The sequence below is a fragment of the Homo sapiens genome, chromosome 5 (assembly GCF_000001405.40).
Source record: "Homo sapiens chromosome 5, GRCh38.p14 Primary Assembly".
In the NCBI taxonomy this organism is placed as follows: domain Eukaryota; kingdom Metazoa; phylum Chordata; class Mammalia; order Primates; family Hominidae; genus Homo; species Homo sapiens.
The window spans coordinates 126649653-126713585 of record NC_000005.10 but is presented as its reverse complement, the minus strand read 5'-3'; the positions used below and the strand labels follow the sequence as shown (position 1 = coordinate 126713585).

Sequence of the window (63933 nt, the reverse complement as noted above, 5' to 3'; positions counted from 1 at the left end):
ATATTTGCCCTTTTCTGTCTGGCTAATTTCAGTTAGCATGTTTTCAAGGTTAATTCATGTTGTAGCATGTATTGGTACTTCATTCTTTTTCATCAGTGAATGATATTTTATTGTATGGATATATCACATTTTGTTTATCGGTTGATGGACATTTGGGTTATTTTTACTTTTTTGCTATTATTAATAGTGCTTCTATGAACATTCATGTACAAGTTTTTGTGTGTACATATGTCTTCCACATATTTCTCTTGGATAGATGCTTGGGAGTAGAGTTGCTGGGTCATATAGGAAGTCTATGTTTAGCATTTTGAGGAACTGAAAAACCGTTTTCTAAAGTGGTTGCATCATTGTACAGTCCCACTAGCAATGTCTGAGGATTTCAATTTCTCCACATCTTCAACAATATCTGTTATTATCTATCTTTTTTGTTACAGCTATTCCAGGATGTATTAGTCAGCTTGAGCTGCCATAACAAAATATCATAGATTGGCTGGGCATGGTGACTCACACCAGTAAACCCAGCACTTTGGGAGATCGAGGTGGATGGATCACCTGAGGTCAGGAGTTCGAGACCAGCCTGGCCAAACTGGTGAAACCCTGTCTCTACTAAAAATACAAAAAATATTAGCCAGGTGTGGTGGCGCACACCTGTAATACCAGCCACTTGGGAAACTGAGGCAGGAGAATTGCTTGAACCCAGGAGACGAGATGGAGGTTGCAGTGAGCCAGATCCCACCACTGAACTCCAGCCTGGGCGACACTGCAAGACTCTATCTTAAAAAAAACAAAAAAACAAAAAAACAAAAACACAAAAACAAAAACACACCATAAACTGGGTGGCTTAAACAGGAATTTCTCACGTTCTGGAGGTTAGGACGTCCAAGATCAAGGTATCAGTTTGACTCCAGGTGAGGGCTGTCTTCTTGCAGGACCCTATCCTTATGACCTAATTAACCCTAATTACTTTCATAAAGGCTCTATCTCCAAATACTATCTCATTGGGGGTTAGGGTTTCAACATATGAATTTTGTGGGGCCACAATATGTAGACCATAACATAGAAAGTATAAAGTGGCATCTCATGTTTTTGATTTGTATTCCCCTAGGAGTAATGATGTTGTGTATCTTTTCACGTGTTTATGAGCCATTCATATATCTTCTTTGGAGAAATGTCTATTCAAATCCTTCGTTATTGTTACATTTAGTTTTTGTCTTTTTATTATTTGAACAGTAAGTCCTTTGTATATTCTGGATAAATTCCCTTAACAGATACATGATTTGCAAATATATATATATATATATATATATTTTTTTTTTTTTTTTTTTGAGACAAAGTCTCCCTCTGTCACCCAGGCTGGAGTGCAGTGGCGTGATCTCAGCTCACTGCAGCCTCCGCCTCCTGGGTTCACACCATTCTCCTGCCTCATCCTCCCGAGCAGTTGGGATTACAGGCGCTGGCCACCACGCCTGGCTAATTTTTTGTATTTTTAGTAGAGACGGAGTTTCACCGTGTTAGCCACGATGGTCTCGATCTCCTGACTTTGTGATCCACCCACTTCGGCCTCCCAAAGTGCTGGGATTACAGGCTGAGAAACACATATTTTCTAAAGTAATCATTTTTAATTATAAAATGTCACAAAAACACAAACTTCTGCAAATACTGGAATTACCAAAAAAGCAAAGAAAACAAATTACATTGTGAAAGAATTAAATTATGAAAACAGAAAACATAAAAGAAAATCATAGAACCAAGACCAGATATGTCTATTATATCAAACAATCAGGCCAGGTGCAGTGGCTCACACCTGTAATCCCAGCACTTTGGAAGGCCCAGGTGGACAGATCGCTTGAGCCCAGGAGTTTGAGACCAGCCTGGGCAATATAGGGAGATACTGTCTCTGCAAAAAAATGAAAAAAATTAGCTAACCATGGTGGTCTACACCTGTAGTCCCAGCTACTCAGGAGGCTGATGTGGGAGGATCTCTTGAGCCTGGGAGCCAAGATTGCCTTACTGTACTCCAGCCTGGGTGACAGAGTGAGACCTTGTCTCAAAACAAAAAACAAAAACCCTGAACAAAATTTACATAGTAGAAATAATATATGTCACATTTTCTAATTGCAATGTGATAATAGTAGACTTACAGTATCACAAAATAACAAGGTTCTTCTATCCAAATGTGTAAAGAAAACAAATACTCTCTTACATAACTCTTGGTTCAAGAGGGATATTCTATACTAGGTAGCCATAACTTGTAAATGAAAATGATGCACTAAAAATTAAAGCACACCGAAGTTCTTGAATTGTTCAGGAGGTGAACAGAATCATCAGTTTTTGACTTTGTCAAATAACATGTGAGTATCTAAAAATTTGGGGATTGCCAGTGAGAAAAATAAATAGCATGTGTAATTTCTAAACTAGTAGAAGCAAATGGAGCCCTAAAGAAAAATTTAGCAGTATGGCAGAAAGGCAGAAGTCAGAAAAATTTAGCAGAAGGCAGAAAGGAGTGGGGAGAAAAGCAAAGAAAGTAAACAGAATTTATAGAAATAAGTCCAAATATATCAAGAATAATGATACATTTGGCCAGGCATGGTAGCTCACGGCTGTAATCCTCAGTGCTTTGGGAGGCCAAGGCGGGCAGATCACTTGAGGTCATGAGTTCGAGACCAGCCTGGCCAACATGATGAAACCCTGTCTCTACAAAAACTACAAAAATTAGCCCGGCGTGGTGGTGCATGCCTGTAATCCCAGCTACTAGGGAGGCTGAGGCAGGAAAATCGCTTAAACCGAGGAGACGGAGGTTGCAGTGAGCTGATATTGCACCACTGCACTCCAGCCTGGGCAACAGAACGAGACTCCATCTCAAAAAAAAAAAAAAGTTACTAAGGTTTAAACTACATTATTAACAAGCTAGATTAAATGGACATGTATAGAACCCTGCACCAACAGTTAGAGAACTCACATTCTTTTCAGGCACATGGAACATTTTCAAAATTGACATAGTAGGCCATGAAGCAAATCTCAACAAAGTTTGAGGAATCTATTTCAAACAACCAAATAGTTTGAACAAATATAATGAAATTTGAAAATAATAATTAAGTGCCAGCCAATTACCTTATACATTTGGAATATTTAAAATACTTTTTAAAGTAAGCAGTGAGAGGTGGGAGGATCACTTGAGACTGGGAGTTTGCAACTGTCTTGGGCAATATAGCAAGACCCCATCTCTACAAAAATAAAAAATAAACAAGGAATGAAAGAATAAATAGAAATGTAAAAACAAACAAACAAATAAATAAAGAAGTTTAAGTCAGGCTGTATTTTGAACTTACCAACAATGAGAACACTACTCACTAAAATTTGTCAGATGCAGTTGAGAAAGGATTTGGAAAGAACCAATAGTCTTAAGATGCATACATTAGAAAATAGAAAATATTAACAAATAAATAAACTAAATATCCAATGCAAGTTAGAAAAAAAAAAACCAGAGTCATCCCAAGTAAAAGGCTGGAAATAAGATAGCAGTAGAAGTTAATGAAATAGAAAGCAAAGAAGCAAGGCCGGGTGCGGTGGCTCACGCCTGTAATCCCAGAACATTTGTAGGCTGAGACAGGTGCATCACTTGAGGCCAGGAGATCAAGACCAGCCTGACCAACATGGTGAAACCCCATCTCTACTAAAAATACAAAAATTATCTGGGCATGGCAGCATGCACCTGTAATCCCAGCTACTGGGGAGGCTGAGGCAGGAGAATCACTTGAGCCTAGGAGGCGGAGGGTGCAGTGAGCCGAGATCGTGCCATTGCACTCCAGCCTAGGCAACAGAGTGAGACTCTGTCTCAAACAAAAAAAGAAAGCAAGGAAGCAATAGGAAGTATAAATAAAATCGAGGCTGAATCTCTACAAAGACCAGTAACGTAGACTATCATCTGGTGAAGCTGGGCACAGTGGCTCACACCTGTAATTCCAGCACTTCGGGAGGCCAAGGCAGGTAAATCAACTGAGGTCAGGAGTTTGAGACCAGCCTGCCCAACATGGTGAAACCCGGTCTCTACTAAAAACACAAAAGTTAGCTGGGCTTGGTGGTGTGCACCTGTAATCCCAGTTACTTGGGAGGCTGAGGCTGGGGAATCGCTTGAATCTGGGAGGCAGGGGTCATAGTGAGCCGAGATTTCACCACTGCCCTCCAGCCTGAGCAACAGGAGACTCTCTCCGGAGGAAAAAAAAAAAAAAAAAAAAAAAAAAAAAAAAACCTCATCTGGTGAAATTTTTCAAGGAAAATGAGAGTTGAGGCAGAAGTAAATAATATTAGGAAGGAAAAACAGGATATAACGTAGAGAGTTTAAAAAATTCAAAAGATAAAAACTATGGACAACTGATGCCATTACATTCAATTACTTTGGCCAAATGATTAACTTTCTAGAATAATTCAAGTTAATAAACTCACTCAAGCTGATTAAACAAACTTGTAATTGTTAAAGTAGCAGGATCAACATTTAAGAATATACCCAGGGAAAGCATCAAGGCCAGAAAATTTTACAGATGAGTTTTGTCAAGCTTCAAAGATCTGATAATTCTTATTATCTACAAATGTTTCCAAATACTAGAGAAACAGAAAACTTACTCATGATGCTTAATGTGTAATTTTGATATCAAAACTTGAGAAGAAAGTCATGAAAAAAGAAGATTATAGCTCATTATTGGTTATACACATAGAAGCAAACATCCTAAATAAAACATCTATAAATAAAATCCAGCAATATGTGACTAAGTAGACATTATCCCAGGGATGTAAAGATGGTTTAAGATGAGAGAATCTATTAATATAATATACCACACTAACAAATTAAAGGACAAAAACTCATTTTAATCAACATAAAAAGGGCACTGACAAATTTTGATACTTCTTCAAGATTAACAACAACAAAAAATTAACCAAAAAAAAAAAAAAACAATTAGCTAAAAATCTGTTTCTTAACCTGATAATAGTAATCTCCAAAAACCTACAGCAACCATCATACTTAATAGTGAAATAGTAGAAATATTCTTATTAATGCCTGGAATGAGAAAAGGATGTTTGCTGTCACTGCTTCTATTCAACATTGAACTGAAGATCCTAGACTATGCAAGAAGTCAAGAAAAAAAGTGTAAGGATTAAAAAGGTTAAAACAAATTCATCATTATATATAGAAAGTATAACTCTCCACATAGAATATTAAGAATATATATGGGAAAACTATTAAAAATAGTAGGAGAATTTGACAAGGTTGCTGGGTAACAGACTAAAGCAAAAAACAAAACAAGGTGACAGAGGGGAGTTTCTGTATATCATTGTAAACAAAAATAAAATGCAACTTTTGATCACTATCAGCTACAGATTTCTTGGTTCCTTCTCTACTCCCAGTGCTTCACTTGACTAGCCTAAAAACAAAAAAAGAAAAAGAAAAAAGGAAAGATAATTCAACTTTTTTTTTTTTGAGATGGAGTCTTGCTCCGTTGCCCAGACTGGAGTGCAATGGCACCATCTCAGCTCCCTACAACCTCCGCCTCCCAGGTTCTAGAGATTCTCCTGCCTTAGTCTCCCAAGTAGCTGGGATTACAGGTGCCCGCCACCATGCCCAGCTACTTATTTTTTTTTAGTAGATACGGGGTTTTGCCATGTTGGCCAGGCTGGTCTCAAATTCCTGACCTCAGTTGATCCGCCTACCTTGGCCTCCCAAAGTGCTGAGATTACAGACATGAGCCGCTGCGACTGGCCGAAAATGTAACTTTTTTTTTTTTTTTTTTTGAGACAGAGTTTTGCTCTTGCTGCCCAGGCTAGAGTGCAATGGCATGATCTCGGCTCACTGCAACCTCTACCTCCCAGGTTCAAGCGATTCTCCCGCCTCAGCCTCCTGAGTAGCTGGGATTACAGACACGTACCACCAGGCCTGGCTAATTTTGCATTTTTAGTAGAGATGGGGTTTCTCCATGTTGGTCAGGCTGGTCTCGAACTCCCGACCTCTGGTGATCTGCCCGCCTCGGCCTCCCAAAGTGCTGGTATTACAGGTGTGAGCCACTGTGCCCAGCCCAAACATAACTTTTTAAATAGTTTGAATAGAATTTTTCCTTTTTTCCCCAATTACTGCAGCTAAGGCCAAAAGTGAAGTAAAAGGCACTAAGTTCCACACATTTTAAAATCGGCAGACTGCAACATGTGGAGATAATTATGTCCCAGAGGGCTTATTGAGATGAGCCAGAACCAGATCTTCCATCACTCACTCTCCAATCAGTCAATAAAAAGTAAGCACTTAGAAGAAAGTTTAGGGACTGTATTTGTCAGCTTTTGCTGCAGCAACAAACATTCCTTAAATCTCAGTGGCTTACAACATCAGATATTTATTTCTTGTCTGCAGTAGAGAATGACAGTGAGTTGGCTGTAGGTCTGCTGAACTCACTGGATTTTTGTGTTTGCTCATCTTCTCTTTCAAAGACCCAGGCTGAAGAAACAGCCACTGTCTGGAACATGCTGTTTTCATGGAGGAAAGCAAAAATTCAAGAGAAGAAAAACCAGCCCACTCAAGTGTTTTTGCTTGAGACAGAGGCTTATTCTGTCACCCAGGCTGGAGTGCAGTGATGTGATCATGACTCAATGTAGCCTCGACCTCCTGGGCTCAAGCAATCCTCCCACCTCAGCCTCCCGAGTAACTGGGACTACAGGTGCAGGCCACCACCCCTGGCTAATTTATTATTTTTTGTAGAAACAAGATGTCCCTATGTTGCCCAGGCTGGTCTTGTACTCCCGGGCTCAAGCAGTCCTCCTGCCTCAGCCTCCTAAAGTGTTGGGATTATAGGCATGAACCACCCAGCCCAGCTCACTCAAGTGTTTTTTTTTTTTGTTTTGTTTTGTTTTGTTTTGTTTTTTTTAGACGGAGTCTCGCTCTGTAGATGGAGTCTCGCTCTGTTGCTCAGGCTGGAGTGCAGTGGTGTTATCTCGGCTCACTGCAACCTTCGCCTCCCGGGTTCAAGCAATTATCCTGCCTCAGCCTCCTGAGTAGCTGGGATTATAGGCATGCACACCACATCCAGCTAATTTTTGTGTTTTTAGTAGAGATGGGGGTTGTCTCACCATGTTGGCCAGGCTGGTCTCGAACTCCTGGCCAGTCTCGAACTCCTGGCCAGTCTCGAACTCCTGGCCTCATGTTGATCTTCCCACCTTGGCCTTCCAAAGTGCTGGGATTATGGTGTGAGCCACTGTGCTAGTGAAGTTTTTTTTTTTTTTTTAACTGCTTGAATAAAGAGAAAAACAAAAACAAAAACAAAAAAAAGAAAAAAACTTCTGCTTGAGGGTGGCATACATTATATCCATTCACATGAACAAAGCAAATCACATGGCCAAGCCAAAGTATAAGCTAGGGAGAGTCCAGTCAGCTAGAGAAGAATGGAAAGGACAAGAGGAAAACAAATGAGAGTAAACAAATAATATAATCTACCCCATTAGCCTTTGGGGGAGTAAAGGCTCCTGCGGATAAACTATATCCTTTCCACATGCAGGGAAAAAAGAACGTATTTATCTTCTTCAAAGACAAGAGGAGGCCAGGCATGGTGGCTCACGCCTGTAATCCCAGCACTTTAGGAGGCCGAGGTGGGCGGATCACCAGAGATCAGGAGTTCAAGACTAGCCCGGCCAACATGTTGAAACCTCGTCTCTAATAAAAACACAAAAACTAGCTGGGCATTGTGGTGGCTGCCTGTAATCCCAGCTACTCAGGAGGCTGAGGCAGGAGAATCGCTTGAACCTGGGAGGTGGAGGTTGCAGTGAGCCGAGATGGCACCACTGCACTCCAGTCCAGGTGACAGAGTGAGATTCTGTCTTTTTATTATTATCATTATTTTTTTAAAGAATCTTTAAATACTGAGACTAGTTGCAAAAACATTTGCAGACTGGCATTGTAATCAGCTGGATGTGTTTATACAGTGGATGACCTGCTCTTCTTTGCTTCATGAGCAAGGGGAAATAAAATATGAAAGAGATGGCATGTGGGAGGACTGCCAGAAAGAGAGAAGGCCAGGATTGTGCCCCTGCCCCCACCTCATTCAAGTCTCCAGACAGTCAATACATCCAGGAAATGTCCATTAGCCTGAGAGTTTGTCATGAATTTTGAATAAAATAGAAGACCATCAAGAACCAGATTGCTACAGATTGGGAAGCACAGAGACAAGAACCTCCGAGGGATGTGAATGAGTGCCACTGACTGGGGATCACCCTGAAGATACCACCGAATCAGGTAAAGGGTCACCAATGCTTGGTGAACTGAACTGAGGAAGGTGGCATGTTTCCTGTTTTATTGGCACACATAGAAAACGAAATGGAGCTGGGCACAGTGGTTCAGGCTTGTAATCCCAGCACTTTGGGAGGCCGAGGTGGGTGGATCACCTGAGGTTGAGTGTTCAAGACCAGCCTGGTCAACATGGTGAAACCCTATCCCTACTAAAAATACAAACATTAGCTACGTGTGGTGGTGCACACCTGTAATCCCAGCTAATTGGGAGGCTGAGGCATGAGAATTGCTTGAACCCAGGAAGCGGAGGCTACAGTGAGCTGAGATTGTACCACTGCACTCCAGCCTGGGCAACAGGTAAGATCCTGTGTCAAAAAAAAAAAAAAAAAAAAAAGGCCAGGCATGGTGACTCATGCCTGTAATCCCAGCACTTTGGGAGGCCAAGGCAGGCAGATCACCTGAGGTCAAGAGGTCGAGACCAGCCTGGCCAACATGGTGAAACCCCATCTCTAATAAAAACAAAGATTAGCCAGCTGTGGTCGTGGGTGCCTGTAATCCTAGCTGCTTGGGAGGCTGAGGCAGGAGAATGCTTGAACCTGGGAGGCAGAGGTTGCAGTGAGCCAAGACTGCGCCATTGCACTCCAGCCTGGGCAACAAGAGTGAAACTCTATCTAAAAAATAAAATAAAATAAAATGGAATGGAAAGGCAGGTACAGAGGCACATACCTGTCATTCCAGTGATTTGGGAGGCTGAGGCAAGAGGATCACTTGAGCCTAGAAGTTCAAGGTCAGCCTAGGAAACAGAGAAACCCTGTCAATTAAAAAGAAAAGAAAAGAAAATGAAATAGAAGAGTAGTTATCATCAGCCAAGGAGAGGATTTCAGCCTCATCCAGTTGAGTAAAGAGAAATTTGCCCATTGTCCTTTCCTTTCTGCCCTGTGTGAAGGATTCAATGTGCTGAGGCAGCGAGAGGGAAAGGTATAAAAGAACAGATGTTGCTGTTTCCATGCCCTCCTGCTAGCCTCTCCACATACACAGATTTTAAGCTGCAGAGTCAAACAAATCGATACAGGAGAAAAAGGAAGATAGAATTAAATGGAGTTTGAGATTACCATCTTTAAAAAGTGTTAAATATTGGCCGGGCATGGTGGCTCATGCCTGTAGTCCCAGCCCTTTGAGAGGCCAAGGCGGGCAGATCACCTGAGGTCAGGAGTTCGAGACCAGACTAGTTAACATGGTGAAACCCCATTTGTACTAAAAATACACACACACAAAAATTAGTTGTGTATGGTGGTGCACACCTGTAATCCCAGCTATTTGGGAGGCTGAGGCAGGAGAATCACTTGAACCCAGGAGGCAGAGGTTGCAGTGAGCCAAGATCGCACCATTGCACTCCAGCTTGGCAACAAGAGCGAAACTCCGTTTCAAAAAAAAACAAAAAAGTGTTAAATATGAAAACGAAACTATTCTGATCATTGAAAGTAACTGAAAACTATGGAATCTGGGCATTATGTTGCTATCTAGCAGAGAAGGAGGACTTTATATACTAGAATGTAGGGACATCCCATGGGAAGGAAATTTTATTATTTTTATTTTTATTTTTTGAGACTGAGTCTCGCTCTGTCACCTAGGCTGGAGTGCAGTGGCATGATCTCAGCTCACTGCAACCTCCACCTCCCAGGTTCAAGCAATTCTCCTGCCTCAGCCTCCTGAGTAGCTGGGATTACAGGTATGTGCCACCATGCCTGGCTAATTTTTGTATTTTTAGTAAGGACGGGGTTGGCCAGGCTGATCTTGAACTCCTGACCTCAAGTGATCGGCCTGCCTCGGCCTCCCAAAGTGCTGAGATTACAGGTGTTAGCCACCATGCCCGGCCAGGAAGGAAACTTTTATATTTAGAACCCTGTGAATTACTAACCAGGTAATAAGTTTAAGATATTTTAAAAACTGATACTACATCCTAATTGTAAGGTCCTCTGAGCGGGGTACACCATGGTCGAGCCATTGTGACCTCTGTGACCCACACATACAGGCCTCCTGGAGTCACAAAGCCTGGAGCAACAGGAGAACCACTAAAGAAGAAGAAACAGCTAGTTACTGCCTTAACTGATTAACCGACCTTGCAACATTCCCATTGTGATATGTTCCCGCCCTACCCTAGCTAATCGATCGACCTTGTGATATCATGCCTTGTGACCTCCCCCAAACCTCGTGACTATGCACCTTTTGACATTCTTCCCCTGCCCCTCCAAAAAACTGCCCCTAACTGTAACTTTCCACTACCTACCACAAACCTATAAAACCAGTTCCACTCCCACCACCCTTCGCTGACTCTCTTTTTGGACACAGCCTGCTCACACCCAAGTGAATAAACAGCCTTGTTGCTCACACTTAGTCTGTTCAGGGTGTCTCTTCACTTAGATGCGTGCATAACACTAATAAGAGTGTCATTGATGATTACAATAAACTGTATCAGATAATTAAGACAACATTTAAAAAAATAAAGCTTCTTATAGATTATAAAATTTTATTGCAGGACATAAAAAAATACTTAAATGGAGAAGTAGACGATGTTCATGGATGAGGAGAATCAATATGATAAATATGGAAATTATCCCCAAATTAATTTATTGAGTTAAAGCAATTATTGCCACAATTGCTGCAGCACTCTTTCCTTTATTTATTTATTTATTTTTTTCTTTTTTTTGAGATTGAGTATCACTCTGTCACCCAGGCTGGAGTGTAGTGGTGCAATCTCGGCTCACTGCAACCTCTGCCTCCTGGGTTCAAGCAATTCTCCTGCCTCAGCCTCCCTAGTAGCTAGGATTACAGGCGAGCACCACCATGCCTAGCTAATTTTTTGTGTGTTTTTAGTAGAGATGCAGTTATGCCACGTTGGCCAGGCTGGTCTTGAACTCCTGACTTCAGGTGATCCACCCTTCTCAGCCTCCCAAAGTGCTGAGATTATACACGTGAGCCACCGTGCCTGGCCGCACTTTTTCCTTAATTCGGCATGTTGACCTTAAAATTCGTATGGAACACACCTGTAATCTCCGCACTTTGGGAGGCGGAGGAGGGCGGATCACCTGAGGTCAGGAGTTGGAGACCAGCCTGGCCAACATGGTGAAACCTCGTCTCTACTAAAAATACAAAAATTAGCCGGGCATGGTGGTGCATGCCTGTAATCCCAGCTACTTGGGAGGTTGAGGGAGGAAGATCACTTGAACCTAGGAGGTAGAGGTTGCAGTGAGCCAAGATTGTGCCACTGCACTCCAGCCCAGGCAACAAGAGTGAAACTCTGACTCAAAAAAAAAAAAAAAAAATATATATATATATATTCATATGGTATACATATATATATTCATATGGTATATATATATTCATATGGTATATATAGTATATGGTGTGTGTGTGTGTATATATATATATTCATATGGTAAGGACAAAAGAAAAACCAAAAAGAAGAAAAATTAGAAGAAGGAATTCACCTGAACAGACACAGAATCTTTTATTAAAACTTGGAGTAATTAAAACAGCATGGAATGAAAACAGGGGATTGAAAAAGTTTCGAATATTGTACTTTAAAAAAGCAGTCTGTATTTTTAGTAGAAATGGGGTTTCACCATGTTGGCCAGGATGGTCTCGATCTCTTGACCTCATGATCTGCCCGCATCAGTCTCCCAAAGTGCTGGGATTATAGGCGTGAGTTACTTGGGAGGCTGAGGTAGGAGAATTGCTTGAACCCGGGAGGCAGAAGTTGCAGTGAGCTGAGATCGTGCCACTGCACTCCAGCCTGGCGACAGAGTGAGACTCCATCTCAAAACAACACCACCACCACCACCACCACCAGCCTGGATGCAGGCCTTACATATGTGGGAACTTAATATATCATAGAAGTGGTCTTACAAACTACTGGTCTATTTAGTATATGTGGTGGACAATGAGAGAAAAATATTCCAGAGGTTGAGATCATGGGCTTTAGAGCAAATCTACCAAAGATTGACAGCTGACTCTGCTGCTTAATAGCTGCATTACTTCAGGCAAGTTACTTAACATATTTGTGCCTCTGGTTTTTTTGTGTATGTGTATTATTGTTTTTCAGACAGGGTCTCTCTCTGTCACTCAGGCCAGAAGGCAGTGGCGCAATCTCAGCTCACTGTAACCTCCGCCTCCCGGGTTCAAGTGATTCTCATGCATCAGCCCCCCCGAGTAGGTGGGATTACAGGCATGTGCCACCATGTCTAGCTAATTTTTGTATTTTTCATAGAGACAGGGTCTTACCGTGTTGGCCAGGCTGGTCTCGAACTCCTGTCCTCAAGCAGTCGCCCACCTTGGGCTCCCAAAGTGCTGGGAGAACAGGCCTGAGCCACTGCACCTGGCCTGTTTCTCTATTTTTTTTTTTAACCTATAAGCAAGGATAATGTTATTATTTCCTCATGAAGTTGTGAGAATGTAATGGGTTAAAACAGGTAAATCATTTTAAACAGTGCACTCACGCAGTACACACAATAAATATTTACTATCTTTATTAGCTCTCTGTATCTCTATGTGAGATCCCTATCTCAAACCCTATATAAAATATATTTCAGGTAGTTACTAGAGCTAAATAAGCAGTTTATATGTTAAAATTTTTAGAAGAAAATTGGCTGGGCATGGTGGCTCATGCCTGTAATCCCAGCACTTTGGGAGGCCAAGGAGGGCGGATCTCTTGAGGTCTGGAGTTCGAGACCAGCCTAGCCAACATGGTGAAACCCCGTCTCTACTGAAAATACAAAAATTAGCCAGGCATGTTTGCACGCGCCTGTAGTCCCAGCTACCCTACTTGGGAGGCTGAGGCAGGAGGATCACTTGAACCTGGGAGGTGGAGGTTGCAGTGAGCTGAGATTGCACCATTGCACTCCAGTCTGAACAACAGAGCGAGACATCATCTGAAAGAAAGAAAGAAAGAAAGAAAGAAAGAAAGAAAGAAAGAAAGAAAGAAAGAGAGAGAGAGAGAGAGAGAGAGAGAGAGAAAGAAAGAAAGAAAGAAAGAAAGAAAGAAAGAAAGAAAGAAAGAAAGAAAAAGAAAGAGAAAGAAAAGGAAAGGAAAGAAAGAAAAGAAAGAAAGAAAAAATATAGAAGCAAATCTGGGGCTGTGCGGGGTGGATCATGCTTGTAATCCCAGCACTTTGGGAGGCAGAGGCAGGTGGATCACCTGAGTCCAGAGTTTGAGACTAGCCTGGCCAACATGGTGAAACCCCATCTCTACTAAAAATACAAAAATTAGCCAGGCATGGTGGCCGGCACCTGTAAATCCCAGCTACTCAGGAGGCTGAGGCAGAAGAATCACTTGAACCCAGGAGGCGAAGGTTGCAGTGAGCCGAGATTTTGCCATTGCACTCCAGTCTGAACCACAAGAGTGAAACTCCATCTAAAACAAAACAAAACAAAACAAAACAAAACAGCATATCTTTATGACATGTAGGCAGGAAAGGATCTTAAAACCTTAAAGAAGGCACAAAATACAAAGAAAGATAATGAAAAAGTTGAGTTAGTTTTAAAATTCAGCTCAATAGAAAGAATCAAATATAAACTTAAAAGACAAACCACGGACTTGAAGAAAGTGTTGCAATACACCTTTTTTTTTTTTTTTTTTTTTTTTTTTTGAGTTTCGCTCTTGTTGCCCAGGCTGGAGTGCAAAGGTGAGATCTCGGCTTACCACAACCTCTGCCTCCTGGGTTCAAGTAATTCTCCTGCCTCAGCCTCCCAAGTAGCTGGGATTATAGGCATGTGCCACTACACCAAGCTAATTTTGTATTTTTAATAGAGATAGGGTTTCTCCATGTTGGTCAGGCTGGTCTCGAACTCCCGACCCCAGGTGACCTGCCCTCCTTGGCCTCCCAAAGTGCTGGGATTACAGCCGTGAGCCACCATGCCTGGCCAATACATCTTATAGATAAAGGATTAATATCCGGAATATTTATATTGATAAACAGTGATAAAAAAAAGGCAAAAGATGAACAAATAATGAGAACAAGGAATTGTCAGGAGGCAAAACTTGAATGGCCAGTGCAGATATGAAAAATGCTCACCCTCATTAGCGTTTGGGGAAGTGTATTTTAAATCCACAAGAATTCTACAACTTACTGACAAACCACTGCTACAGAGTGCAAGTTTGTATGGTCTTTGCAAAAAAACTACTTATTTAAAACAACAACAAAACACACATATACACGTATACCATTCCACATCAATCAGATGGGCATGTGTTATATAACACTAAGCATTGGTGGAGATGTGGGACATGGAAATTCTAGACAAAACTTTGCAGAATGCAGGTGAGGCACGGTGGCTCACGCCTGTAATCCTAGCACTTTGGGAGGCCGAGGTGCAGATCATGAGGTCAGGAGTTTGAGACCAGTCTGGCCAACATAGTGAAATCCCATCTCTACTAAAAAAATACAAAAATTAGCTAGGTGTGGTGGCAAGGGCCTGTAATCCCAGCTACTCAGGAGGCTGAAGCACGAGAATTGCTTGAACCTGGGAGGCGGAAGCTGCAGTGAGCCAAGATCGTGCCACTGTAAAGCCTGGGTGACAGAGCAAGACTTGATCTGAAAACAAAACAAAACAAAACAAAACAAAACAAAACAGACTTTCCAGAATGCTTTCCCAGCCAAGCGTAGTAGCTCACACCTGTAATCCCAGCACTTTGGGAGGCTGAAGCAGGAGGATGGCTTGAGCCCAGGAGTTTGAGACCAGCCTGGGCAACATAGGGAGACTCTATCTCTACAAAAACAACCAAACAAAACAAACCTCAAAAACACCCAGAATGCTACCCCATCTATAAATGTCAATTTAAATAATGTCCCTAGTTTAATTTTAAGACTGCATACAGGGAAAATCTCAATTTCTCAAATGGTGCTTTAAAGCTACTAAGCCATTTTCATAATTTCCAACAAAGCCCAATGACCTATCTCATAAATCAGCTGATTTTTCCAAAAGAACCACAATATTATGCTCTCTAGTAGAAAGTGACCATTTTATCTTTCATCAGAGAACAGACAGAAACTTTAGAGTCACAATTCAAAGTTGTTTTCCTTATACCAAACAGACCAAAAAATAAAAGAGGTGTCTCGGTATTGCAGAAGAGCACATAATAATAATTAAAACATATTAATTGCTACATGAAATGAATAAAAGAAATTGCTTTTGGATGCCCATCCAAACAATACTTTATCCACAGAGCCCGGGTGGTTGCTATGATTTTAATGTATGTGTCCCTCCAAAATTCATATGTTAGAACCTAATACCCAATGTGATAGAATTATGAGGTGGCACCCTTTTGGGAAGTGATTAAGTCATGAGCTCTCCACCATCATGAATGGGATTAGTGCTGTGATAAAAGAGGTTTAAGGGAGCTCCCTAGTTCCTTCATTTTTTCTTTTTCTTTTTTTTTTTTTTTTTTTGAGATGGGGTCTCTGTCTGTTGCCCAAGCTGGAATGCACTGGCGTGATCTCAGCTCCATTCAACCTCCACCTCCCAGGTTGAGGTGATTCTCCTGCCTCAGCCTCCCGAGTAGCTGGGATTACAGGTGCCCAACACCACATCAAGCTAATTTTTGTATTTTTAGTAGAGATGGGGTTTCACCCTGTTGGCCAGGCTGGTCTTGAACTCCTGACCTCAGGTGATCCGCCTGCCTCGGCCTCCCAAAGTGCTGGGATTACAGGCATGAGCCACCATGCCCAGCCCCTAGATCCTTTTGCCCTTCTGCCATGTGGACACAGCAACAAGGTGCCATGTTGGAGGCAGAAACCAAATCCTCACCAGACATCAAATCTGCTAGCACCTTAATCTTAGACCTTCTAGCCCACAGAACTGTGAGCAATAAATTTCTGTTCTTTATAAATTACCCAGTTCCAAATATTTTGTTATAGCAGCACAAATGGACTAAGACAGTGGTCAACAGTACACCTTTAGGAATTGATTCAGAAATGAACGTGAAAGTTGTAAATATAACAAAGTAAAAACTACTAAATGTATCTAAAAACATGCTTCATAAAGTTGTAAATATAACAAAGTAAAAACTACTAAATATATCTAGAAATATCCTTCAAAAAGAAACAGGCACATCCTGCTCTTCCATGCTGAAACGTGCTGGCTGTTGAGGGAAATGGCATTCATATGCAGTTCTGAAATGAGGAACAAGATAAAACCATTTCTATGACTTCCATGGGTTGGTCAATTAGAGTATCTCAATGATATATTCAACTCATGTATATCCTCAGTTAATCACTTCAAGTTAAAAATGGCAGAATATCTAGTGCTGAGGTGATCACATATCTAACTCATTAAGAAGAAAATCTGTGGGCTGGGCACAGTGGCTCACGCTTATAACCCCAGCACTTTGGGAGGCTGAGGTGGGCGGATCATCTGAGGTCAGGAGTTTGAGGCCAGCCTGACCAATATGATGAAACTCTGTCTCTACTAAAAATACAAAAATTAGCCAGGTATGGTGGCATGTGCCTGTAATTCCAGCTACTTGGGAGGCTGAGACAGGAGAATCGCTTGAACCTGGGAGGTGGAGGTTGCAGTGAGCTGAGATCAAGCCATTGCACTCTAGCCTGGGCAACGAGAGTGAAACTCCTTCTCAGAAAAAAAAAAAAAAAAAAGGAAAATCTGTAATGGAAATTATTTGGGCATCAAAATTTATCTCTTTCCCCACACTTAATTTTCTTCACGAGTCAGAGAAAGAAATCAAGGAGGTATTACTCTCTGCATTTTAAGACCACATTCTCATGCTCTAACTGACCATGAAAAATTATTTTTGCAGCTAATTCTCTCAAGTTGTATATATAGTCTGAAATTCAAAATATGGAATCCATGTTTATTTAGCATATCAGCATTGGAGTTGTCTTCCAATGAAAAAAACTCTATAATTTTGGTGTCCATGCCTTATATCAGTGTGGTCCCAAAATGTGATCTCTCTAGGGACTTGTGAGAAATGCAGACTCTTGGGCCTCACCCACACCTACTGGATCAGGAACTCTGGGAGTGAATCCCGGCAATCTCTGTTTATGAAATCTTTCAGGTGATTCTGACCATTGGTCTTTGAAAATATCTAGAATTAATATAGCTGTTCACTGCTAGCTTTCTCACAATGAACTATAATTGTGCAATACAGATATTTTCTTTAGTAGAAATAGAGTTTTGTTGTTGTTGTTGTTGTTGTTTTTGAGACAAAGTCTCGTTTCTGTCACCCAGGCCTGGAGTGCAATGGCACAATCTTGGTTCACTGCAACCTCTGCCTCCCGGGTTCAAGCAATTCTCCTGCCTTGGCCTCCCAAGTAGCTGGGATTACAGGTGCCCACAGCCATGCCTGGCTAATTTTTGTATTTTTAGTAGAGATGGGATTTCACCATATTGGCCAGGCTGGTCTTGAACTCCTGACCTCAGGTGATCCACCCACCTCAGCCTCCCAAAATGCTAGGATTACAGGCGTGAGCCACCATGCCCAACCAATTTTTTAATATTTTAATATGTAAATCAGTGGTCATGGCTACATTACAACAGTGCTCCTCCAACTGTAGTTGTGCATATGAATCCCTGGGAATCTTGTCAAAAATGCAGATCCTGATCTAGTATTTCTGCAGAGGGTGGAGATTCTGCAGGTCTAACAAGCTTCCAGGTGGAGCAGATGCTGCTGGCCCTTGGGCCACACTTTGAGTAGCAGTGAGGCACTAAAAGATATAAAGAAGTCAGATCCTTGAAGCTGCTTGTAATCAATAGGATTGGATTTAAGAGAAGAAGATCAGAGGATATTCCATCCAAGAAAAATGAAATAGCAGGGGGACAAATGTGATTTATGTTTGTAGACGGTAAAATAAAAAAAAGTAGGGATAATGTGCTAAGACTGTGTACTGGAGGAAATGAGAAGGTGTGATATTGTTACAAATGAGCAGTGGAATTGTGTTAATCCAGCCCACTAGGGTTGTTAGATTTCCAAAAGGACTTTGCAGAACACTTTCAAACCATTACATAACTTCAACATTATAACAAGTGACACAATGGGATGCCTATGATGTGTCATCAGTGATCAAATGTGTTCTAAGAGGGAAATAATGAATCACTACTAATAGTTCCTTTTCCAGTTTTTAAATTATTTTATTTTATTTTATTTTTTTGAGATGGAGTCTTGCTCTGTTGCCTGGGCTGGAGTGCAGTGGTGTGATCTTTGCTCACTGCAACCTTCACCTCCTGGGTTTCAAGCAATTCTTCTGCCTCAGTTTCCTGAGTAGCTGGGATTACAGGCATGCACCATCATGCCTGGCTAATTTTTGTACTTTTAGTAAAGACAGGGTTTCACCATCTTGGCCAGGCTGGTCTGGAACTCCTGACCTCAAGTGATCTTCCTGCCTCGGCCTCCCAAAGTGCTGGGATTACAGGCATGAACCACTGTGCCCAGCCTCCAGTTTATTTACTATCAATTTTTTAGAACTGTAACCATATTCACATAGGGAGGAAGTTCAGAGTTAGTAAATCAATTATTTAGAGACATGTCTTCAATTCATTTCCTTATTCATAACCACCTTTTCCTAAATTACAGAGGTTTGGGGAGTAACTTGTGAAAAACAACAACAAAATGCTTTTTATTACTTAAATCTACCAAATTGTCATTGATTTATGTTTGAAGTGGGTTCATTATGGTGGATCACTGGAAAGGCATGCAATATGAGGCTAATTCTTTGTCGTGTGAGACATTTCCACACACGGAGGGAGGTCCAGCATTCCTAGTTCCCATCCATTAAATGCTAGTGTTGCATCCTCTAATCACTGTGAGGGATAAAAAGATCTCTACAAACTTCCAAAACACACTTCAGGATGGGGTAGAACCCTGCTGACCATCACTGTATAAATCATCAACTACACTAGACTAAACTCTAGATTTTAAAGATTTGATGCAATTTCCAAACGTCTGACTTGAAAGCAGACATTTAATATATCAAAGCAATAAATGCTTCACAACTGTCTCCTAATCCAAACTTTCATGCGGAAAGGTCAGGCCCTGGAAAAATTTGACGTATTCACTTGGGGTTTATCACTAAAAACCTCAGGTACATGGGTCACCAATGAACCCTGTAATTTCTTCCCTTACTAACTGGAAATACAGGAACAACAGCCTCTACTCTTCTTGTAACTTGTTTTATCCAAGCATGGGCTTCTCTTACTCTCTTTTCTAAGCACAACCTGAGGACACTTTGTTCAAATCTACTTTGTTTGCAGGATTTGGTAGCATTTCTTATGGAAGGTGGAACCATATTTTGTATCATAATTTTCATGCTTAATTAACCTATCCTGAATGAGGTAATTTCAGGGGACCATCTGTTCAGAGAATAACTGGATGAACACTTCAGAGAAAATACACGAAAAGGGTTATTGATGTGGTAATCAAAACAATGAGACATACAAGAATGTGTTTGGTTAATTTGGAAATTCTCATTCACATGCTTCTTTTACCATAATATCTGTATAAAATTATGTGATGTGTGTGTATCGGGCCTTGTAATTTGCAAAACTACAGTGTTGCCAACAAATCAATAAACTCTGGCTTATTTGTCCATGACAATAAATTTGACCCTGAAACCAATATCTAGATGGATTAGTAGCATCAATAAATTAACTCTTCATAGTTTTAGTAAATTATGAAAAAAAATTCTGATACTAAGTTTCTAGGGTCACAAGATGCTCTTTTAATATAAGCTAAAGCCATGTATTTTTGCAATGCCTGTCATGATCATGCTTCAGTTTATTCCAAACATTAAGGCAAAAGGGTCAAATGTTACTTGTTTGCTGAATCTGATTTTAAGACATCTACCTGTGTACTGTGATATGTAGAATACAATTTGGAAAATGACTACAAAATATTAACAGTGATTGTCTCTGGAAGCTGGTTACATATAATCTTTATTTTGTTCTTTATATTTTTCTGGATTTTTTCTAAACTTTTTTCATTGACGATGTCTTACTTTTATAACCATAATCAGAAAAAAAAAAAAAGTAATGGGCCAGGCACAGTGGCTCAGGCCTGCAATTCCAGCACTTTGGAAAGCCGAGGCAGGTGGATTACTTCAGGTCAGGAGTTCCAGATCATCCTTGCCAACATGGCACAACCTGTCTCTACTAAAAATACAAAAAATTAGCTGGGCATGGTGATGCCTGCCTGTAATTCCAGCTACTCAGCGGGCGGCTGAGGCACGAGAATTACTTGAACCTGGGAGGCAGAGGTTGCAGTGATTTGAGATTGCCCTACTGCACTCCAGCCTGGGCAACAGAGCAAGACTCTGTCTCCAAAAATATATATACAAAAAAAAAAAAAAAATTAGCCAGGCACTGTGGCCAACATAGCAAAACCCCATCTCTACTAAAAATACAAAAAATTAGCTGGGCATGGTGGTGCCTGCCTGTAGTCCCAGCTACTTGGGGCTGAGGTGGGAGGATGGCTTGAGCCCAGGAGGCCGCAGTGAGCTGTTATTGCGCCTCTGCGCTCCAGCCAGGGTGACAGAACCAGACCTCGTTTCAAAACAATTTTTTTTTTAAGTAAAAGTTATTTTTTTAAAAAGTAATGCAGCCTGGCAACATGGCGAAACCCCATCTCTACAAAAAAAATACAAAGATTAGCTGGGCGTGGTGGCAGGCGCCTGTAATCCCAGTTACTCAGGAGGCTGAGGTAGGAGAATTGCTTGAATTGGGAGGCGGAGGTTGCAGTGAGCCGAGACTGCACTACTGCACTCCAGCCTAGGTGACAGAGCGAGAATCCGTCTCAAGAAAAAAAAAAAAAAAAAGAGTAATGCATCACTAGTAGAATGTTGACCAAAGGTTGTTGTTTAAACATATTTTACTGAATGGAAATAAATACCAATCTGTAATAAGAAGTACAGAGAAAATAATGCATTGGAAAAACTAAAACCACAACTATGCCAAGCATTACCTGGGAAAATGGAAATTTCAGATGTTGGGCAAATAAAATATCTTGTAATAAAAACCATACTGGAGTCTTTATTATTTTATTTTATTTTATTTTTTGAGATGGAGTCTCGCTCTGTTGCCCAGGCTGGAGTGCAGTGGCGCAATCTCGGCTCACTGCAAGCTCCGCCTCCCGGCTTCATGCCATTCTCCTGCCTCAGCCTCCCGAGTAGCTGGGACTACAGGCGCCCGCCACTATGCCTGGCTAATTTTTTGTATTTTTAGTAGAGACGAGGTTTCACCGTATTAGCCAGGATGGTTTCGATCTCCTGACCTCGTGATCCACCCGCCTCGACCTCCCAAAGTGCTGGGATTACAGGCGTGAGCCACCACGCCGGCCGCATACTGGAGTCTTTAAACAAATATTTTGCTATTAAGAATTAAGTTTAGGTCGGGTGCGGTGGCTCATGCCTGTAATCCCAGCACTTTGGGAGGCCGAGGCAGGCAGATCATGAGGTCAGGAGATCGTCTTGGCCAACACAGTGAAACCCTGTCTCTACCAAAATAAAAAAAATTATCTGGGCGTGGTGGCAGGTGCCTGTAATCCCAGCTACTTGGGAGGCTGAGGCAGGGGAATCACTTGAACCTGGGAGGCGGAGGTTGCAGTGAGCCAAGATCGCACCACTGCACTCCAGTCTGGTGACAGAGCAAGACTCCGTCTCAAAAAAATAAATAAATAAATAAAAAGAATCAAGTTTAAAATTAATTTCCTTTTTTTTCAAAAGACTTTATGTCATGAAAGCATTTTAAATCTCTGTTTAAAAACCTTATTTAACATTGGTTAGATTATCTTTCAGGTAAGGGTACAATTTTTCTCTTTCGAGCTGTTTCTGAGGAATTCTTTTTGAGGTAGTCGTAAAAACTGTGGGTGAGTGATTGACAATAACCAGGTATCTCCAGGTCTCCATGGGTCTCAGGGGCCAGTAGGTCCACTCTCTGATTTTTACATATGGATGAACTTTCCTACACACATACATTATATAGCAGCAGTTCTCAAAGTGTGATCCTGGGATGCCTAAGCATTCCTGAGAACTTTTGGGGAGGGTCTATGAGCTCAAAATTATTTGTATAATAATGTTAAGGCATTATTTGCCTTTTTTTAACTGTCATTCTTAGAGTAGTGAACCATGGAGTTTTCTGAAGGCTGCATGGTAGGGGATATTGCAAGAGAGAGAATGCAGAAGCAAGTATGAGACTCCAGCTGCCTTCAATTAAACTAAACATTAAAGAGCTTGTAAATCTGGCCACTTTTCTCATTAAACTGTTTTTTGTTTTGATAAATTTAATATTTTTTCATTTTGGTTTTAATTTCTTTCTCGTTCTCTCTTTCTTTTGAAAGCGTCTAACTCTGTCACCCAGGCTGGAGTGCAGTGGTGCAATCACAGCTCACTGCAACCTCAAATTCCTGGGATCAAGCAATCCTCTTGCCTCAGCCTCCCAAGTAACTGAGACTACAAGCGAGAGCAACTGTGCTCAGCTAATTTTTTTTTTTTTTTTTTTTTTTTTTTGAGTCAGAGTCTCGCTCTGTTGCTCAGGTTGGAGTACAATGGCGCAATCTTGGCTCACTGCAACCTCTGCCTCCCGGGTTCAAGTGATTCTCCCTGCCTCAGCCTCCCGAGTAGCTGGGATTACAGGTGCCCACCACCACGCCCGGCTAATTTTTGTATTTTTAGTAGAGACGGGGTTTTGCCATGTTGGCCAGGCTGATCTCAAACTCCTGACCTCAGGTGATCCACCCAGCTCGGCCTCCCAAAGTGCTGGGGTTACAGGTGTGAGCCACTGCACCTGGCCACTCGGCTAATTTTTTTATGGGAGAGACAGGGACTCAATATGTTGCCCAGGTTGGTCTTGAACTCCTAGGCTCAAGTGATCCTAATGCCTTGGCCTATCAAAGTGCTGGGATCACAGGCACGAGCCACCACGCCCAGTTGGTTCTAATTTCTTATGTAGTAGATATCAATAGATACAAGTCACATGAACATAAACTCCTTTGAGGTCCTCAATAAACATTTTTTTTGAGACAGAGTCTTACTCTGTCACCCAGGCTGGAGTGCAGTGGTGCAATCCTGGCTCACTGCAACCTCCGCCTCCCAAGTTCAAGCAATTCTCCTGTCTCAGCCTCCTGAGTAACTGGGATTACAGGTGCACACCACCACACCCAGCTAATTTTTGTATTTTTAATAGAGACAGGGTTTTGCCATGTTGGCCAGGCTGGTCTCAAACTTCTGACCTCAGGTGATCTGCCCACCTCAGCCTCCCAAAGTGCTGGGATTACAGGCATGAGCCACCATGCCCTGCCCTCAATAATTTTTAAGAATGTAAATGGTTCCAAGGAGCAAAACATTTTAGAAGCACTGTTTATTAGTATAATCTCTCTGAAATCAGAAAGCACAGAGGGCTTAATATGTGAACATCATTGTTAGAAATGATTTAGAAATGATCTTCAAGCAGTGTTTTGTTTTGTTCATTGAAGAAACAGACCAGTGTAGAATGGGTACATATTCCTACACCTCTAACCCACCCCAGGTGCACACATGAATGCATAAATTAATTTAGTGGGGGAAATTTACATGCCAGTACATGAGACTCTGCCATGGAAAGAGTGTGTCTTCACTCTCATAAGTGCTGAGAAGCACTAAGCTTTCTTTTGTCATGTTTTTCATGGCTACAGTTATTAGCCTAGACTGTCATAAATGAAATGCTTTGTGCAGGAAATTGCAGTGGTAGAAATAGCAAATTTTGAACCAACACAGACACTAATGTGTGAACAAATTGAGGCTTGATGCTCCCACTAATTGTATCAATACAAAAGAGAGTCATGATTTGAACATGTAGTGGTCTTCATTTTTTCTTCAATGATACAATTCAGGGAGATGACAGAGTAAGTATCTATACTTAGATACATGAATTTCTTACATTTTCATTATGGAAATTTAAAAATATGTATGAAAGTAGAGAGGATAGCACATTAAACTCAATGTGTTTGTTATCAGCTTCAGCAATTACTATTATGTTACCAATATTGTTTCATCTATCCCTCCCACCACCCCTCTTTTTAGATGAAATTTTAAAAACAAATTTCAGACATTGTATTATTTCACTCATAAATGCTTTAACGTGGATTGCTAATAGAGAAGGACTTCAAAATGATATGTAGTACAATGGACAATAATTTCTTGGTATCATCTAATACCTAGTCCGTGTTTGAATTTCCCTGATTGTCTTAAAAATATTCATTTGCAGTGGGGATTTTTATTATTTATTTATTTATTTTTGTTTTGTTTTTCTGAGAGACAGGGTCTTACTCTATTGCCCAGGCTGGAGTGCAGTGGCATGATCTTGGCTCACTGTAACCTCCACCTCCCAGGTTCAAGCAATTCTCTGCCTCAGCCTCCCAAGTAGCTGGGACCACAGGTGTATTCCATTACGCCTGTAATTTTTAAATTTTTTGTAGAGATGGGGTCTCCCTCTGTTGCCCAGGCTGGTCTCAAACTCCTGGGCTCAAGTGATCCTCCTGCCTTAGCCTCCCAAAAGAGTTGGGATCACAGGCATAAGCCAGGTCACCTGGCCTGCAGTGGGTTTTTGGTGGGTTTTTGGTGGGTTTTTGTTTGTTTGTTTCTTTTTTTGCCCCAGGATTAAATAAGTTTCACTATTTCCTTTGTCTCTTAAATCTTTTTAAATCTCACTTGTGGCTGGGCATGGTGGCTCATGCCTAATCCCAGCACTTTGGGAGGCCGAGGCAGGTGGATCAGAAGGTCAGGAGTTCAAGACCAGCTTGGCCAACATGGTGAAACCCTGTCTCAACTAAAAGTAAAAAAATTAGCCTGGCATGGTGGCATGTGCCTGTAATCCCAGCTACTTGGGAGCCTGAGGCAGAGAATCATTGGAACTGGGGAGGCAGAGGTTGCAGTGAGCTGAGATCGTGCTACTGCACTCCAGCCTGGGTGACAGAGCAAGACTCCATCTCAAAAAAAAAAAAAAAAAAAAATCTCATTTGTTTGTTGAAGAATCTAGGCAACATGTGAATTATTAAACTTTATAAATAAGGAAGTAAAAGAGCACAAAGAAAAAGATACCAAACTCCTTTTAAAACATAATAAGGCCGGGCACAGTGGCTCACACCTGCAATCCCAGCACTTTGGGAGGCCAAGGGAGGAGGATCACTTGAGGTCGGGAGTTCAAGACAAGCCTGGCCAACATGGTGAAACCCTGTCTCTACTAAAAATGCAAAAATTAGCTGGGCATGGTGGCGCATGCCTGTAGTCCCAGCTACTTGGGAGGCTGAGGCATGAGAATCGCTTGAACTCAGGAGGCGAAGGTTGCAGTGAGCCAAGATTGCGCCTCTGTACTCCAGTCTGGGCAACAGAGTAAAACTGTGTCTCAAAAAAACAAAACAAAACAAAACAAAAAAACAGAAAATACCATAATGGATTCAAGTTAGATAGTTAGATGTAGCTAAGAATCTCTAGCTAAAATTAGACTGGGAGATAAAATATGGCATTTAAAGTAGAGTGGTAAACTGCTTTCTCAAGGCAAGTCACTTTGGTTATTTCTCTTTCCTCTTCTGTCACCTGAGGGAGAATGGGGGCCTCAAAGGAATAGAAAGACCCTCTTGGATGAGACAGGGCTAGGAGGTCGAACCAATGTCAGAGTAATCTGTTTAAAGAAAAGAAGGCTACCGGCCCCCAAAGACAATTTCAAAGGAGGGCTTTCAGTGCCAGCCTTCTATAATTTCAGAGTAGAGTACTGGCTCCTTGCCCACCATACGCAAGCTATTCTATTTTCTTTTTCTTTTTTTATTGAGATAGAGTTTTGCTCTTGTCCCCCAGGCTGGAGTGTAATGGGGCGATCTTGGCTCACTGCAACCTCTGCCTCCTGGTTTCAAGTGATTCTCCTGCCTCAGCCTCCCGTGTAGCTGGGATTGCAGGTACGTGCTGCCATGCCTCGTTAATTTTTGTATTTTTAGCAGAGACAGGGTTTCACCATGTTAGCCAGGCTGGTCTCGAACTCCTGACCTCAAGTGATCCACCCACCTCGGCCCTCCAAAATGCTAGGATTGCAGGTGTAAACCACCACGCCCAGCCTCTATTTTATTTTTCAACAAACTTGAAGTTGCTCTGCCCGGATCTTCTTCAGGGCTCTGAAATCCCTAACCCTGCTGTGGGGAATGTCAATGGGTGAACCGCATGGAGCTACCTTTCCCAGGGCCTTCCCAGAGGGCAGCCCTAGGCCAGTGATGGGCTGCAGGGGTTGGGGGCACAAACTCCTGTTTTTCTTACCTCAATTTGTTATGATGCTGAAGGACCATCCCAACTCCAGAGCTCATCACAGAACTGTAGAGCAGGCTGAGTTCTCAGCTGCAACTGCACTGTGGGTTTCTAAGGCCTCTGGTCTCAGGCAGGCCTAGGAAGGGAGCCCAGCTGGACAGGCAGCAGCAACCATGGCTCCCAGTGCCCAAGGACCAAGGGCAACAGGTGGACAGCCTTGACCAAGACGTGTCCTGAAAGATGGTCAGGCCAGGGTACTCCAAGGGTACATAGCTCTTCCCTCAATCCACCCCCCAGTAAATAAGCACAAAACCTGGCCACTGCAGTCTTAGCCCCCAGGGATTCCCTGACAGACCATAGAGAACTCCCAGAGCCCTGGGGACAGCTGTACTTGCCCCACATTAAAAAAAGAAAAAGTGCTGCTTTCCTCACTTCCTGCAGGTGTTATCTCCAGAGAACACTCCCCAACAAATCTTCTGCACTCATTTCTATCTCAGAGTTTGATTCCCACAAACTCAAGCTAAAATACTTGGTTTAAAAAAAAAAAAGTCTCCTTCCACTCTTATTCTCCAGCCACCCAGTTTCTTTCCAGAATCAATGATATTTATCAATTTGCCATATATACTTGCAGAGATATTCCATGCAGTTACAAACATACATGCATGGATTCTGTCTCTCTCATTGTTTTTACACAAATGGTAGTTACTATACAAATCATTCTACGCTTTGCCTTTTTCTTTTAATCATGTATCTTGCAAATCTGCCTTATTATTTTTAATGGATGTTTATAATAGATGTTCCACGGGTTATTTGGCCATTACTCTATTATTATTGTGTATTAAGTTGCTTCCAATCTTTTGCTATTACATACCATACTACTTACATACTATAATCTTGTGTATGTGTCTTTTCAGAAGTATGTGATCACATCTCTAACATACACAGCTAGAAGTAGAATTGCTTGGTCAAAGAATATGTGTCTTAATTTATTTCATTTTACTTTATTATTTTATTTTGTTTTTTCTTCTTCGAGACAGGATCTCACTCTGTTGCTCAGGTTGGAGTGCAGTGGCATGATCTCGGCTCGCTGCAACCTCCAGTTCCCAGGTTCAAGAGATTCTCCTGCCTCAGCCTCCCGAGTAGCTGCGATTACAGGTGCACACCACCACACCCAGCTAATTTTTGTATTTTTAATAGAGACAGGGTTTCCCATGTTGGCCAGGCTGTTCTCGAACTCCTGACCTTAACTGATCCTCCTGCCTTGGCCTCCCAAAGTGCTGGGATTACAGGCGTGAGCCACCACAACCTGGCCTAGAAAGGACTATTTTAATGAAAATGTTGAATAAGATTAGGACTATTTTTAAGTTATCACTGATAATGTAATAAAAATCTGTCTTCCCTTCACCCCACCTTCCAAAACTTGCTCCTCTTGTAGTCTACCACATTGTGGTGAATGCCGACTTCATCCTTCTAGTTGACAAAGGATAACTAAAATTATGCTTGTCTCTTCCCTTTCTCTCACATCCTGTATTTGACCCATCAGTGGATCTTGTCAGCTCTACCTTTAAAATATCTCTAGAGTCTGACTTCTTTCTGACTTCTTTTCATAACCTTGCCCACCACCCTGGTCTAAGCCACCATCACAGATTATTGTAGAGGCTTCTAAATGATTTTTCCTGTTTCTATCCTGGTCTTTCCACAGTTTACTCTCAGGAAGTCAGAGAGCTCCTTTTTTCTTTTTTTTTTCTGAGAGTCTCACTCTATCACCCAGGCTGGAGTGCAGTGGCACCATTTGGCTCACTGTAACCTCCGCCTCCCAGGTTTCACTTGCGTCCGTGTGAAGAGACCACAAAACAGGCTTTGTGTGAGCAATAAAGCTTTTTAATCACCTGAGAGTCAGCGAACGGAGATAGGGGTGGGGCCGTTTTGTAAGATTTGGGTGGGTAGTGGAAAATTACAGTCAAAGGGGGTTGTTCTCTGGCAGGCAGGGGAGGGGGGTCACAAGGTGCTCAGTGGGGGAGCTTTTGAGCCAGGATGAGCCAGGAGAAGGAATTTCACAAGGTAATGTCATCAGTTAAGGCAGGGACCGGCCATTTTCACTTCTTTTGTGGTGGAATGTCATCAGTTAAGGCAGGAACCAGCCATTTTCACTTCTTTTGGATTCTTCACTTGCTTCGGGCCATCTGGACTTATACGTGCAGGTCACAGGGGATACCATGGCTTAGCTTGGGTTCAGAGGCCTGACACCAGGTTCAAGCAATTCTCCTGCCCCAGCCTCCTGAGTAGCTGGGATTGCACTCATGCGCCACCATGTCTAGCTAATTTTTGTGTTTTTAGTAGAGACGGGGTTTTACCATGTTGGTCAGGCTGGTCTCGAACTCCTGACCTCAGGTGGTCTGCCCGCCTCTGCCTCCCAAAGTGGTGGGATTACAGCCATGAGCCAGCTCTCCTGGCCGAGAGCTCCTTTTAAAATACAATTCAGGCCAGTGTGGTGGCTCACGCCCGTAATCCCAACACTTTGTGAGGCTGAGGTGGGTGGATCACCTGAGATCAGGAGTTCAAGACCAGCCTGGCCAACATGGTGAAACCCTGTCTCTACTAAAAAAATACCAAAAAAATTAGCCAGCTTGGTGGCACCCACCTGTAATCCCAGCTACTAGGGAGGCTGAGGCAGGAGAATAGCTTCAACCTGGGAGGTGGAGGTTGCAGTGAGCTGAGATTGTGCCACTGCACTCCAGCCTGGGCAAGAGAGTGAGACTCCATCTCAAAAAAAAAAAAAAAGAAAAAGAAAAATTAATGCTGGAAAATTAAGCAAGTTAAAGCTTAATTTTAAGATATGCCAGGGTAAGGTTATATTTAATTACGTATGCAGTAGACAACCACTGAGAAGAAATGAGCAGAAATAAATAGGACAGGAAATGGGTTTAAAATGAATAGTCTACTAGCATGTCAAGATGCCTTGGGGCTAGAAAGGCTGTTCAGAGTCTAATGCTATGGTGTCATTGAGGGAGCCTGAAATAAGTGATGGCAATTTTAGAAAGGAATGATATGAAAAACCCTGTGTATATTGACTAGACATAAGTTGGCAAATGAATGGTTTTAGAAGGTAAAAGAGGAAACACAGAGGCCACGGAGATTTTAAGTCCAGGTGATACTAGAAGCACGTGCTAGATGCTGTTCGTTCCTAATGGAACGGGTCTTAGATCCTCCAACACCTCGTCTTAGTCTATTTACAGTGCTATGAAGAAATACCTGAGACTGGGTAATTTATAAAGAAAGAGGTTATATTTGGCTCACGGTTCTGCAGGCAGTACAAGACACATGGTACCAGCATCGGCTTCTAATGAGGGCCTCAGGAAGCTTCCACTCACAGCAGAAGGCAGAAGGGATCAGGCATCACATGACAAGAGGAAGGAGGCAAGAGAGAGGGGAAGGTACCAAGCTCTTTTTAAGAACCAATTCTTGAGGGAACCTAGTAGAGCAAGAGAGAACTCACTCATTACTACGAGGATGGCACCAAGCCATTCATGAGGGATCTGCCCTCGTGACCCAAACACTAGGACCCACTCCGATATTGGGGATCAAATTTCAACATGAGATTTGGAGAGGGAAAATATCCAAACTATATTAACCTCCTCTAGTGTTTGATGCATTTTTCTGTAAGGAGATTTTGAAATAATTCCCCAGATCCTCAGCAGAGAAAGCCAGCAACACCTTAGGTCTCAGTTCTTAAGGAAATCACTGTTCCTTTTATACTAGTAATAGGAGTACACAGATTAAACACTGAAGAGCCAGGTTTGTGGTAAACTGAATGGAGCAAAATGCTTGACAAAGAGGGGGAAGAGATCATCTGTCTTTTCTGTCCCTTGAAAAGCCTTACAAGATGTCTTTGCTCAAACTGCAGCTGAGCACTAGAATTTGACAAAAACTTGCATGGCTATTCAGCAAGGCATCATCCAACAGTTGAAACTGAATCTAGTAGCCCAGCCTCTGAGGATTGCTCATTGTCCTCACTTGTGGGAAAGTCAGCCCAATGGAAACATGCATATTACACAATGGGTGAGAGACATAGGCAGCCCAGAAAAAGTCAGAGACCCAGATGCTTTCCAGTCCCTTCCTTGTCTATACTTGGCCTAGATTTCTTTTCTTTTTCTTTTTTTTTTTTTTTTTGGAGACTGAGTCTCGCTCTGTCACCCAGGCTGGAGTGCAGTGGCGAGATCTCGGCTCACCTCAAGCTCCGCCTCCCGGGTTCACGCCATTCTCCTGCCTCAGCCTCCCGAGTAGCTGGGACTACAGGCACCCGCCACCACACCCTGCTAATTTTTTGTATTTTCAGTAGAGACGGGATTTCACCGTGTTAGCCAGGATGGTCTTGATCTCCTTGCCTCAGCCTCCCAAAGTGCTGGGATTACGGGCATGAGCCACCACCCCCGGCCCACTTGGCCTGGATTTCTTACACAAGCATCAAGTGATCAGTTAAATGCCCTGTCCTGTACAAAAAAAACCCAAAAACCAAAAACCAAAACACAAACAAACAAAAACTATGTGAGATTCAGAAAAACAGAATGTCAGAAGACTTTACATTTACCAGGAAAACAGATTTATCTGCGGTAGCTTTTGGAAATCTTTCTTTAATAATTTTGTGCCTTCCAAATGACTTTCTTTAAAAAAATGATTACTGAAACCAGAAAATAGGATTTTATTGGAACACAGCCATACCTATTTGTTTCTAAAGGAATTAAAATTTCAGTAGCTTTTAGCTTAACGTTGAATTCATTATTGGCTTGGGCTATGCGTCACTGATGCGGTGGTGGCCAGGTGCCCTGGAGTGTTTCTTGGTATTGCCAAACACAGCCATTTCCCACTGGACTTCCTTGGCCCCATTCTGCACTCCTCTGAAAGATAAATCACCCCCAATTACTGCCTTAATTGAATGGAATATTTGAGTCTACGTGATTATATCTAGCGCCAGAAGCAAAGAATCTAGCGTCTTTGACTCATCTCCAAATGTTAAACTCCAAAAATAAAAGATACTCAGTGATTAAATAGTTTATTGTAAGTTAAGTTGACTGCAAAATTTAATGCATTGAAGTTCTGTGCTCCCACTCCTCTCAGCCTATAAAGAACTGTTGCTGTGTATTTCTTGAAGAAATACACTATAGATAATCATTAAATATCAGAGCTAGAAAGGCTCTTAGAGGTCCCATTGACCTCTCTCACATTTCATCTTACAGTTGATAAAACTCAGGCTCAGAGAGGTAAAGTTACGTTTTACCACCAGGTGCAATGGCTCATGCCTGTAATCCCAGCACTTTGGGAGGCTGAGGTGGCCAGATCACCTGAGGTCAGGAGTTTGAGACTAGCCTGGCCAATATGGTGAAACCTTGTCTCTACTAAAAATACAAAAATTAGCCTGGTATGGTGGCAGGTGCCTGTAATCCCGGCTACTCGGGAGGCTGAGACACGAGAATCGCTTGAACCCAGGAGGCGGAGGTTGCAATGAGCTGAGACCGCACCACTGCACTCCAGCCTGGATGACAGTGCAAGATTCCGTCTCAAAAAAAAAAAAGTTTTTTTACCAGACCCTATAACACGCTGGTAGAGGAGCCAGAACTGGAATCTAGTTCTCAGCCATGGGCTTTTGTGCTTTATCATGTTTACAATAGAATAGCTAAGTGACACCGTTAGCAATGTAATCTTTAGGCAGAATAACTAAAACAATTCAGTCATTTTTCAGAGATGTGCCAGAGAATCTGGATGAAAAGAAACCTTTGGAAACATGCAGTTCAACTTTCTAGTACATCAGAAATTCCATTAGAGTTCCTAGGTAGAGGGTATACTAGTTAGATTAATATCCCTCTTGCTGCTGCTTTAAAAAAACAACTCCTGGCCGGGCGCAGTGGCTCACTCCTGTAACTCCAGAACTCTGGGAGCCCTAGGTGGGCGGATCACCTGAGGCTGGGGTTCAAGAATGGCCTGACCAACATGGAGAAACCCCGTCTCTACTAAAAATACGAAAAATTAGCCGGGCTTGGTGGCACATGCCTGTAATCCCAGCTACTCGGGAAGCTGAGGTAGGAGAATTGCTTGAACTTGGGAGGCGGAAGTTACGGTGAGCCGAGATTGCACCATTGCACTCCAGCCTGGGCAACAAGAGCGAAATTACGTCTCAAATAAAATGAAATAAAATAAATAAAATAAAATAAAACAACTCCTAAACCTTGGTGGCTAAACACAGTAAAAGTTTATTTCTCATTCACTTAACAGTGCAGGTGTTCCTGACTGGTGGCAGCCTTCCATGAGGTGATTCAGGAACCCAAGCTCCTTTAATCTGGGTAGGGTTAACCAGTAGGGTTAACCCAGCTGTAGGGTTTCCATGTCCTCTGCGTGCAGGATGAAGGATGGAGAAAGAACAAGCAGAGAAGGCTTCTTAATCTTCTTGGTCTTGAGAGAATACATCTCATTTCCTCTCACATTCCACTGATGAGAACTATCCACATGGCCCTGGCTCGTTGCAAGGAGGCTGAGAAATGCAGTCTATGGCTGGACACTGCCTCCGGGCACTGTGGAAGGGGGAGCACAAATGTTTGGTGAACCTTCCGGAAGCAAGGGGCTGGGCCTATTCCCCTGCATCCAACAGTCATTGACCACAGATTATCTGTGGGGTGGGGAGTATGTTAATCTTTCAGTCATCTGAGGCTTAGGCAGCTCCCTTCAGCCAAATGCAAATCTCTGGGGAGGAGCACATGTGTAAACCATTAGCAGCCAATGCTGGCACACCAGCCTGTCTAGGGGGGTTTATGAGGGCACCAACAGCATCTGCTACAGTCTACCCTTTGTACCATTCAGCTCCAAATGTTTCTCATGTTAATGTCAGTCCATCTGGCTGCAGGTTTTCTGGGATTCTGGCTGGTGCAATTTCTGGGACCTTAAAAGAGAAAGGCTAGTGGAACAAACTGAACAACCCTGACTGCTGCGGCTGGTCCTGAGGCTATAATAAATACAGTGTTGCCCAGGTTGAATTGTTGCTCTTTGCAGAATGAAAGGGGTCTGATATAATCATTTTACCAACAAGTAGCGGTTGGTTTTCTCAAGGTGCTGTACTGCCTGGAGGGCTCAGTTTTGCTCTTTGTTCCTGTGGCTGGACACTCAGCAGCAACAGTAACTGGATCAGCATTTTTGAGAGGGAACCCATGCTGCTGAACTCACGCATAACCCACATTGCTTCTACCACAGCTACTCTGCTCATAAACCACTGTGCAAACGCTGGTGTGGCTGAGGATAGAAGCTAGCTGGCATCCACTAGGTGACTGCCTGTTTAGAGCCTCATCTGCAGTGCATGCTCTCTAGTGGACATTAGCTGGCATTTCTTGCCCACTCCCATCAATCTACTCACATGCTTCTTCTCCAAGCATTCTTTTTTTGTTTGTTTTTGAGACGGAGTCTCGCTCTGCTGCCCAGGCTGGAGTGCAGTGGCACAATCTTGGCTTGCTGCAACCTCTGCCTCCCGGGTTCAAGCAATTCTCCTGCCTCAGCTTCCAAGGGGCTGGAATTACAGGCGTGTGCCACCATGCCCAGCTAATTTTGTATTTTTAGTAGAGACAGGGTTTCACTATGTTGGCCAGGCTAGTCTCAAATTCCTGACCTCAGGTGATCCACCTGCCTCGGGCTCCCAAAGTGCTGGGATTACAGGCATGAGCCACCATGTCCAGCCTCTCCAGGCATTCTTTGTAATTTTTTTCAGTCTTGTTATTTCCAAGCCGGCAGACCACTTGCCACTGCCCATGAACCATGTATCCCCACCTTTTGCTGGGCAATGTTTCTCTCCACACATAGTAGACAACCAGGAGTCCCCCGTCCCCTGAATTTCTGGCCATTGAGATAATTAGCGTCCACCATTATCTTTCAGCCCAAATGGGCCGTAGAGCAGCAACAGTCTCTTTTCTGCCTATAGCAACATACCAAGGCCAGGATTTTTCTTTCTCTATTGGGTGGTCCTAGTGAAGCCTCATGAAACTATAGGTATGAGCTGAAGGAAAAATGTTTGTGTAAGAATAGTGGGTGATATGTCAGCCTGGACTACTGACATCAGTTTGTACAGATTATTTGTGCCTTCCGGACCTACCTGATCCCAGTTTCAGATGTACTGTTTCCACCTTATGATGGAATGCACTGACATCTGCGAGTTTATGACTTGGTAGATCATAATAGGCAGCTCACTCTAATTTCATGATCATTGGATGTCTCATAATCAGTCTCTTCCAGGTCCCAATAGTGTGTGAGAAGCTGGGTTTTTTGTTTGTTTGTTTTTGAGACAGGGTCTCCCTCTGTTGCCTGAGCAGGAGTGCAGTGGCCTGATCTTGGCTCAATGCAACCTCTGCCTCCCGAGGCTCAAGCAGTTCTCATGCCTCAGCCTCCCAAGTAGCTGAGACTATAGGCCCATGCCACCACACCTGGCTAATTTTTTGAATTTTTAGTATAGATGGGATTTACTATGTTGGCTAGGCTGGTCTTGAACTCCTGAGCTCAAGTGATCCACTCACCTTGGCCTCCCAAACTGTTGGGATTACAGGTGTGAGCCACCACGCCAGAGCTGGTTTTTGTTGTTGTTGTTGCTTTTTTGTTGTTGTTTGTTTGTTTGTTTCAGATGGAGCCTCGCTGTGTCATACAGGCTGGAGTGCAGTGGCACAATCTTGGCTCACTGCAAGATCCGTCTCCCAGGTTCAAGTGATTCTCCCACCTCAGCCTCCAGAGTAGGTAGGGTTACAGGTGTACACCACTACGCCCAACTAATTTTTGTATCTTTAGTGGAGATGGGGTTTTGCCACACTGGCGAGTCTGGTCTCAAACTCCTGACCTCAAGTGATCTGCCTGCCTTGGCCTCTCAAAGTGCTGGGATTACAGGCATGAGCCACCGCGCCTGGCCCAGAAGCTGTGTTTCGAATGGTATATAGTTTTGTTGCCAGTGGCTTGGCCTTGCCCCAGAACCCTTCTCATCTGCCCTGAGATTCTCATATTTGAGCTTTTACACTGCATCTTTATCTACCACAGATACATCTAGTACCTTAGAATCTCCTTGGTCATATGGCCCAAGTGGTAATGTTCCTTGCAGTGCAAACTGGATCTACTATAGAGCCTTTTTCTGCCCTGGGTTTCACTTAAACTGGTAACTTTAAGGCTGGAGGCGGTGGCTTACTCCTGTAATCCCAGCACTTTGGGAGGCTGAGGCAACCAGATCACCTGAGGTTAGGAGTTTGAGATGAACTGGCCAACATGGTAAAACCCCGTCTCTACTAAAAATACAAAAATTAGGTAGGTGTGGTGGTGGGCACCTGTAATCCCAGCTACTCGGGAGGCTGAGGCAGGAGAATTGCTTGAACCCAGGAGGTGGAGGTTGCAGTGAGTCGAGATTACATCATTGCACTCCAGCCTAGGCAACAAGAGCGAGACTTTGTCTCAAAATAAAAATAAAAATAAATAAATAAACTGGTAACCTTCATCATCATCTAATAAATGAATCAAAGCAGTGTTCTCCAAGTGTGATACATAACTCCAATATGCATAGTGGCCTACCATGCTCTGTGCTTTTTTCTTAGTGGTAGGAGTTGGAAGGTACAATAGCTTGTTCTTTACCATAGAGGACATGTGCCGGCATGCCTCAGAGCACTGGACCCCTGTAAACTTCACCAATGCATGTGGCAGACTCCTTTAAGGGCTTATCTTCTACCTTCTGAAGTGCATGTGTCTTATCAGCAACCCAGGGTACTTCTTATGTTCACTTATCATATCAACATAACTGCTGAATGTGAAATTCTGTGGAATGGCCACATGATCTGGGTCCCTTTGGACTGCATTGTGATGGAGAATAGGAGCGTTAACATAGTCCTGACACAAAGTCATGAATATATTCAATTGCATTAATTTATATTTATATAGTTGCCAGTCCAATAGCTACACACCACATATCAAAATCTATGTTAATCTGTTCTAGTAAAAATAATACTTCCAGTCCAAGAGCTTTAAATGGGGATACTATTTGTTGAGTTTCTGGTAGTCCATGTCATCTGGCACAATTCATTTGATTTTTGCAGAAACCAAGTTATTGAATTAAATAGGGATATGTGAGAATCATTGTTTCTGCATCTTTTAATCCTTGAGGATGGTACTAATGTTTACTAGTCCACCTAGGATACAATATTGTTTTCATGATATTGCTATTTATTTACTTCAGTGGTTTGTTTTGTTTTGTTTTGAGACAGGGTCTCACCCTGTCACCCAGGCAGGAGTGCAGGGGCACAATCATGGCTCACTGCAGCTTTGACCTCCCTGGCTCAAGCGATCCTCCCACCTCAGCCTCCTGAGTAGCTGGGACTATAGGCATGCACCACCATACCCAGCTAATTTTTGTATTTCTTTGTAGAGATGAGGTTTTACCATGTTGCCCAGACTAGCCTCAAACTCCTGGGCTCAAGCAATCCTCCTGCCTTGGCCTCACAGAAGGCTGGGATTACAGGTGTGAACCATCTCGCCCAGCCTATCTTCAGTTTTTAAAGTTTTTATTTTGAAAGAATTACAGACACACAAGAAGTTGAAAAAATAGTACAGTGGCCCTGCATGCCCAGGTTTCCCCTGCTTTCTCCATACACTCAAATGCCAGAGCCATTCCACAAGTTAACACAACTTCTAACTACACTTCGTCCCCAGTAAACTACAGGTGAACATTTTAGCAATTGCATCATCACAGTAATTCCCACCACCGATGATGGGGTTCTCACTGCCATCTAGTGGACGAGTGATCCAATGTCCAAATCTAGATCTAGTCACTTTCCTAGGCCAACTTCTGTCACTACCTTTAGATTATGTTCCCCGGTGGGCAGAAACTGAGGCAGGAATTCTTCCTTCGGTGATTTTAAGAAGGAAGCTGGGAGTAAGAAAAGTAGAAGACACCAGGGAAAAAGTTAGGCAAAATGACTTCAGAAGTTTAGCCTCCTGGCCGGGCGCAGTGGCTCACGTCTGTAATTCCAGCACTTTGGAAGGCCGAAGCGGGTGGATCACTTGAGATTAGGAGTCCAAGACCAGCCTGGACAGCATGGTGAAACCCCGTCTGTACTACAAATAAAAAAATTAGCCGGGCACGGTAGTGTGTGCCTGTAATCTCAGCTATTTGGGAGGCTGAGGCAGGAGAATCGCTTGAACCCGGGAGGCAGGCGGAGGTTGCACTGAGCTAATATCATACCACTGCACTCCAACCTGGGCAACAGAGTGGTGAGACTCTGCCTCAAAAAAAAAAAAAAAACAATAATAATAATAATAAAGGAAATTTAGCCTCCACCTCATCCCCACGGCAAGCTCTCAGCTGTTAATTGTACCACAGAAGTTGTCCCACCCCGAGACCAGAAGGCTGCTATATCTCTTCATCAGTGAGTCTTTGGCCCTGGCTCCTCCAGGAGGAGGACATAACCTCTCAGCCATCATCTTCAGGACCCACTTCTAGGGGAGGAGGCTCCTCTCAGCCAACAACAATCCTCTGTGAAAGGACAATGGCCTGAGCCATTAGCAGCCAAGGCCTGTAGCAGCTGGAGGGTGAATGCACAGCCTGGTGAGGGGGTATGGGCAGGGCACCCAGCAGCATCTGCTCTACCTCCCCTAGGAGATGACATTCAATTTAAAAGCTGAACAATGTGGCTGGGCAAGGTGGCTCACCCCTGTAATCCCAGCACTTTGGGAGGCCGAGGTAGGCGGATCACCTGAGGCCAGGAGTTTGAGACCAGCCTGGCCAACATGGTGAAACCCCGTCTCTACTAAAAATACAAAAATTAGCCAGGCGTGGTGGTGCACACATGGAATCCCAGCTACTCCAGAGGCTGAGGCACAAGGATTGCTTGAATCCGGGAGACAGAGGTTGCAGTGAGCTGCGACTGCACCACTGCACTCCAGCCTGGGTGACAGAGTGAGACTCTACCTCAAAAAAAAAAAAGGAAAAAAGAAAAAACTGGGCTGACTTTCTTTTCCGGCTCAGCCCGCCTGCACCCAGGTGATTAAAAAGCTTTATTGCTCACACAAAGCCTGTTTGGCGGTATCTTCATGTGGATGTGCGTGACATTTGGTGCTGAAAACCTGGGACAGGAGGACTCCTTTGGGAGACCAGCCCCCTGTCCTCGCCCTCACTCCATGAGGAGATCCACCTACGACCTTGGGTCCTCAGACCAGCCAGCCCAAGGAACATCTCACCAATTTCAAATCGGGTAAGCGGTCTTTTCACTAAACTTCTGCCCTCCATTCCCCCTTCTTCTCTCAAGAACTTAAACTTAAATGTCTTATTTTCTTCTACAATACTGCTTGGCCCCAATACAAACTCGACAGTAGTTCCAAGTGGCCAGAGAATGGCACTTTCGATTTGTCTATCCTATACAAGATCCTTATACAAGATCTAGATAATTTTTGTCGAAAAATGGGCAAATGGTCTGAGGTGCCTGACGTCCAGGCATTCTTTTACACATCGGTCCCTTCCTAATCTCTGCTCCCAATGCGACTCTTCCCAAATCTTTCCTCTTTCTCTCCTGTCTGTTCCTTCAGTCTCCACTCCAAGCTCTGAGTCCTTTGAATCCTCCTTTCCTACGGACTCATCTGACCTCTCCCCTCCTCCCCAGGCTGCTCCGCGCCAGGTGTAGCCAGGTCCCAATTCTTCCTCAGCCTCCCCTCCCCCACCCTATAATCATTCTATCACCTCCCCTCCTCACACCTGGTCTGGTTTACAGCTTCGTTCTGGGACTAGCCCTCCCCCACCTGCCCAACAGTTTCCTCTTAGAAAGGTGGCTGGAGCTAAAGGCATAGTCACGGTTAATGCTCCTTTTTCTTTAACCGACCTCTCCCAAATCAGTTAGCATTTAGGCTCTTTTTTCTTTTTCATCAACTATAAAAACCCAGCCCAGTTCATGGCCCATTTGACAACAACCCTTAGATGCTCTACTGCCCAAGACCCAGAGAGGACAGAAGGCCGTTTTATTCTCAATATGCATTTTATTACCCGACCCCTCCCGACATTAGAAAAAAACTCCAAAAATTGGATTCTGGTCCTCAAACCCCACAACAGGACTTAATTAACCTCACCTTCAAGGTGTACAATAATAGAGAAGAAGCAGCCAAGCGACAATGCATCTCTGAGTTACAGCTACCTGCCTCCACTGTAAGACAACCCAAAACCCTGTCTCCAGCATACAAAAACTTCAGAACATCCAAGCCACATCTCCCAGGGGCTCCTTCAAAACCTCCCTGTGGACCTTGCTTCATATGCCAAAAGCCTGGCCACTGGGCCTCAGAATGCCTGCAGCCCGGGATTCCTCCTAAGCTGTGCCCTGTCTGTGCGGGCCCCCACTGGAAGTCGGACTGTCCAACTCACATAGCTGCCACTCCTAAAGCTCCCAGAGCTCAAACCCAACGTTCCTTGGCCGACTCCTTTCCAGATCTCCTTGGCTCAACAGCTGAAGACTGACGCTGCCCAATCGCTTTGGAAGCTCCGGGACTATCACGGACCCCGAGCTTCGAGTAACTCTTACAGTGGAGGGTAAGTCCATCCCCTGTTTCATGCGTGTCCGTGTGAAGAGACCACCAAACAGGCTTTGTGTGAGCAACAAGGCTGTTTATTTCACCTGGGTGCAGGCAGGCTGAGTCCGAAAAGAGAGTCAGCGAAGGGAGATAGGGGTGGGGCAGTTTTATAGGATTTGGGTAGGTAAAGGAAAAAGGGGGGTTGTTCTCTGGCGGGCAGGAGTGGGGGGTCACAAGTTGCTCAGTAGGGGTGCTTTTGAGCCAGGATGAGCCAGGAGAAGGAATTTCACAAGATAATGTCATCAGTTAAGGCAGGAACAGGCCATTTTCATTTCTTTTTTGGTGGAATGTCATCAGTTAAGGCAGGAACTGGCCATCTGGATGGGTACATGCAGGTCACAGGGGATATGGTGGCTTAGCTTGGGCTCAGAGGCCTGACACCCTGTTTAATCAATACGGGAGCTACCCACTCCACATTACCTTCTTTTCAAGGGCCCGTTTCCCTTGCCACCATCCACTGTTGTGGGTATTGATGGCCAGGCTGCTAGACCCCTTAAAACTCCCCAACTGTGGTGCCAACTTGGACAACATTCTTTTTTTTTTTTTTTTTTTTTTGAGGTGGAGTCTTGCTCTGTTGCCCAGGCTGGAGTACAGTGGCACGATCTTGGCTCACTGCAAGCTCCGCCTCCCAGGTTCATGCCATTCTCCTGCCTCAGCCGCCCAAGTAGCTGGGACTACAGGCGCCTGCCACCATGCTTGGCTAATTTTTTGTATTTTTAGTAGAGACGGGGTTTCACCATGTTAGCCAGGATGGTCTTGATCTCCTGATCTCATGATACGCCCTCCTCGGCCTCCCAAAGGGCTGGGATTACAGGCGTGAGCCACCGCGCCCAGCTGGACAACATTCTTTAATGCACTCCTTTTTAGTTATCCTCACCTGCCCAGCTCCCTTACTAGGTCGAGACATTTTAACTAAATTATCTGCTTCCCTGACTATTCCTGGGCTATAGCCACACCTCATTGCCACCTTTTTCCCCAGTTCAAAGCCTCCTTCACATCCTCCCTTTGTATCTCCCCACCTTAATCTACAAGTATAGGACACCTCTACTCCCTCCTTGGTGACGGATGATGCACCCCTTACCATCCCATTAAAATTTAATCACCCTTACCCCACTCAATGCCAATATCCCATCCCACAGCACACTTTAAAGGATTAAAGCCTGTCATCACTTGCCTGTTACAGCATGGCCTTTTAAAGCCTATAAACTCTCCTTACAATTCCCCCATTTTACCTGTCCAAAAACCAGACAAGCCTTACAGGTTAGTTCAGAATCTGCGCCTTATCAACCAAATTGTCTTGCCTATCCACCCCATGGTGCCAAACCCATATACTCTCCTATCCTCAATATCTCCCTCTACAACCCATTATTCTGTTCTAGATAAACCTAGCTGACCCCATAAATCCTAAATCCTTGCCCCACTCCCCTTTCCATTCCTTAAAAAACAGCCCTAAAATCTGCTCCCACACTAGCTCTCCCTAACTCATCCCAACCTTTTTCATTACACACAGCCAAAGTGCAGGGCTGTGTGGTCAGAATTCTTACATAAGAGCTGGGACCACGCCCTGTAGCCTTTCTGTCCAAACAACTTGACCTTACTCTTTTAGCCTAGCCCTCAAGTCTGCGTGTGGCAGCTGCTGCTTCTTTAATACTTTTAGAGGCCCTCAAAATCACAAACTATGCTCAACTCACTCTCTACAGTTCTCATAACTTTCAAAGTCTATTTTCTTCCTCACACCTGACACATATACTTTCTGCCCTCCGGCTCCTTTGGCTGTATTCACTGTTTGTTGAGTCTCCCACAATTACCATTGTTCTTGGCCTGGACTTCAATCCGGCCTCCCACATTATTCCTGATACCACACCTGACCCCCATGACTATATCTCTCTGATCCACCTGACATTCACTCCATTTCCCCATATTTCCTTCTTTCCTGTTCCTCACCCTGATCACACTTGGTTTATCGATAGCAGTTCCACCAGGCCTAATCACCACACACCAGCAAAGGCAGGCTATGCTATAGTATCTTCCACATCTATCATTGAGACTACCACTCTGCCCCTCCACTACCTCTCAGTAAGCTGAACTCATTGCCTTAACTCAGGCCCTCATTCTTTTTTTTTTTTTTTTATACTTTAAGTTTTAGGGTACATGTACACAATGTGCAGGTTAGTTACACATGTATACATGTGCCATGCTGGTGTGCTGCACCCATTAACTCATCATTTAGCATTAGGTATATCTCCTAATGCTATCCCTCCCCCCTCCCCCCACCCCACAACAGTCCCCAGAGTGTGATGTTCCCCTTCCTGTGTCCATGTGTTCTCATTGTTCAATTCCCATCTATGAGTGAGAACATGCGGTGTTTGGTTTTTTGTCCTTGCGATAGTTTACTGAGAATGATGATTTCCAGTTTCATCCATGTCCCTACAAAGGACATGAACTCATCATTTTTTATGGCTGCATAGTGTTCCATGGTGTATATGTGCCACATTTTCTTAATCCAGTCTATCGTTGTTGGACATTTGGGTTGGTTCCAAGTCTTTGCTATTGTGAATAGTGCTGCAATAAACTTATGTGTGCATGTGTCTTTATAGCAGCATGATTTATAGTCCTTTGGGTATATACCCAGTAATGGGATGGCTGGGTCAAATGGTATTTCTAGTTCTAGATCCCTGAGGAATCACCACACTGACTTCCACAATGGTTGAACTAGTTTACAGTCCCACCAACAGTGTAAAAGTGTTCCTATTTCTCCACATCCTCTCCAGCACCTGTTGCTTCCTAACTTTTTAATGATTGCCATTCTAACTGGTGTGAGATGGTATCTCATTGTGGTTTTGATTTCCATTTCTCTGATGGCCAGTGATGATGAGCATTTTTTCATGTGTCTTTTGGCTGCCTAAATGTCTTCTGTTGAGAAGTATCTGTTCATATCCTTCGCCCACTTTTTGATGGGGTTGTTTGTTTTTTTCTTGTAAATATGTTTGAGTTCATTGTAGATTCTGGATATTAGCCCTTTTTCAGATGAGTAGGTTGTGAAAATTTTCTCCCATTTTGTAGGTTGAACTCAGGCCCTCATTCTTGCAAAGGGACTATGCATCAATATTTATACTGACTCTAAATATGCCTTCCATATCCTGCACCACCATGCTGTTATATGGGCAGAAAGAGGTTTCCTCACTAGGCAAGGGCCCTCCATCATTAATGCCTCTTTAATGAAAACTCTTCTCAAGGCTGCTTTACTTCTAAAGGAAGCTGGAGTCATTCACTGCAAGGGCCACCTTGCAGTGGCCTCATCGCTCAGGACAATGTTTATGCTAATAAGGTAGCTAAAAAGCAGCTAGTGTTCCAACTTCTGTCCCTCACAGCCAGTTTGTCTCCTTCTCATCGGTCACTCCCACCTACTCTCCCACTGAAACTTCCACCTATTAATCTCTTCCCACACAAGGCAAACAGTTCTTGGACCAAGGAGAATATCTCCTTCCAGCCTCACAGGCCCATTCTATTCTGTTGTCCTTTCATAACCTCTTCCATGTAGGTTACAAGCCGTTAGCCCACCTCTTAGAACCTCTCATTTCCTTTCCATCATGGAAATCTATCCTCAAGGAAATCACTTCTCAATGTTCCATCTGCTATTCTACTACTCCTCAGGGATTGTTCAGGCCCCCCCACCTTCCCTACACATCAAGCTTGGGGATTTGCCCCTACCCAGGACTGACAAATTGACTTTACTCACATGCCCCGAGTCAGGAAACTAAAATACCTCTTGGTCTGGGTAGACACTTTCACTGGATGGGTAGAGGCCTTTCCCACAGGGTATGAGGCCACCACGGTCATTTCCTCCCTTCTGTCAGACAATTCCTCCGTTTGGCCTTCCCACCTCTATACAGCCCGATAATGGACCGACCTTTATTAGTCAAGTCACTCAGGCAGTCTCCCAGGCCCTGGGCATTCAATGGAAACTTCATGCTCCTTATTGCCCTCAATACTCAGGAGAGGTAGAAAGAACTAATGGTCTTTTAAAGACACACCTCACCAAGCTCAGCCTCCAGCTTAAAAACGACTGGACAGTACTTTTACCACTTGTCCTTCTCAGAATTCGGGCCTGTCCTCGGGATGCTACAGGGTACAGCCCATTTGAGCTCCTGTATGGACGCTCCTTTTGATTAGGCCCCAGTCTCATTCCAGACACCAGCCCTCTAGGTGATTATCTTCCAGTCCTCCAGCAAGCTAGACAGGAAATTTGCTGAGCTGCTAATCTTCTTTTGCCTACCCTAGATTCCCAGCCATATGAAGACACCCTAGCTCATCGATCAGTTCTTGTTAAAAATCTGACCCCTCAAACTCTACAACCTCGGTGGACCGGACCCCACTTAGTCATCTATAGTACCCCAACAGCTGTTCATCTGCAGGACCCTCCTCCCTTTAGGTTCATCATCCCAGAGTAAAGCTGTGCCCATCAGACAGACAGCCTGATTTCTCTTCTTCCGCCTGGAAGTCGCAAGTACTCTCTCCTACTTCCCTTAAACTCACCTGCATTCCTAAAGGATAATAGTAACCCTTATAAGCCTAATACATCCTTTCATTTTTATTAGGTCTCTTCTTCCTTACCCTACTCTTTACAATGCAGAGTACTCTTTACAACGCAGTCACCCCCACTACTTGGACTGCACCCCAAAAACTTGTCATCCCTACCATCTTCTGTCTAGTCATACTCCTATTCACCATTCTTAACTACTCGTATATGCCCTGCCCTTGTTTACACTGCCGGTTTACACTTTTCCTCCAAACCATCGTAGCAGATATCTCCTGGTACTTTCCCCAATCTGCCACTCTTGACTCCCTCTTGGAGTGGATAGATGATCTTTGCTGATAGGGCACACACAAATACTTTCACCCTGATGAAGTCCTATTCTTTACTTTTATATTCACTCTTATTCTATGCCACCCTCTACCTCTCCCCAGCTATCTCCACCACACTGTCAATCTTACTCACTCTCTCCTAGCCATTTCTAATCCTTCTTTAACAAACAATTGCTGGCTTTGCGTTTCTCTTTCCTCCAAAATTGCTGAGGACCCGACTTAATGCTACAAAAATAAAAAGGGGACTCTGTATATTTTTAAATGAAGAGTGTTATTTTTACCTAAATCAATCTGGCCTGGTATATGACAACATAAAAAAAAAAACTCAAGGATAAAACCCAAAAACTCGCTAGCCAAGCAAACAACTATGCTGGACCCCCTTGGACACTCTCTAATTGGATGTCCTGGGTACTCCTAATTCTTAGTCCTTTAGTACCTATTTTTCTCCTTCTTTTATTTGGTCCTCTTGTCTTCTGTTTAGTTTCTCAATTCATGCAAAACCACATCTAGGCCATCACCAATCATTCTGTACAAATGCTCCCTCTAACAACCCCACACCACCACCCCTTACCCCCAAATCTTTCTTCAGTTTAATCTCTTCCACTCTAGGTTCCCACGCCGCCCCTAATCCCACTTGAAGCAGCCCTGAGCAACATCCCCCATTATCTCTCCATACCATCGCCAAACATTTTCGCCGCCACAACACTTCATCACCATTTTGTTTTGTTTTTCTTATTAATATAAGAAGACAGGAATAATTAATAATTACTATAAGAAGTCAGGCCTCTCAGCCCAAGCTAAGCCATCATATCCCCTGTGACCTGCATGTATACATCCAGATGGCCTGAAGCAACTGAAGAACTATGAAAGATGACATTCCACCATTGTGATCTGTTCCTGCCCCACCCTAACTGATCAACTGACCTTATAACAATACACCCTCCCCGCCCTTGCGATAACGTACTTTGCGATATTCCCCAGCCCTTAAGAAGGTACTTTGTAATATTCTCCCCCACCCTTAAGAAGGTACTTTGTAATATTCTCCCCCACCCTTAAGAAGGTACTTTGTAATATTCTCCCGCACCCTTAAGAAGGTACTTTGTAATATTCTCCCCCACCCTTAAGAAGGTACTTTGTAATATTCTCCCCGACCTTGAGAATGTACTTTGTAATATTCTCCCCCACCCTTAAGAAGGTACTTTGTAATATTCTCCCGCACCCTTAAGAAGGTACTTTGTAATATTCTCCCCCACCCTTAAGAAGGTACTTTGTAATATTCTCCCCCACCCTTAAGAAGGTACTTTGTAATATTCTCCCCGACCTTGAGAATGTACTTTGTGAGATCCACCCCCTGACCACAAAAAATTGCTCCTAGCTCCACCACTTATCCCAAACCTATAAGAACTAATGATAATCCCACCACTCTTTGCTGACTCTCTTTTTGGACTCAGCTCACCTGCACCCAGGTGATTAAAAAGCTTTATTGCTCAAAAAAAAAAAAAAAAAAAAAGGAAAAGAAAAAGCTGAATGATGCCAGGCATGGTGGCTTTCACTTGTAATCCCAGAACTTAGGAAGGTTGAGGTGGGAGGATCACTTGAGCCTGGGAGGTCGAGGCTGCAGTGACAGCCTGGTGACAGAGTGAGACCCTGTCTCAGATAAATAAATAAATAAATAAATGATAAGAAAGAGACAGCCATGTGAAAATCTCAGGAAGAACTTTCCAGGTCATTCTGAGATGGGGACAAACTCACCATATTTGAAGTACAGGAGGAAGGCCAACATCAGTGGAATGTGGTGAAGGAGAGGAAACAGGGAGAAACTAGGCTTGTGAATCTTCTTTTTTTTTTTTTTTTTTTTTTTTTGAGATAGGAGTCTCACTACATTGTCCAAGCTGGTCTCGAACACCTGTTTTCAAGCAATCTTCCCACCTCAGGCTCCCAAGTAGCTGGGATGACAGGTGCATGCCCAGCTGTGAGTTTCTGAATCCAAGAGGGCAGTATAAGATAATTGGCAGTAGCTGGCTTTTATCCTGACTACTGCTTCCTCAGGGCATTTTATATCTCCAAAGCAGGTTGATAAAGTTATTTATTTTCTAAATAAATAAGTAATACATGTTGGGAATTGCTTTTTTAATAAGATAAATGAGAGTCATAGTGTTAATTTGATTTGCATTAAGACACGAGAAATTTGAGTTAGTGACATGATTAGTTATGTCATTCCTGCTTTGATTAAAAATGCACACCCACACATCCATTCATGGCTTGTTCTCAGTGTATCAATTCTTAAATATTGCCACTCTCATGAGTCTTTAGAAGGTAACAAAGCAAGTCCAATCTTGATCTTGGGTGCATAGTCTATTCCCTCCTAATTAGGCTGTACTTAAGTGAACTATTTCGGAAGGGGAAAACAGATTAGTCATACTAAATGCTTCCTTAAAAAATTTCACCATAAAAGAAAGCTCCCACCAGGAGCAGTGGCTTACACCTGTAATCCAAGCATTTTGGGATAATGGGGCAGGAGGATCACCTGAGGTCGAGAGTTCAAAACCAGCCTGACCAACATGGAGAAACCCTGTCTCTACTAAAAATACAAAAATTAGCCGGGCGTGGTGGTGCATGCCTGTAATCCCAGCTACTAGGGAGGCTGAGGTAGGATAATTGATTGAACCCAGGAGGCAGAGGTTGCGGTGAGCCAAGATTGTACCATTGCACTCCAGCCTGGGCAACAAGAGCGAAACTCAGTCTCAAAAAGAAAAGAAAAGAAAGCTCCGTACGTCTTACTACTTCTGACACCACACCTTGGTTTCTTTCTTACTTGATTTTCTTTCTTTTTTTCTTTTTTTTTTTTTTTTGGAGACAGGCTTTTGGTCTTGTTGCCCAGGCTGGAGTGCAATGGTGCAAACTTGGCTCACTGCAACCTCTGCCTCCCAGGATCAAGCGATTCTCATACCTCAGCCTCCAGAGTAGCTGGGATTACAGGCACATGCCACCACACCCAGCTACTTTTTTTATTTGTAGTAGAGATGGGGGTTTCACTATGTTGGCCAGGCTGGTCTCGAACTCCTGACCTCAGGTAATACACCTGCCTTGGCCTCCCAAAGTGCTGGGATTGCAGGTGTGAGCCACTGTGCCTGGCCGATTTTTTTTTTCCTCTCTGTATCACCATCTGTCTTTCTAGAAAAATGTTTTATTCCTTTTTTTTTTGGAGGTTAAAATAACTCTCTTTAATATTGCCTTCCTGACCTCCTTTATAAAGATCACTCCCAAGTACAATTCACCTCTTCTGCTGTGGGTCAAACCTGTGTCCATGTGCCCAATTCTCCATTGTGTATGTGATTCACTCCAACATAAAATGTCACAAGCAGCCCCTTTGTCTTCATTCACACAGCTTTGATGTGAATCTGGCACTTCTTACCTGGATATGTTTCCAAAGAAGTGTCCCTGTCTCTTTGTCTCCAATTCATCCTTTGAAGTATTGCCAGATTAATTTTTGTCAAATCCTGTTCTGATCATGAACATCCCCTCTAATTCACAGTAATCTGTGTCAATCATTTGTTTGGGGATTTAAAGTTTTTTACAGGATGCATCACATTTCTTATCTAACAGTATATTTTTTTATTCTCCAACAGAAACCTTCTGTTTTACCCAGGAGGTTTTCACCTTCCCATAAATACAGTGGGTGTTTTTTACTTCCTTATTGCCTCTATTTGTACTTTTTCCTCATGTAGAAAGTCCACTGCAGTTTTAATTTCCTCAAATCCTTTTTTTTTTTTTAACAGAGATGGGTTTTCACTATGTTGCTCAGATTGACCTTGAACACCTGGACTCAAGCAATCCTCCGGCTTTGGCCTTCTGAGTAGCTGGAACTACAGGCCTATGCCACCATGCCCAGCTCTCATCTCCTCAAATCCTGTGACCTCTTGGAACCCACTCTGACCCTTGGCTCACAAAAACTTCTCTCTCCTCTGACAGGTAGCACCGGTCAAAGACTTCTTGTGTGGTAAACACTTAGGATAAAGTGCACAGGCGATTGCTTGAAAAAACTATGACACAAGTATCATCTTTGTCTTCCAATACCAGAATGACAATGAACCTTCCTGTACTTGAAAATAATTAATCAACTCCCCAGAAAGACAAAGGATGAACACCTTTATAATCCTGACCAAAAAGGAAAGGAAGGAAGGAAGGAAGGAGAGAGAGAGAGAGAGAGAGAAAGAGAGAGGGGGGGAGAGAGATAGAGAGAGAGAGAGAAAGAAAGAAAAGAAAGAAAGAAAGAGAAGAAAGAAAAGGAAGAAAGAAAAGGAAGAAAGAAAGAATGCCGGGTGCGGTGGCTCACGCCTGTAATCCCAGCACTTTGGGAGGCCGAGGCGGGTGGATTGCCTGAGTTTGGGAGTTCGAGACCAGCCTGGCCAGCATGGTGAAACCTCATCTCTACTAAAAATATACAAAAATTAGCCGGGCGTGGTGGCAGACGCCTGTAATCCCAGCTACTTGGGAAGCTGAGGCCGGAGAATCACTTGAACCTGGGAGGCAGAGGTTGCAGTGAGCCGAGGTCACACCATTGCACTCCAGCCTGGGCAACAGAGTGAGACTCTGTCTCAAAAAAAAAAAAAAAAAAAAAAAAGAAGAAAGAAAGGAGTTATCATTTTGAAGATATGAGGCCCCAATCTTTAGGAAAATGGCTCATAAATATAGAAAAGAGAAAGTGTATTTAATGAAAACAAACTCACAGAGGTTACAATGTTGCAAAGGGCTGGTCTGGCCGGGCACGGTGGCTCACACTTGTAATCCCAGCACTTTGGAAGGCCGAGGTGGGTGGATTACCTGAGGCCGGGAGTTCGAGACCAGCCTGGCCAACATGGTGAAACCCCATCTCTACTAAAAATACAAAAAAATTAGGGGCATACAGTGACCTCGGGCGGCGGGTCGCGTCAGCGGGGCATGGCGGCATGGAGCCCGGCCGCAGCAGCGCCTCTGCTCCGCGGGATCTGCGGGCTTCCACTTCACCATGGGATGTTTGCCACCCAGACTGAGGGGGAGCTCAGAGTGACCCAAATTCTCAAAGAAAAGTTTCCACGAGCTACAGCTATCAAAGTCACTGACATTTCTGGAGTTGTGGGACGATGTATGAAATTAAAATTGAATCAGAAGAATTTAAGGAGAAGAGAACTGTCCAGCAGCACCAGATGGTTTATCAGGCACTAAAAGAAGAAATCAAAGAGATGCATGGATTGCGGATATCTACCTCTGTCCCCAAACTCTGACCACATCCTGGCTGCATAGATGCTGCTGCTTAAGACCTTGGATGAACTTGACTGACATCATTCTTCCCTAAGCATTCACCAAAAATTTATATATTTTGCTCATATACATTTCCATATTATAATTATAGAACATGTATAATCTATTTAGATGTTAATTTAAAGGAAACAAACAACTGAAAAAAAATACAAAAAATTAGCTGAGTGGCGTGGCACATACCTGTAGTCCCCGCTACTTGAAAGGGTGAGGCAAGAGAATTGCCTGAGCCGGGGATGCAGAGGTTGCAGTGAGCTGAGATTGTGCCACTGCACTCCAGCCTGGGCAATGGAGCGAGACTCTGTCTCAAAAAATAAGTAAATTAATTAGTTAAAAGTGCATTATGCTGAGTGAGAAAACCCAGTCTCAAAGGTTATATGCCTTATGATTCCATTAATATTACATTTCTGAAGTGGCAAAATTACAGTAACAAAGAACAGATCAGAAGTGGCCAGAGAGGCCAGGCGTGGTGGCTCATGCCTGTAATCTCAGCACTTTGGGAGGCTGAGGTGGGCAGATCACCTGAGGTCAGGAATTTGAGACCAGCCTGACCAACATGGCAAAACCCCATCTCTACTAATAGTAAAGTACAAAATTAGCTGTGCATGGTGGCGCGCACATATAGTTCCAGCTACTCAGAAGGCTGAAGCAGGAAAATCGCTTGAGCTCGGGAGATGGAGGTTGCAGTGAGCCGAGGTTGCGCCATTGCACTCCAGCCTGGGAAACAGAGGGAGACTCCATCTCAAAAAAAAAAGAAAGACAGGGCGCAGTGGCTCATGCTTGTAATCCCAGCACTTTGGGAGGCCGAGGTGGGTGGATTGCCTGAGGTCGGGACTTCAAGACCATCCTTGCTAACACGGTGAAACCCCATCTCTACTAAAAATACAAAAAATTAGCCAGCTGTGGTGGCACACGCCTGTAGTCCCAGCTACTCGGGAGGCTGAGGCAGAAGAATTGCTTGAACCTGGGAGGCGGAGGTTGCAGTGAGCCAAGATTGCACTACTGCACTCCAGCTTGGGCAACAGAGTGAGACTTCGTCTCGAAAAAAAAAAAAAAGTATTAAAGGAAAAAAGTGGTGTGTGTGTGTGTGTGTGTGTGTGTGTGTGTGTGTGTGTGGTTGTCTGAGGGAGAGAGAGTTAAATTCCAAAGACTCCAGACAGAGGACAGTACATTTTTCTCCTGGTGATCTTCAGAAAAAAAAAATTGATTTCAAAGCCTTTGCTAATTCTTCATGCTGCTGATGGTAGAGACTAGGTATAAATGGCTGTTTTGTTTTGCTAAGTAAAGCATCACAAATAATTTTCTTGTTAGTGCAAAGATCTGGAGAGCCCAAATTATTTTCTTCATTGTGTGCAGGAGTCATCTTTGAAAATTATTTTTGTGTTTGGGAAAATGTGTGTTGTTCTTAGTTTGGATTTGAACTTCATCATCGCTGAGAATTATTGCTCATCTGTGCTTGGGGTGTGTGTGTCTGTGTGTGTGTGTGTGTGTGTGTGTGTGTGTGTGTGATTTGCCCAAGGCCTATCCATAGGAGACAAGAAGTCCCTAGAGAAAATAAAGGGGCATGCTTTTCCCTCACGCTGCCAGAGAACAAAGAGGATGCTCTCTTTTGTTAAATGCCTGTTTGTCTGTTTCCCATTTGAAAGATTGGAGCCTGGCCAACGTGGCAAAATCCTGTCTCTATCAAAAAATACAAAAATTAGGCCAGGTGTGGTGGCTCGCGCCTGTAATCCCAGCACTTCGGGAGGCAGAAGCAGGTGGATCACTTGAGATCAGGAGTTTGAGACAAGCCTGGCCAACATGGTGAAACCCTGTTTCTACTAAAACTATGAAAAAAAAAAAAAAAGGTCAGGCATGGTGGTGCACACTTGTAATCCCAGCTACTCTGGAGGCTGAGGCAGGAAAATCACTTGAACCTGAGAGGCAGGGGTTGCAGTGAGCGGAGATCGTGCCACTGCACACCAGCCTGGGTGACAGAGTGAGACTACATTTCAAAAACAAAACAAAAGAAAAATTAGCCGAGCATGGTGGCACACGCCTGTAGTCCCAGCTACTCAGGAGGCTGAAATGGGAGAATTGGTTGAACCTGGGAGGTAGAGGGTGCAGTGAGCCAAGATTGTGCCACTGCACTCCAGCATGGGCAACAGAGTAAGACCCCATTTCCAAAAAAAAAAAAAAAAAATTGGATTGCTTATTTTTTTTCTTATTGATTTAAAGGGGTGTTTTATATATTCTGAATGGAAGACTTTGGATTTATGTATTTCACATGTCTTCTATCAGTCTATGGCCTTCCTTTCACTCCCTTAATGGAATCTTATGATGAAGATAAGTTTTTAATTTTAATGAACATCAAATTTTCACTCTTTTCTTTATGGTTAGTACTTTTGCATGGAGTCTAAACAATATTTTCGCTAACCTTAAAGTATTTATATAACAGTTGCCTCGGCCGGGCATGGTGGCTCACGTCTGTAATCCCAGCACTTTGGGAGGCCAAGGCAGGTGCATCACTTGACGCCAGGAATTCGAGACCAGACTGGCCAACATAGTGAAACCCCATCTCTGCTAAAAATACAAAAATTAGCCAGGTGTGGTGGCGCACGCCTGTAATCCCAGCTACTTGGGGGGCTGAGGCACGAGGATCGCTTGAACCTGGGAGGCGGAGGCTGCGGTGAGCCGAGATCATGCCCCTGCACTCCAGCCTGGGCGACAAAGTGAGACTCTGTTTCAAAAACAAAAACAAAATCAGTTGCCTTTATAGACTCAGGATATACTCTCTATGACCTACCAGCCTTTGGGTTCAGTACTGAGGACTCAGCACTCTGTATTTGGTGGTGGAGAATGATTCTTCTCTCTGTTTCTAGATCATTCTGTTTTCAAAAGCTAGGCCTAAAAGCTTTCAGAAAAGAGCAGTAATCAAAATCATTGACACACTATTCAGCAGTAGTATTCATCAATCAGAATGAACATGGTCATAAGCAGCCTGTACTAGTGAAACAGCAACATCATCAACCTTGCTTATAGGAAATGAAAGTCATTTACCCATGATCCAATTTCTCTAAATCTGCCTCAGTTATGTGGGCTGTGGCTGTGACTACTGTAAACAAAAAAGATCTGAGACAGGTTCAATCAATTAAGAAGTTTATTTTGTCAAGTTTAAGGACATGCCTGGAAGAAATAAACAAGAAATCACACAGTCTGTGGTCTGTGCCTTTCTCCAAAGATGATTTTGAGGGCTTCAATATTTAAAGGGGAAAAATGGGCTGGAGGGGAAAGAGGAAGTGTATGGTAGTCCACATGTTGCAGGAGAAAAGGAGCAGGGAGGGTAATAGTCAATTATGTATTCATTTCGCTCTAAGTAAATCATAAGTTAGCACTTTACATAAAAGGTGAACACAGAGTAGCTACCTACAGAGAGATTTAACCTTTTATCGGTAGCTATCTGCTTAGGAACAAAAGGAAATACAATTTCTTTTTTTTTTTTTTTTGAGACAGGGTCTTGCTCCGTCACCTAGGCTGGAATGCAGTGGTGCGATCTTGGCTCATTGCAACCTCCACCTCCCGGGTTCAAGTGATTCTTCTGCCTCAGCCTCCTGAGTTTCGAGGATTACAGGTGTGTACTACCACATCCACCTAAAGGAAAGCCAACTTCTTTTTTTTTTTTTCAGACAGGGTCTCACTCCATCACCCAGGCTAGAGTGCAGTGGTATGATCTCGGCTCACTGCAACCTCCGCCTCCTGGGTTCAAGCGATTCTCCTGCCTCAGCCTCCTGAGTAGCTGGAATTACAGGGGCCTGCCATTGTGCCTGGCTAATTTTTTTTTTTTTTTTTTTTTGAGACAGAGTTTGGCTTTTGTCGCCCAGGCTGGAGTGCAACGGTGCGATCTCAGCTCACTGCAACCTCCGCCTCCCAGGTTCAAGGGATTCTCCTGCCTCAGTCTCCCAAGTAGCTGGGATTCCAGGCCCATGCCACCACGCTTGGCTAATTTTTGTATTTTTAGTAGAGATGGGGTTTCACCATGTTGGCCAGGCTGGTCTCAAACTCCTGACCTCAGGAGATCCACCCACCTCAGCCTCCCAAAGTTCTGGGATTACAAGCATGAGTCACCGCGCCTGGCCTAAGAATGCTATTTTTTGAAATAGAAAATGTATATTTATATTAGACCAGGAGCTCAGTCCTCAAGTAGGTTCAAAACTCTTTCTTTGTGTTTTTGTTTTCTTGTTTTTTAAGAGACTTTTCTCCGAAAATAAGAAAAAAGAAAAAAAGTTTAAAAAAAAGAAAAAAAGGTAAAAAAAAAAAACAAAAAAGGAAAAAAAGAGTTAAACTTTTCTCCTAGTAAAAATGGCCAAGTAAAATGGCTAAGCTAGTAAAAATAGCTAAGAAGTCCAGAGTTCATTGTTACAAATCATTTACAATGAAGATTCATCTGTTTTTTGGGAGGAGTTTGGGGGGACAGTGTCTCACTCTGTCACCCAGGCTGGAGTGCAGTGGTGCATTTATGGCTCACTGCAGCCTCCAACTCCTTGGCTCAAGCTGTCTTCCTACCTCAGCCTCCCAAGTAGCTCCGTGCGAAGCACTGTGGTAAAAGTGAGGGGAAATACCAAGAGGATTAAGGCACGGTCTCAGTCCTTAAGAAGATTTATACAGGCAGAATAGTGATAGAAAACACTGAAGCCCAGCAAAAGAGATTATTTCCAACACGACAGATATGAGAGGGAAGACTTCATGGACGAAATGCAGCTGAACTGGGCTTTGAATGGCTGGAAGGTCAGCATATGGTTATATCCAGCAAGTTTGAAAAACAAAAGAGCTAAATCCAAGAAAAAGCACAGGCTAGGTATGAGGACTTTGAAGGAAGTTGTTGCCGAGAAAGGAGTGTGAGTGCAAGCGTATGTGGGGGCGCTGGGGGTGGTATGACCATCATACAGTAAGATGCAGCTGTACTAATGAAGATTGACTGGAGTTGGATGGTGATGGTCCCTATAGAACATTATGTTGTGGATGTTTGAATCATTAATTTTTTTGGTAATAAAATATGCATAACATAATATTTATTATTTTAACCATTTTTGAGTGTAAGTTCAGTGGCACTAAGTACATTGACATTGTTGTGGAATCACCGTCACCATCCATCCACAGAACATTTCATGAATGGCTTTTTTTTTTTAGACAGTCTTGTTCTGTCACCCAAGCTGGAGTGCAGTGGCGATCTCAGCTCACAGCAACCTCCATCTCTCGAGTTCAAGCAATTCTCATGCCTCAGCCTCCTGAGTAGCTGGGACCACAGGCCCGCGCCACCACGCCCGGCTAATTTTTTTAATTTTTAATAGAGAAGGGGTTTTGCCATGTTGGCCAGGCTGGTCTCAAACTCCTGACCTCAAGTGATCCACTCTCCTCGGCCTCCCAAAGTGCTGGGATTATGGGCATGAGCCACCGCACCCTGCCTATGAATGGCTTTTTAACAGAAAGATGAAGGGACCACAGGTGACTACATCATTCTAGTAGCAGCATACAGAATTAACTGAATTGTCCCAATTTATTTATGGGAAAGGTGAGAGAGGAGGCAGGGGATGAACTAAGAGGTTATTGTAAGACACTTGGTGCCAGGAGAGTAGTTCCCACAGTGAAAATTAAAGAGCGGACAGCTATGCTAGGTGTGGTGGCGTGCGCCTGTAGTCACGGCTTGGAGGTTGCAGTGAGCTCAGATCGCACCACTGCACTCCAGCCTGGGGGACAGAGTGAGACCCTGTCTCAAATAAACAAACAAAACAAAACAAAAAACCCATCATTACCACCACAAAATAAAAACAATATTGTGAATTAGCTATCAGTATCCCCACTTTCAAGATGAGAAGCTGAGGATGAGGCCTGTGGTGTATGGAGCATGCTTAAAGTTGCACAGTAAGTGATGGAGTCAAAACTCAAATACCGGCCGGTCACGGTGGCTCACGCCTGTAATCCTAACACTTTGGGAGGCCAAGGCAGGCAGATCACCTGAGGCCAGGAGTTTGAGACCAGCCTGGTCAACATGGTGAAACCCTGTCTCTACTGAAAATACAAAATAAATTAGCCGGGCATCGTGGTGCACACCTGTAAACCCAGCTACTTGGGAGGCTGAGGCAGGAGAATCACTTGAACCCGGGAGGCAGAGGTTGCAGTGAGCTGAGATCGCACCACTGCTGAGATCCAGGCTGGCTGACAGAGCAAGACACCGTCTCAAAAACAAACAAATAAACAAAAACAAAAAACACAAAAAAACCTCAAATCCTAGTTGGTCTAACTCCCAAGTTGATGCTTTGAAGTACTGTACTAATGGTTTTTAGTTTGTCCCTGGAAAAGTTTGGTTTTCCTGTTTAAATGTATTCTCTCTTGTTTTCTCTTTTTCTACTTTCAAAGTTTTACATATCAGATAAAATTCTCTGTGGCTTAGTAAAGTGCTAGGTACTAATGAGAATAATCCAAAGGCTATAAGTTTCCATTTGTTGATAATACTCCACTTGAAAACTTGTTAGTTACAGAGGCACTGATAGATGTTTATGTCTAACTTCTATAATATCATAATATCTCTAGGAAATATAATATCATATTTCTAAAGAAAAAGTTTTCCCTTAGTAAAAAAGAGCAAAACAAAACAAACAAAAACCCCAAAACAATTTATCAGAAAGGCTTTGCTTTTTCTTAAGCGACGCAACACCGACCTCTTCTGGTCAGGAAGCGGAAGTATTAGGCAAATAATGAACTTGGAAAAATCAGGGTGGAAAAGTCAAGTTAAGGAGAAAATAGACTAGGAAACAGGTTTCACAGAAGACTTGACATTTATCTTGGATTTGAAACTCTAACAGACAGAACAGAGGGAGAGTGCATTCCACACGAGGAGCAGTGTATACAAAGCAAAAATTGTTCCGTCTTTTCTGATAAAATACATCTGCTGTAGATAATTTTTATTTTCTTTCTTCCTTTTTTTTTTTTTTTTTTTTTGTTTTGAGACAAGGACTTACTCTGTCACCCAGGCTGGAGTGCAGTGGTGCAGTACGGCTCACTGTAGCCTCGACCTCTCAGGCTCAAGTGGTCCTCCCACCACAGCCTCTGGAGTAGCTGGGACAACAGGAGTGCACCACCACGCCCAACTAATTTTTGTATTTTTGGTAGAGACGGAGTTTTGTTATGTTACCCAGGTTAATCTCGAACTCCTGGGCTCAAGCAATCCCCTTGCTTCAGCCTCCCAAAGTGTTGGAATTACAGGTGTGAGCTATCGCCCAGCCCAGCCATGCTGTTGATAATTTTTAAAGGTATAAGGATATAAATAAGAATCATCCATAACTCCTCCATGCAGAAATAATACTGGAAACAATTGGATGCACTGACTTTGTTTTCTGGTCATATGCGTTATTTTTGTCCACAAAACTAGGTAAATCTCAACTTATTTAGTATTCTATCACACACATCTTCCCACATTCTAAAAAGAAGAAAAAGATGTTTTCTGAAAGGCAGGCTTCTATCAGTAAATCACGTTAAAGTCAGAGAAGACGTCTTACTGAGTATTTTTATATTGATCCCCATTTGCCAGGGCCTCACTGAATGCCCTGAGATTCACACAGCTTGGTGAGTGGGGTGCTGGCTAGATTCCAGCCACTGCTCACCTCCTCTCCCATACTCCCCTATATGGGATTCACCTACAGACCTGCTCTTGGTGATGCTCAGCCTGACAAGAAGCTAATGAGTAACTGTGAAATGTAATCACCAGTATTCTCAGCATATGAAAATTATACTCACTGGCATTTTTTGCAATCACTGGGACTAACCCACCCAGCATAATATTCTGCTCTCTTGTGCGGAAGTTTACAATCTCAAACTAACAAATTGTGGAAGAAGAGGGCTCTGAAAGGAGTAGGCCAAAGGTATAAATTAATTAGAGTTTACATTTAAGAGAGTGAAATTAAATGAGGAATGATAGAATTGCTCATTGGGAAATAACTTGGAGGGGTCACAGAAACTTAGGGAAAATTAAGCAGAAAAGCAGAAAAATGGATATTTTAGGATAATGAGATAGTCTTCGAGTCAGATCTCACAGAATGGTGAATGGATTAGCATGGTCAACCTAAGTAACAGAGAGAGGGTCTCTAAGAGAAAATGATATTTGGGAATAAAGCTTTGCAATCATTAACTATATGTGTATTCAGGGAGGTAAAAGAAGACAAAGGATTTTTAAAGGAAATAAGGAGGATTATATAATTGTTTTATAATAATTATCTTTGGCTACGAAGATCAATAACAAAGGTGATACCAGTCCAAAGGTGGACAGGCAGTTGCAGGGCAGATGTCCTTACAGAAGTATTTTTTGTTTAAGGTTTTGGTAGCTTTTGTGTGAGGCTGTGGTTTTTGCAGAGCCTTTTGTGATGTTTTTGTTTTCAGGCATACAAGTGTGAGAACTCTCTCTTCGTAGCCTTTCTGGTTCTATTTGTTAGGGTTTTGTGTGTGTTTTTTTTTTAACAGTAGTGATTTTATTTTCATTCTGACAACTTTCACATTTTCCTCTGTTGATCAAGGTCTTTCTCTGAAAGTATCACTGATTAATCACCCTGTACTTAGGTATTTTGCTTTGTTTGTTTTGTTTTTTGAGACAGAGTCTTGCTCTGTCACCCTGGCTGGAGTGCAGTGGCAAGATTTCAGCTCACTGCAACCTCTGCCTTCCCAGTTCAAGCAATTCTCCTGCCTCAGCCTCCAGAGTAGCTGGGATTACAGGCATGTGCCACTACACTTAACTAATTTTCATGTTTTTTATAGAGATGGGATTTTGCCATATTGGCAAGGCTGGTCTCAAACTCCCAGCCTCAAGTGATCTGCCGCCTCGGCCTCCCAAGGTGCTGGGATGACAGGCATGAACCACCGCGCCCAGCCTGTACTTAGGTTTTGATGTCCCTCGGTGCAGGGATGAATTTGTCCCAGTTGCTGGTTTCTTCTCGTGTTAAGGGTAGTGACTAGTGACTAGTGACTAGAAGTCAGTGTCAAAAGACTTTCAGCAATATTTAAGCAACAAGGGAGGTTCGAAGGGAGGGGCTCTCAGGCTAAGTATACCTAAAGTCCATTATTAAAGTTCAATTTTGTCTGTTCCATAGTCTTTTACCATCATCTCAAAGTGTTGAGCCAGTATTATTTTGTTAAGAGTTGTACTTCTGTAAAAATTTAACAAGTAGCAGATACAAAGTTTAAAAAGGAAAAATACAAAGTAAAATGAATAATAGTATGACAATCCCAATTTGCATAATATGTTTTTGAGCCATAAACCTAGGCTTAAAAACAACCAACTGATTAAATCAAATGACCATATGGAATTGCATGTTGTACAAATACCTGTTGTAACCATGTGGCCTGTTTTCTTGTTTTGTGTAAGTGGGCCTGATATGGTTTGGATCTGTGTTGCCACCCAAATCTCACATTAAATTGTAATCACCAATGTTGGAGGTGGGGTCTAGTGGGAGGTGATTAGCTCATGGGGAGGGGTTCTCATGAATGGGTAGGACCATCTTTTCTGTGCAGTTCTCATGATAGTGAGTTATCGTGAGATCTGGTTGTTTAAAAGTGTGTAGCACCTCCCTGCTCTCATTCTTGCTCCTACTCCAGCCATGTGATGTGTCTGCTCCTCCTTCCCCTTCGGACATGATTGTATGTTTCCTGACGCCTCTCCAGAAGAAGAAGCTGCTATGCTTCCTGGACAGCCTGCAGAACTGTCAGCCAATTAAACCTCTTTTCTTTCTAAATTACCCAGACTCAGATATTTCTTCTTTTTTTTTTTAATAATTAAAGAATATATTTTTATTTTCTTTAGAGACAAGGGTCTTGCTATATTGCCCAGGCTGGTCTCCAACTCCTGAGCTCAAGCAAGCCTCCCACCTCAGTCTCCCAAAGTCCTGGGATTACAGGCATGAGCCACTGTGCCCAGCATAGGTATTTCTTCGAAAACAGACTAACACAGGGTCTCAACTTTCCCAAGGAATTTATCCAGTTACAGCAGGTAGTATTAACAATAGCACAGAAATTTTCTTATTTAACCAATGAATAGGAAAGGATTTCTTAGGCTAGAATCTGCTAAATTGACAGCAGAAGCTTCTGATTATGAGATTTCAATAATATCATTATCCTGCCAAATGAAAAATATAGCATTAAAAAGGGTAAGAGGGCCAGACATAGTGGCTCACGTATGTAATCCAAGCACTCTGGGAGGCCGAGGCAAGCGAATCACTTGAGGTCAGGAGTTCAAGACCAGCCTGGCCAACATGGTGAAACCCCGTCTTTACTAAAAATACAAAAACAAACAAACAAACAAACAAAAAACTAGCCAGGCAGGGTGGCATGTGTCTGTAATCCCAGCTACTTGGGAGGCTGAGGCAGGAGAATTGCTTGAACCCAGGAGGTGGAGGTTGCAGTAAGCCGGTATCGCACCACTGCACTCCAGCCTGTGCGACACAGCGAGACTCTGTCTCAAAAAAAAAAAAAAAAGCAAACAACAACACAACAAAAAATGGCCAGGTGCAGTGGCTCATGCCTGTAATGCCTCATGAGCAGCTGAGACTATAGGTGCGTGTCACCATAACTGGTTATTTACTGATTTATTTTTTGTAGAGACAAGGTCATGCTTTGTTGCCCAGGCTGTAATTTTTAAAATGTTTATTAATAAATCAAATATATTTAGTCTTTCTATAAAGGTTAAGAAGCCAAGAACAAACATATTTTTGTTCAGCAATCAGTTTTATCATTTTTTTCCCAGTTGTTTCTTTTTGGCCTCTGTATGGCAGAAAAAGTAAAATTTTTATGCCAAGCAGAGATTCCTGATATTATTTTTCTAAGCTTTAAAGTATTGACCTGTTTGATATGACAGCCTTTTATAAACACTTACCTAGTTCTTTTTCTTTTAAATTATTAGTTTTTCAATTAAGTGTTCTATCATTGTAATCAATTGTTAGGAAAACTTAAATTTATATTTCCTAAAGCTATCTAAGTTGTTGGTTACCATGAAGCTGTTGTAATTTGTAAAGTCATTAATTTGAAGGCCTTTTGAAAATTAAGAAATTTGAAATTCTGAGACTTAAAAAAAAAAAATCATGGCTGGAATGCCATAAGCAGTGAGTTTTATCTCAAGGCCAGTAGATTTGTCAGCAGATTGAAAGTAAAGTAGGGAGAAAAAAAAAATAGAAAGATGGAGAACTTAGAAGACTACACGCTGGCTCTATAGTTGTGAAATTTTTTTTTTGATAGTTTGAATAATCACCATTTGAGCTCTGAACCAACCTTCCTTCCTTCCTTCCTTCCTTCCTTCCTTCCTTCCTTCCTTCCTTCCTTCCTTTCCTTTCTTTTTCTTTTTTTTGACAGAATCTGGCTCTGTCCCCCAGGATGGAGTGCAGTGGCACGATCTTGGCTCACTGCAGCCTCCACCTCCCAGGTTCAAGTGATTCTCCTGCCTCAGCCTCCGAGTAGCTGGGACTACAGGCACGTGCCACCATGCCCAGCTAATTCTTTGTATTTTTAGTAGAGATGGGGTTTCCCTATGTTGGCCAGGCTGGTCTCAAACTCCTGACCTTTGGTGATCCGCCTGCCTTGTACTCCCAAAGTGCTGGGATTATAGGCATGAGCCACCGTGCCTGGCCTGAATCTTTCTTGATGTAATTTTGTTCATCAATTTAAAAATGTGCATCAGTTTAAAAATGGGCTATAATTTGTAGCTCTCTGGAGTCCCAAAAAACCTGGCATGCCTTATTGCTTGAAAATCCTTTTCCATTTCTTATTAATATCTCAAGAGCAAAGAAAATTCTATAAATCCTGTCAGGAAATGGTAGAAGTTTAAACCAGTCTTTTAGATGGTGATGAATGCCCCACTGGCTTTTAATTAGCCATCCTGTGCCCACCATCCAGAACAATTAATTTTGTTCCTGAAAGATTTTTAGCAATAATCAAGGGAAAAGAGTTAAACTAAATAAAAAGAAACCAAGATAAGAAAGCTCACAAAAATTTTAACCCAGGAGTGCAGGTTAAATATTTAACTAGGCGTGCAAACCAAACCAAAAATAAATTAACCAGAAAAGACATGCCTCACAGGCAGAATGTCAATTCTGTAGACTCCAGAGTACTCAGTCTAGAAGGATATACATTCTTATACAAGAAATAAGTTACCATAAAAGACAAAAAGTCTTTTATCATCTCAGGAGGGATGGATGGTTTGCCATTAAGATGGGCTTGTTCAAATCAGATCCCAAACAAAGTTAAGAGGTTCTACCAAAAAGAGGGAGGCCTGGCCTGAGAGTAGACTCAGCGCAGAAAAGGCTAGCCATGGAAGCAGAGAGCTCAAAGGGCTCAATTGACTACTGCACTCCAATTCCAAGAATTGCCATCGTCTTCCAATAGTGATCTTTTTCAGGTCCCATTTCTGACACCATGTCAATTTAAATAACACATAGAGAGAGGCGCTCCAAAAGAAAATGATATTTACTTGGGACTAGAGCACTGCAATGAGAATACACATGCCATAGTATGTATGTATTCAGAGAAGTAAAGCAAGACAAAGGTTTTTTTGTTTTGTTTTGTTTTTAATGAAGAGGATTGCATAACTGTTTTGAAATAATTATTCTTGGCTACAGAGATCAATAACAAGGGTGACATCAGTCTGAAATTGGACAAGGAGTTACTAGGCAGATGTCCTTGCAGAAGTTTTTTTTTGTGTAAGTTTGCAATGGAGGTTGGTTTTTGCAGAGCCTTTTGTGATAGTTTTTGTTATCAGGCATATAAACATGAAAATCCTCTCTTCACAGCCATCCCTGGCTCTATTTATCAGGGTTTTATTTTTAACATTAGGTACTCCATTTTTCTTCCTGATAACTTTCACAGCACGATTAGATGCAAATGATATATTCAGATGTTTTCGTGGGGCCAGAACAAAGCACTGTGCATTGTTCAGTTCAACTCTTGTGTTCACCTTCTTTTTTTTCCCATTTAATTCTGGAAATGTACAAAAATTTTACTCTAATGAGCTCCTGGAGTGCAAGGTATCTGTTCATAGAGGGTGTAGCCCCTTTAGGATGCCCTGCAACATTCCCATTCCTCATTCCTAGGAAATCTGGTCTCAGTAATTACCTTGGATTTTGAATTCTAGTTGAGTGGTATAAACATAAGAAATACCTCAAAATTTTACTCGAAGACCTTGCTGGAAATTATTCTATTACCAGCTAAATTTACCTTTAGCCCTTTCAGTGGAAGGGAAAATAATGGAAATATTCTTTTTTTTTTGAGACAGAATTTTCCTCATTGCCCAGGTTAGAGTGCAATGGTGCAATCTCTGCTCACTGCAACCTCCACCTCCCGGGTTCAATCAATTCTCCTGCCTCAGCCTCCCGAGTAGCTGCGATTACAGATGTGTGTCACCATGCCTGGCTAATTTTGTATTTTTAGTAGACAGGGTTTCTCTATGTTGGTCAGGCTGTTCTCAAACTCCTGACCTCAGGTGATCCGTCCTCCTCAGCCTCCTAAAGTGCTGGGATTACTGGTGTGAGCCACCGTGCCTGGCCCTGGAAAGATTCTTAATAGACACAGAGTGCCGATACTGCTTCCTCTTAAAGAGAAGTGGCTTAATTGGCTCTGGTCTATTTTAGTGGTAAG

The 63933-nt window shown here is 43.0% G+C and overlaps 1 long non-coding RNA gene and 1 pseudogene across 2 annotated transcripts, besides 1 other annotated feature; both read left to right on the top strand.

Moving 5' to 3' along the window:
• Positions 37873–38467: an enhancer, noted in NCBI's record as "H3K27ac-H3K4me1 hESC enhancer chr5:126010811-126011405 (GRCh37/hg19 assembly coordinates)". NCBI's record gives its function as "activates a minimal SCP1, AML or CMV promoter by ChIP-STARR-seq in naive H9 embryonic stem cells {active_cell/tissue: H9 hESC(naive)}" and the evidence as "EXISTENCE:reporter gene assay evidence [ECO:0000049][PMID:30033119]".
• On the top strand, positions 38610–53823 carry LOC105379162 (uncharacterized). 2 transcript variants are annotated; one of them, XR_001742530.1, is made up of 3 exons: positions 38610–38768; positions 39987–40087; positions 53785–53823. It is a non-coding gene; the product is annotated as an uncharacterized LOC105379162 (long non-coding RNA). The 2 variants fall into 2 exon arrangements; XR_948740.1 differs by lacking the exon at positions 53785–53823 and adding an exon at positions 48967–49215.
• Positions 49898–50436, top strand: BOLA3P3 (bolA family member 3 pseudogene 3; annotated as a pseudogene).
• Positions 53824–63933: the final 10110 nt, after the last annotated feature.